Here is a 59,141-nt window from a genome sequence, read left to right as displayed (position 1 = left end):
AAAAGCTTATATGGTGTTTTATTTTGAAGAAGAGGGCTCGGGGTCCTATTTATTAAATAGGTGGCTGTTAAAACACAGTCATTCCAATATTCAATTGGAAGACCAATTAGAAATTTTAAAGCTCGAGCCATATTTAACAATTGTTGATGTTTTTGTTCTACAATCCCATTTTGTTGGGAGGTGGCAACACAACTTTTCTGATGAATGATGCATTTGTTGTTGAAAAAATCAGTCATTTGAAATTCCCCCTCATTGTCACTTCTTAAAATTTTGATTTTAAGATTGAATTGAGTCTTAATGAGATTATAGAAAGATTCAATGCATTTTCTAGTTTCAGATTTACTATGAAGGAAAAGATAGGTGACCTAGGCGACAATGCCAAAGGTCGGTAACACCAACATTGTTCAAAACAGAAGCTGAAATAGTGAAAGGGGGTGTTGAAAACTGTGAAAGTGTTGTGGCGAGACTTGAAGGAGAAATTTCAGTTTGTAGCAAGTGGTAAAGGCCATCCCTCACTTCACCCTTCCCAATCGTTGTCCAAGAGAGAAGGTCCTGAATAAAACATAAATCAGAAAAGAAAATGATGCAGCAAGTGAGTGAAGTAGCAAGTTTCTTAGCTGAAAGGAGATTAAAGGTGAAGGATGGAACACATAGAACATCGATGAGGCAAATGGAAGCTGTGAGCTGCACATTACCGATGTGTGAGACAGGTACTTCAGCCCCATTTGGTAGTTTTACAGTGTGAGAGATAAGTGATGTGGTAGAAGTGAACAAGGAGGGGCAACAAACCATGTGGTCTGTTGCGCCCGTGTCAATAATCCAAGGAAAAGTGTTGGATTGTAATGCATGGTGTGTGTGTGTGGATAATGAAAGTGATATACCAACAAAGTTGGAATGAGGGGAAGGCAACTTGGACTGAATCTGATTAGCAGAGTGCTGACCAGCAATGGAAGCCTCTCTTGGCTGAAACAAAGTCATTAGTTGCTGAAATTGTGCCTTAGTTAAACCCACTTTGTCGTCACTGGTCTCCTCAAGTTGTGATGGATAAGATATGAAGGATTGGGTAGCTAAAACCGTGGGGTTAGAAGCTTTGTTGAAAAATTTGTGACCCGGAGGATAACCGTGCAATTTGTAGCATTTATCTACTGTATGGCCGGATAAATGGCAATGAGTACAGAGAGGGGCCTCGGCATTACCAGCCTTGAAACATGTATCAAGGGTATGGCCAGTGATTTTGCAGTGAGTGCAAAATGGTCTCTCTCTTTTGGTGAGGCCGTATTTGTGATGAAAATTTCTGAGGGGAAAAGGGTTTTTTAATGGCAAGAGCCATTGAGTCAGGGGATGGGGCATGATGGGTAAGTTGATGTTGGCGCTCTTGTTGTTGGATTAATGAAAAAACCTTAGTGACAGGGGGTATGGGATCTAACAACATTATCTGGTCTCGTACGTTAGAGTAAATATCATTCAAACCCATCAAAAACTGAAAAACACAGTCATGTTGATAATGATCCAATAAGGTTTTGAGTTTGCCATAATAAACACTTACAGATTCGTATTCTTGAAGAAGACTGGCAAGGTTGTTCTTGAGTTGAAAGATACAGGGTCCATTCTGGTGTGAGAAACGGTCATGGAGGTCGAGCCATATGTCCCGTGCATCATCGACGAAGACCACGCTGGACTTGATAGAGGAGTTGATGGAGTTTTGAAGCCAAGAAACTACCATATCGTTGCAATGCTCCCAAGGTTCAAGTAAGGGGTCAGCTGGGTTAGATAGGCGTGGGATATCACCGGTAACAAAACCCATTTTGTTTTTGGCACGTAGAACACAGCGCATGGCCCGTGCCCAGGAGGGGTAGTTATTGGCAGTAAGTGGGTCAATGACAAGAAGCACGGTTGGGTTATCTCCATTGTCTAGGCGGAAAGGATTGCTGGGGTCACTTAAATTCAAAAAACGAGTCATATGTCTGGCAGGGAAGGTGTTTGTATTTGGGTTTGTGTGGACTGCGGAAGGGTCAGAGTGGTGAGAGGTAGAATCAGACGAGTCTTCAAGTGGGTCTTCCATGGAATGGTTTTCTCAGGCTACTGATACCATGTAAGTAATAGAGAAAATAGTACTGATAAGCAGAGAGGGAGAATTGCACATGGAAGTTTCTGAAATGGAGAGGAATCGTGCTCTACAATTCATTCCTAGAAGATGTACAATGCTGCTGCTTTATACACGGTTTCCTAACAGAATAAGATTCTTCCTAAAATTATAATACAGCTCATCTAGAAGATATTAACAAGAATAAAAATAATAAGAGCAAAATAAAATAAATACAAATAATTTATCCTTTATCTAAATAGACTAAGGCATTTGGGCGACTTGTAGAAGCTGGAGGAGGAGAGTATGTGGTAGCTTGATCGTGGGCTTTGCTATCTTGAGGCTGGGCTTGTGTAGATGGATTTTGGGCCTCATGTTCATTGTCTAATACACTACAGGGTGTTTCCATGTAGCACAATTCTATTTTTAATTTTAGAAAAGTGGGTTCTACCATGAAAAAAAAAAAAAAAAAGTAGAAAACTCATTTTTTTTAATATGGTCTACTTTTTTATAAAAATATTACCAAGACTTGTGTATTTGAGATTTGTCCATGACATTACTCTAACAAGATAGTAAAGAAGAAGCAGAGAAATTGATTTGCCACTTATAAACAATCGCATAAAGTGCACGTAGCTTTCACACGGATAACACTACTGTTAGGGGATATTTAGGGAATAAAATGAGATGAGATAAAAATTTTGTGAATAATAATATGATGATTTGTTAATAGTAGTAAGATAGTTTGAGTTAAATATTTATTAGATTTTGGAAAATGGAAGAGAAAAAGTTGATTAAAAAATATTATAAAGTTAAAATATTATTATAATATTATTTTTTAATATTATTTTTATTTTAAAATTTAAAAAAGTTAAATTATTTTTGGGGTGGTACTAGGGCCACCAAGAGCTTTACCGAATTTTTGTACCAAGGAGTACAATTTTTTTTTTTTTTGGTTTCTTTGTTTTTTCAAACATTTTTTAAAAAAGAAAAAAATTCACAAACTTATTTAAAAATAATTCCTTAACAATTAAGTAAAAAATTAATTGGCATTTTCCTTATTTTTTATATTTTACTTGAAAATTTGAAAAAATTGTGACAATTAGTTTGGAAAGTTGTAATAATTAGTTTGAAAATATTTATATTTGAGTACTGTTTAGAAAGAAAATGAAATGGAATGAAATAAAAATTATTTCTAAACAACTCTAGTGTTGAGCTTCTGGTTTATCTGCAGATACATTTAAAAAAAAAAAAAAAAGGCGTTCATATTAGTTTCTATCTAATTTACATAATTGAATAACAATGTTAGCATTTTCTCAATAAAAAGGGAAAATTTTTTTTAAAAAAAAAATTAATAATCCCTAACTTTTGGCTTTTATAGCTTTTTCTAAAAAAGAAAATGAATTTTTTTTTATCATATTATGTGTTATTTTTAAGTTATAATTAATTAACAGTTAATGGTTTTGTTATGAATGATATTGACATCCGAATAATGTCGGGCCTGGTATTGGGCTCCTTGCAATCGAGATGGCCTACCTGATACGTTAAGAATTTATTCATGGTCAACTTATGCTTTATGAACTTGGGCTGAGCTTACTTCTTAGTTTACAATTGTCACTTGTCACTCTTTTCCTGCTAAAATTTGAACACCAACATTTTTACAAAATGTAAATTATATGCTGACTTGGCAAAAGAAAACTCAGCTTGGGAGAAAATAGGTTGATATATCATAGCCTAAAATACTTTTGTTTAGCTTATAAAATATATCGTAGCCTAAAATACTTTTGTTTAGCTTGGAATAAGATTTATGGTTTTTTTTTTTTTTGGTTTAAGATTTGGTATTTTACAAATTCTAATCCTAATCAATTTGGATGCTCTTATGTGACGCCTTAATGGAAGGCTCAAATCACATAGCCTATACTCTAAAAAGATTAGTTAATGAAACAATTGAAATCTTATTGAAACATTTTAAAGAGCAAGAACTTCTCTTTACTAAGTAATTTGAGATCACATACACCACCTTCCTTTATACTTATCATATAGGGTATCACATGCTACTCAGCTCCCTTAAGTGTATCCCTCAAGTGTATCATTAGTGCATTTGTTTTTTTTTTTGTTTAATGTAAAAAAAATACACTAATGCATTAGTGGTAACTTTGAACAGTATACTTGAGAGGACTACATAGCATTTTTCCGACAAATTTTAATATTACAGGAGAAATTCAATGATAAAGAGTTTTGCTATATAGCAGTCACGGTAGCAGTGCACACAATTGCACACGCTATGTGGCTACTTTTGTTTTGTATTTTTTTTTAAACCACACATGATAGCATCGGTTCCTCTCCTCAACTTACCCAACCACCCAGCCATTGTCGACCACCCAGTAGCACTACCGACCACCTCACCATCTCCTCCTCACATCGGCGACCCTCCAACCACCTTCGAGACTCCAAGAAAGCCCCCTCTCCGCTCCCAAAATGGGTTTCACACACGGATTTAGTCACCATGCTGCTCTCGTATGCCAGCTCAACCACCACCACCGAGCCCCGTGACCTCCCAGAAATCCTCATCATCGAATCCAATCACAGCAAGCCCCTCTCCCTCTCCATTGTAGCTCACAACCTGAAATGTGTCTCCCCCTCTCTCACTAGCATGCTGCCGCTGTACGCCAGCATAGCAACCACCACCAAGCCCCACGACCTCCCAACAACCCCCACCGTTAAACCTAAGTCACGGCAACCCCCTCCTTCCTCTCCATCACAGCTCATAACATGGTGCAGAGAATAAGAATTTCAATGCCAAAGTCTCCTCGAGAAGGCCTCCATCGTGGTGGGTAAGGATGGATATCGTGGTGGGGAAGGGAGTCGTCCGTGGCTGTGCTTAGCTCTAATGGCTTCAAGGGCTGAGGGGGTTGCTTGGGGCAGAGATGGCTTTGAAGGCTCATTGAACGGGAGAAATATATGAATGAGCAAACCGAAAATGGCAAAATGGACAAACTGATTCAGTGGTTTAGTAAACCGGTGACACCTCACGTGTGCAATGGTTGCAGCCAAATAATAGCTGCTGCCCAGCTTTTTCTATACTAAATATTGCATCTCTTGATAAAGCGTGCCAATACTACTATAAATAGATTGAGAGGTTCCCAACCCACCATATGAACCACAACATCTAAACAGTTTGTGTACTCCATCTATGAGAGCTAATATAGATGGATATGTTAGAATATTCATTTTAGAATCCAGGTGAGTCTCTCCACTCCTGATGATTTATGGTGTATTTGAATATATGTAACTAAGAAAAATGATAAATACACATCACTTTTCACAATACCTTATGTAATAATATTTTAAAATTAGGGATATTTTTGTAAAATACCTTATAAAACTAATATCATTTTACAAAAATATCTTTATTTTATAACATATATTGTGAAATATATTGTACAAATATCATTACTCGCACTATCTTCTTGTAATAGCGCAAAACTACATGATGAAGTTTCAATAAAGACTAATGCTTTGGTTGGGATTCATCTTTCCTCCTGTAACTCAAGAACAGGACATCTCCTGTTCTTAAAATTACAGCCTTCCACGTCATCAACAAAAAATATAAATGGCATGGATCAAGTTTTACCTTTTGTGCATATCCAGCATAAATGTTATTCCGGAATTTGAAAACTAAAAGAGTATAAGATGTTTAATATATACTTTTATGTGTTAAACCCAAAGTTTCAAGTTTCATGTAATTTTATATCTACAGATTGATTTTTTATGATAATAAATGAATTCAAAAAATAAAAGAATTTCAAACTCAAGTTGTCTACGCAATGGAGTCAAGTACATCAAGAAATCAAGCAAGAATAAGAAGAAAACAAATTCACATTAAAACTTATATAGTAATTTTGTACATCTATTGAAAATTTTGAAATTATGATTAAAGTTCAAAATTAATATTTTATCATAAAGCATTAAAATACATTTTCTACATGTGCATGAACATTTTAAAAATTTTGAAAGATAATTGATTGTCATCTTTCACATGTGTATGCTTTATTTGAATATTTTTAAAAGTGATTGATGTTCTTTTTGATTTATACAAAATGTAGATAATTTTGTCTAAAAAATTGTAAAAGTAAATAGTACTCCTTTTGTCATATACGAAAAGTAAAAAGATTAAGTTTGAAAATTTTGAAAAATAAATGATGTTGTCCTTGAAAAATGAAAAAGAATAAACTTTTATTTGAATTTTTTAAAAAAAATAAATAATGTTGTATTTGATAATTGAGAAAAAAAAACTTTTATTTGAATTTTTTGAAAAAGTGAATGATGTTGTTTTTGATATGTGAATCTTTTTAAATTTGAATATGAAGTCTCATATACCTATAAATAGGTCATTTGAGAGTTTCAAATTTACAACACCAAGAGCATACAATATTCATTCAAAACTTTCATTCTCTCTTCTCTAAGTATTGAGCCTTAAATCTTGTTCATTTTGATAGAGATATAGTTTGTGCTGTATTGTTTTTATTTCACTCATTGAGTGTTTTCTGATAACCTACCTACTATTAGCTCTTGTATCAGTAAAATGGTGTGTATAACTCATGTGCGTATAGAAAGTGTTCTACACAGGGAATAGTTGAATCACTACGTGTAAGGTGATTATAAGTGTAAATGGTGTTTTACACAGATCTTTTATAGCAGTATTGTTCAAATGTGTAATAGGTTTCGATATCCATATAAAGGAAGTTGAATAGTGAATTTGAAGATTTTCAAGGCGTAACTTAAAGCGAGGACATAAGTAGTAGGGCAGAACCTCGTCAACATACTGAATTTGCTTCTCTCTTACCCTTACTCTTTATATTTATTGTTGTTTCGTATTTTATTTATATTTTATATTGTGTATTTGATTTATAATTGTTAATTTTTTTAATATAACTCAATTCACTCATCCTCTTATGTTGGTCATCTGGGCAATAATTGGTATCAGAGTAATGACTCTGTTATAAGATTAACTATTTTTTAAGTTAAGTTCTTATAGCTAACATTGTAGTTTCATTTAGTGAAGGTCAATATAGCAGTTTGCCTCTATTCTTTTGTGGAGACAATTACTCATCTGGAAAATTAGAATGAGAATATTCTTTCAAATTTGAGGTCAAGAAATCTAAAAATGCATTATAAATAAACTTTATATTCCAACAAAAGTTGTTTATAGAGTAAAGGTCAAAAATAAAGAAGAAGAGTTTGATCATGAAGACGATAGACTTTATATATTGAATTTAACTACTATAAATTTATTATATAATGTTCTTAATGGAAATGAGTTTTATAAGATAATGAATTCCGCTACTGCAAAGGAAATTTGGGATAACTTGAAAGTTACTTATGAAGAAATTTCACAAGTCAAAGAATCAAAAATTTATATTCTTACTCATGAATATGAAATATTTAAGATGAATAATGATGAATCTATTTCTAGTATGCACACTCGTTTTACTAATATCATAAACAGTTTAACAGCTCTTGGCAAAATTTATTCTAAGGTAGAGATACTAAGAAAAATTATCAACTTTCTAACAAAACGCTAGGAATAAAAAATGATAGCGATTCTTAAAGTTAGAGGCCTCAAGAAGTTCGAAGTGAATGAACTCATCGGATCACTTACCACCCATGAGTACACATTGAAAAGAGGATAAGAAGAAAGAAAGTCAAAAAAGAGTTTGGCATTTAAAGTTGTTTCTCATGAAAGTGAAAGTGATGAAGATGAGGAAAATGACGACAAAGATGAAAAAGTTGCGATGATAATAAGAAGAATTAAGAGGTTTTTAAAGAAAAATAAAGTTCTTTCGAGAAAATCTTTCAAAAAGTTTTTCAAAAAAAATTCAGGTAAAAATGACACTTTAATTTGTTATAAATGCAACAAATTTGAACATATCAAGCCAGATTGTCATCTACTAAAGAAATATCGAAAAAAAGGTAAGAAAGCAATGAAAATTATATGAGATGATAATTCAAGTAACTCAGATAGTAAAGCAAGCAATGAAGAATCAATAAATTTTTATCTTATGGCTAACAATGACTTTTAGGTAACAAATCTTGATAATATTGAAAATCCTTCATATGAAGAATTAAAAAATGTTTTAGAAGAGATATATGAAGAATTTAAAAAATTGGGTATCAAGTATACTACTTTGAAAAAGAAAAATTATTCTTTAACAAACGAAATTGATATTTTAAGAAAAGAAAACATCATTTTGAAAAATGAAAATCTTGAATTAAAAAAGAAAAAAACTAATTTAGAAAATATTATGGAAAACTTTTCGAATGGAAAAAGAAATTTTATAAAATTTTTTGGTAGTCAAATATGTATTTTTGACAAGACAGACTTGGAATATATGCTAAAACAAAAATACAAACCTTATAAAAACTTTTTTGATAATCATTTTACATCAAAGTTCAGTATTCAAAATTTTCTTCATAAAAATAATTTTGTCAAAGAAAGATAATATTATAATCACTTAAGTTTTTCATATATGCCACATGCTATTTGTAATTTTTGTAATAGAAATTGTTATAATTATCAACCTTGTTCTATTAAAAGAAATCATACAATAACTATTAGGGCCATATGGATACCTAAAAATCTTGTTTCTTCTAATACTAATAAATAAAAGACCCAAATAACTTGGGTATTAAGAAAAATCATTTTAATTGATTTTACAGGTATGCATGAAGTCTTCGAACAATGTTTAGATAGTGGATGTTCAAAACAAATGAAGAGAGACAAGATTAAGTTTTTTGATTTTATATCTAAAGAATAAGGACACGTGACATTTGGATACAACTCAAAAAGGAATATCGTAGGAATAGGTAAAATTAGTGATGAATATTCTTTCATAATTGAAGATGTTATATTTCTTGAAGGTCTAAAGTATAATCATTTGAGTATAAGTCAATTCTGTGATAAAGAATTTACAATTACTTTTAAAATGGATAAATACATTATTTTAAATGATCATGATTACAATATTTATTTTATTGCTTTTAGAAGCAACAATATTTATATAATCGATTTTGAAGAAATTGTCTCACAAGATAGTATTTGTTTTTCAGCTCAAAATGAAACTAGTTGGCTATGGCATAGAAAACTAGGTAATGCCAACATGTAACTTATTTCTAAACTTCCAAAAAATGATCTTGTAAAAGGTTTACGATAGGCAAATTTTCTTAAAGACAAAATTTGTGATGCATGCTAATTTGGTAAACAAACAAAAATTTCTTTTAAAACCAATAAACATATTTTCACTATTAGACTATTACAACTAATACACATGGATCTTTTTGGAGCAAATAGAGTTGCAAGTTTAGGAGAAAAATATTATGCATTTGTTATTGTTGATAATTTCTCTAGATATACTTGAATTATCTTTCTTGCTCATAAAGATGAAATACATAATGTTTTTACCAAATTATGCAAGATAATTCAAAATGAAAATGGTTATACTATTTCAAGTATCCGAAGTAATAGGGGAAAAGAGTTTATCAATAAAAATATTGAAACATTTTGTGATGAAAAATGATTTTATGCATAATTTTTCTACTCCTTGAACTTCTCAACAAAATGGGATAGTAGAGAGGAAAAATATATCTCTTTAAGAGATGACAAGAATAATACTTAATGAGAATAACTTGCCTAATTACTTTTGGGCCGAAACGGTAAGTACTGCATGTTATGTTATAAATAGAATTATACTAATATCTAAACTAGATAAAACTCCCTATAAGTTTTAGAATGAGAAAAATCTCAATATTGATTATTTTCATGTATTTGGATGCAAATGTTTTATTTTAAATGACAGTGATAATTTAGCCAAGTTTGATGTAAAATCTGATGAAAGTATATTTCTTAGGTATTCTACTAATAGTAAAGCTTATAGAGTATTCAATAAAAAGACTTTGACTATACAAAAATCTATGCATATAGTATTTGATGAATATAATTCTCTATTTTCTAAGAAATCTATTGATGAAGAAACAGGAGGTATAAATAACACGGAAAGTCTCAATCTCAACAAAGAGAACACAATAGATGAAGTCCAAAATGGAGATATTAGGAAAGATCATCAAAATTTCATACAAGATGCAACCAAACAGTAGAAATTTATGAAAGATCATCTAGTGGAATAAATTCTAGGAGAACCTTCATAAGGTGTATGTACTCGGTCAACTCTTAGAAATATTTGCAATAATACTGCTTTTCTATCTCAGATTGAACCAAAAAATATTGATGAAGCACTTCTTGATTAATCTTGGATTCTAGCTATGCAAGAAGAGCTAAATAAATTTGAAAGAAATGATATTGGACACTTATTCCTAGAGCCAAAAATCATACTATTATTGGAACAAAATGAGTTTTTAGAAATAAGAAAAATGAGTCCGGAATCACTACTAGAAATAATATTCGACTTGTAACCCAATGTTTCAATCGAGAAGAAAGAATTGATTATGATAAGACATATGCACCAGTCGCAAGATTAGAAATTATTCGAATGCTACTTGCATATGTTTGTTATAAAAATTTCAAACTTTTTCAAATAGATGTGAAAAGTGTTTTTTTAAATGGTTTTATAAATGAAAATGTGTATGTTGAGCAACCTCCAAATTTTAAAAATTTATTTCTCCAAATCAGCCTTTTAAACTCACAAAAGTAATATATGGACTCAAACAAACTCCTAAAGCTCAATACAAGAGACTTAGTGGTTTCTTGATTGAAAAATATTTTTTAAGAGGAAAAATTGACATAATTCTTTTCATTAAATACGAAAATGATAATATTCTTTTTATTTGGATTTATGTTAATAATATAATATTCGGTATTACTAATGAAAATATTTACTAAATTTTTACTAAGATTATGCATGAAGAATTTGAAATGAGCATGATGGGAGAACTTACAATCTTTCTTGGATTGCAAATCAAGCAAATAAAAGTGGAACATTCATCAAGTAGTCAAAATATATTAAGGAATTATTTAAGAAATTTGGGATAGAAGGTGTTAAGGAAATTGGAATACCAATAAGCCCATTCACTAAACTTGATAAAAATAAAACCGATAAGCTAGTTGACTCGAAAGTATATCGAGGTATGATTGGTAGCTTATTATATTTGATAGCTAATAGACCAGATATTATGTTCAGTGTGTGCTTATGTGCACGCTTTCAATCATCTCCAAAAGAATCTCATTTGATTGCAGTTAAGAGTATTCTTAGATATCTTAGTGATACAATTGACCTAGATGTATGGTACTCTAAATACACATATTTCGATCTAATTAGCTACACATATGCAGATTATGCTAGTTGCAAAATTGATCAAAAAATTACTAGTGGAGCATGTCATTTCTTAGATCATGCACTAATTTCCTGATTTAGTAAAACGTAAAATTCTGTTGTATTATCTACTGCTGATGTAGAATATGTTGCTGCGGGTAGTTGTTGTGCTCAAGTTCTTTACATAAAACAACAATTTTAAGATTTTAAACTCATATATAATCACATATCAATCAAATGTGATAATACACGTGCTATAAATATTTCAACAAAACCCAATATAACATTCTAGAACTAAGCATATTGAGATATCATTTTTTTTAAGTCATGTGCAGAAATGCAATATAGTACTAGAGTTTATAAACACACACGATCAGTTAGCAGATATTTTTACAAAACCTTTTTGTCAGAAGATAGATTATGTATGATTAGAAGAGAAATATATATGATGCATGCTATGAATATATCTTAAAGTATAGATCAGAGTCAATAAAAATAAATAGAGAATTTTTTATAAATATTTTTACATAAATTTAAGGTTCTTAGCCTCATGTTTGAGACGCTCATTCTCCTCATACAATATCATGCTATCCCTATCCATGGAAACTAGCAAACAGAATGAAAAATCTAATAGAGATTTTAATTGTTTATTCTTCTACAGAAAGATTCCTTACCTTGTGTGAGATTCTTGAACAATTCGTTGAAGTGCAACAATTTGTTCTTTAAGCTTTTCAATCTCATAGTTTCTGACTTGTAGCCGTTGGAAAAATGCAACAATAGAGGATGAGTAGCGAGTCCTAAGACTCACCAAGTCATAGATAGTATTGGAATCTGACTTATTAGCCAAATTATTATTTTCTTACTATAACATGGCACCAATAGTAGTTACAGAAAAAACAGGAGATTGAGGTGAAGAATACCTCATGGATTGATCTAGATGAATGTTAGAAAAATGAGCCATTGAAAAAAGAATTGAAAACTGAAAGTAAGAATATTGAAAGAATGCAGATGAGTTATAGATATGAGAATAAGATTTGATGCAAATTGGATGAACTTTAAGAATGATTTATAGAGATAGCATAAAGAAAAAGATAAGCTATCTTCTCTTCAAATCCTATTTAGTCAAAAAATACAAGATATGCCGGACACATATTGTCAAAAGTTTTCTTGCTAAACTAGCGAGATTAAATAAAAACACAGAGCCTTCAAATTTCTGCTCAATCTCGTTTGTCAATAATATCAGGCGATTGTTTAAATCTCCAACCACACTAAATTCATAAAGTTAGACTTCAAGACTTTGCAGCATTTGTCGGGACACAGACAGCTCCAATTTTTCGACCATTTACAGTTTTTACCAACATACCGTTTTCTTCAATACATTTATTTGCTGTGGATCCTTTTTAATGATATTAAAAGGGAGAGAAGTTTTAAACTAGAACATTAACAATTATTTGAATTGATAAACTTGTTATATATGCTTGGAATTATATTTATATTTTTGTTTGAAAAACTAACGCACATTCTTAGGAGAGCTTAAATATTAATATAGCCTTCAGATTCTACCAAGTATTTGTCATCATCAAAAAGTGAAAAATTGTTGAACCCAATGTTTCAAACTTCATGTAATTATATATCTACATATTGATTTTTGATAATAACAAATGAATTCAAAGAATAAAAGAATCTCAAGTTCAAGTTGTCTACACAATAAAGTCAAGCACATCAAAAAACCAAGTATAAATAAGAAGTGAATAAGTTCACATTAAAAATCATAGAGCAATTTTGTACATCTTTTGAAAAATTTGAAATTATGATTAAAACTCAAAATTAATATTTTATCATAAAATATTAAATACATTTTCCACATGTGCATGAATATTTTAAAAATTAAATTTAAAAATTTTGAAAAATGATTGATTGTCATCTTTCATATGTGCATGGCATGATTAAAGATTTGAATTTTGAAAATATTAAAGATGATTGATTGTCATCTTTCGCATATACATACTTTATTTGAATATTTTCAAAAGTAATTGATACTCTTTTTGACTTATGCAAAAGGTAGATGGTTTTATTTGAAAATTTTGAAAAGTAAATAGTACTCATTTTCTCATATGCGAAAAGTAAAAATATTAAATTTGAAATTTTTAAAAAAATACATTAAAAGTGAATGATACTGTCTTTAATAATTGAAAAAGAAGAAATTTTTATTTGATTTTTTTTAAAAAGTGAATGATGTTGTATTTGACATGTGAATCTTTTTAAATTTGAATATGAAGTCTCATATATCTATGAATAAATTATTTGAGAACTTCAAATTTACAATATCAAAAGCATATAACATTTATTCAAAGTTTTCATTCTCCATTCTCTAAACATTGAGTCTTAAATATTGTTCATTTTGAGAGAGATATAGTTTGCACTGTATTAGTCTGATTTCACAAATTGATAAGTTTTTTCTGATAACGTATCCACTATTAGCTCTTGTATCAGTAAAAGGACGTATATAACCTTTGTGTGTGTAGAAAATGTTCTACACAAGGAATAGTTAAATCACCACATGTAAGGTGATTGTAAGTGTAAATGGTGTTCTGCACGAATCTTTTGTAGCGATGTTGTTTAAAGGTGTAATAGGTTTTTAATTCCACCTGAAAAAGATTGAATAGTGAATTTGCAGATCCTCAATGAGTAGCTTGAGACGAGGACGTAAACGTAGGCAGTGAGGCCAAACCTCGTTAACATACTAAGTTTGTTTCTTTTTTACCCTTACTCTTTATATTTATTGTTATTTCATATTTTGTTTATATTTTATATTTTGTCTTTGATTTATAATTATTAAGTTTTTAAATATAACACAATTCACCTCCCTCTTATATTAGTCATCTGGGCAACATTATGGATAGAATAGATTAAATAAGTTAGACAAAAACATAATTAAACTAAGTTATTTATAAAATTAAACTATGACCTTCGACAACATTATACCAATTAAGTGGGAGTTCCATTTCATCCGTACTTATAATTTTATACATATAACTATACTCACGTGTTGACCATTGAAGTTGTGAAAATTTAAAATTTTAAAATTTGTGATTTCAAATTAAAAAAGAAAGAATTTATTAAATGAGATTTTTAGTCAATAGGTATAATATTGTGCATAAAGTTGGACGTACATGGGATTACTCATGTTTAATATATGCTTCCTTTGGTTTTCAATATTAGTATAATTAAACTAAAGTTTCCTCATACACAAGTTATGCAAATATTGAAAACCGATCTAGCTATTTGAGAAATCGTAAAATTTAAGTATTAATTTGTAATTAAATTTTAAGAGAAATATAAATTTTAAGAAAAATATTTGTGATTAATATATACTTTTTAAATTTTAAGAGAAATATATCTATAAACAGTATATATTAAACAACCTATCCACTTTTAATTTTTAAACTAAGAATAAGATTACTGCTAGATATGCACAAGAGGTTAAGCATGTAGGATCTCATTTCGGCAGGGTGCTCACCGATAAACCATTATTTTGTTAAACTTGATCCCATTCATTTATTTTCTTTATTGATAATGTGGAAGGCTGTAATTCTAATAACAGGAGATGTCTTATTCTTAAGCTATATGAGGGAAGCCGAATCCCTTTGATTGAGCATGTCTTCGCGGGCTTCTAATTCTGATAACTTTGAATCATTAACTCAAAGATTTGAGTCATACATTAATGGTGCCCCCCAATCATGTTCTGATGCTAACGTGCTACAACATTTTGGAATTATGTATCGAGTTTCTTAGGATTAGCCCACCATGCGCTTGACTATTTGTGGTGGGTCCAAATGAACCAATCACGCCTTAGGAGGTGGGCTGTCTTTTTAAGTCAAGTGGCCCCTCATGGTATCATCTACTCGGCCTGTTTGGGCAAACGCTCCATATATTGAAATAATTATTCTTATTTCTTGCAAGAAAACTAGAGTTTTACACGTGGTTTAGATGTTGAATTGAGTTAAATTTTTTATAAATAATAATAAGTTAAAATGATAGAGTAGGTTTTATAGGGTTCACTTAAGATGAGTTTAGATGTATTTAGATATTAAGATATATTTATAAAAAGTTAAAAAAGATTGTGAGTACATGTAAAGAGGTGTTGAGTTGAAAAAAGTTGTGAGTCTCATATATAAATAAATTTTGAGTTAAGATTAATACTTTAAGAGTTTAGTGTTTAAATATTAAACTCGTTTAAAATTATATTGAATTAAGTTGATCTCAATTTAGTCAAAGTTCCAAACTCGGCCATAATAATTAAACTAGATAAATGATAATTGCAATTTTAGGATGTATAAATTCTATGCATTTTAATGATAGATTTTACTTTTTTCATAAAAATTGCGTGTGATTTGTATATTCTAATATTGTGTATATCTAACATTACTAACTAAACTATGACCGAACCTTCAAGTTGTTATACAAAAGTAGGCCATTTTGTATATCCACGTAGAATACAAATATTAAAATTCAAAGATTCCGATTTGCATTTACCAATTAATTAAGAATGCTAGAACAAAAATTAGGCACGTGTTGTTGAAATCCCATATTGAGTTAAAAATAAAAAATAAAGGAATTAAATTATTAGAAAACAAAATAAGAGAACAAATTAAATTGATGTTTGTGCTCTTTTCACGTATTTATTTCTTCGGCCGCCGTTGGAGTGTAGTTACAACTTGTGCTTAATTCTTGTTTTGTTCCCCCCTTTGTCTTTGTTTTTTAAGGACCGACCCAAGAATAAAGAGACCTATATTATGGGGTAAGTCGAGGGGCTGAGGGACCCACTTTTGAAAAACTGCCTTCGCCCCCATTTCAACAAACAATGAATAATGATACGTATAAGTCCGAGGCTTACATATTTAGGGTTTGTCTTTAATATTATCGGTCAATGATAGCCTTTGAAGAGGTTGGTTTGGTACGAAAGTTTAAAATATTATATTTTAGTATTATTATTATTTTAAAATTTAAAAAAATTAAATTGATGTTTAAAAAAGTTGAATTATTTATTATATTTTATGTGAAAATTTAGAAAAATTATAATAATGATATGAGAATTTTAAATTTTAGATAAAAATTCTCATTTACCAAACCTGCCCTAAGGTCATGTTTAGAAAATAAGATGATTTCAAAATTTCTCATGAGTTTTTTTTCAAATATTATTTATATACAAAACATTTTTTAATTTTAAATTTGTAAGTTTTCCATCTAGTAAGTACTTAATTACTACAATCTCTTCAAATTTTTAAATAAAATATAAAAAATAATACAATTTTTTTAAATTTTAAAACTAAAATTATATTTAAACAATTTTTTAACTTTATAATATTTTTATTTAATTTTTTCTCTCTTATTTTTCAAAACTCAATAAAATATCTTTATTTAAATTATTTCACTACTATTCACAAAAATCTGGCTAAACATACCGTAACACTTCCATGTAATAACTCTACCAAAGACAATATAACCAATTATAGGAATGGCTTTTAGTCCCACTAGTTGCAATTTTTATTTTCCAATATCAATTTGATCCCAAGGATAACCAGTCACGCAAAAAGATGTGATTTATAATACAAAATAAAATAGAAATTTAAAGAGAAAAGAGAGAAGAAGAGAATGAGCGATTGAGGAGAACTTCGACGTTACATCTTTTTTATTGTGAGTAATATTAGGGACAATAATAATTTATACAAACGTTGCACACACATTTTCAAATAGTTAGAATGGAGTTTATTATTGAATATTTTAAAATTTTCATATGGGTTTCATATTTACTCATATTTTTTTAAAAAAAAATTGTATTATACTTGTACACTCTATAACAACAAATATCATTTCTCTTTAGTTATTAATTAGTTGTTTCTAAATAAAAAAAATTAGTTGTGATTAAATACTAAATATAGATTCATATTTATTAGGAATAGATGTGGCACTATGTGATACAGCATGTGAATCCAACACTATATAAAATTAACAGGTTTGAGTTTGATGTTAATAGATTTACTTGTTAAGACACGATTTATAAACAGGTCAACTAACTTAACCCAAAATAACTCGTTTTGACCAGTTTAGATTTTATTTCAAAATCACAATTTTTAATTGTTGATTTGTAAGATTGGTATTTCCTAAAATGATTATGTTTTTATTATTGAGATTATACATTTGGACCTATGCTTATATTTGTTATTGAATGGTTTGTAATATTAGTTTTATTATATGTTAAAATTTAAAAAATATTGATATTTTTTATTAGTAGGTAGTCTTATTTTTCTTTTAATATTGTGGCTACTAATAAATGTAGACTTTAACTTTTATGTGAAATTATGTTAATCGAGTTAATGGATTATGCATGTTAGTTTAATCTATTTACATGAAACAGATTTAAATGAGTTGTGTTGTGTTGATATATTTCTAATAAATTATTATACAAGTCAGAACATGTGACACAGCATTACCTGGTATTAAATGAGTCGGGTTAGGGTTTGAAAGTTTAACACGTTTAGCGTAACGGATTAGATTCGGGTTGACCTTTATAATCAAATGTTCATAACTTAACATGAGACGAACACGACTCAAATTACACCAATTACCACCCTAATTAAGAAATTACATAGAGATAATAAAAGATAAATATTTTGAGCTCTTAATTTAATAATTATAAAAATCAAAGCAAATTCTGAATTTGGTACCATCTCTAACAATTTATACGCTACAGCCAAAACATACATGTAAAGGTCAAATGAATTCACGAGGTTTTTCAAAGTTACCGATTAGACGAAATATTTGAATTCACCATACTTGTTGAACTAAAATTAGTAGTAGAAAGTGCTTGGGATAAAACAATCCAAAGAAACCATCATCCATTTATCAATTTGCGCACGGAAACAAAATAAAAAGGAGTTTGCACGATATATATATAAATTAATCAATTTGACTCTTAATTATTAATTTGCTCTTCCTTTTTGGAAGGAATATTTGATACCTGTTTGCACAAACTCGTACCTTAGTTAGCATAAACCCTCATGGTAAAGTCTCTGAGGTTGCCACCGGTCACAAAGCTAGCAAGATAGAAGGGAACGTGAGATAGTTAATTTCTAAAGTGTTGACACGAAGAAAATAAGCGGGATAATCGGAAAATATATTTGGTACCTACGTACTTATAATGGGCCCAGTGTAGTGAAAGCCCAATGGTCAAGTGTAAGTTAAAGAACGTGTCTTATTGATATGAAAAAATCTTCACAACCTTTTAATATTTTATATTCTATTTTTTTTTTAATTTTTATTATTTATATTTTATCAAATATTTAATATATAAATAATGAATAAAAGAATTAAATTAATTTAAAAAGAATAAATTAAAAAAAATATTAAAAAATTAAAAAAAAGTGGAGTGTGGAGTGTTGGGAGGTTGTGTAGAATTCTTCTATTGATATACATTATGAACAATAAATAACGCATCCGACTGACCAAGAAGGTGATCACTCCAATTAATATAGAGCATCTTCAAAATATATTTTAAAAATTGGTTATCATCGATTACCATGTCACGTCTCTATAAATAACCTAAAAATAATACATTTATATTCATTCATACATTTATATTGAGATCATTTCTTTAACATAAGTATTGAAATTTCACTCGGCACGTACACCATTCCGCTTTCTCATTTCATTATAAGTATCCATGTAATTGATAGTATAAAACACATCCTCAACACTTTTTAATTTGGAGCTCCCACTCAGGTCGAGTTGCAAACGTGAAACTCATTCTCTCTCATGAATGGGACAGTACGTAATATTCACAGCATGGTGCACCGACCTGACGTTAGAGTTTAGACATGATTAATTAACAATTTGTTGCATGTGTGTGTGGTTTCATGGCTAGGATTCTGGGCAAGAAATTTAAAGGCGTCGTTACATGTACTATATTCAACCAATTAAATTTATTTTTTCATCAATTTTAAGCTGATCATATAGATCAGATATCTAATGAAGTGTTTAATGATATAATTTGATTTTTTTAAATTAAAATTAAAATCTTATATATTAAAATTTATCATTTAAATAATATAAATGTTATAGACTGGTATACTCTACACTAGCGCATGCGAGAGTACTGTAGTTGGTGAATTATTAAATAATAATTGGGACGGATTCCTTACTGCGCTAGTTGTAACTGGTGGGTTACAGTGGAAGCCAGATCATTCGGCAGAAGACATCTCAGAAATTCCGTTACTTTGTTTACGACTACTGTTCTGTTTGTGACAGGCCGTAGGTTAAGGTGTTCAAAAATGAGCATTTTGATCAGTTCGTTGACTACTGCATTGTTCGTTGTCGGTAGGTGAAGTTAAGGCCTTCAAACGTGGAAAATTCAAGCGTTGAAAAATCCCACTGCTCCTACTTGCTCCAGCTTGTATTATCTCCCTCTATCTATCTGTCCCGCATCTTCCGTACTAACCAATTCAACTATTTTTAATCTAAGTGGTAGATCTATTAGTAAAATAGAGAGAGTAGTTATCTTCTAAGTTTAAGCGGACAAGAAGACATAAATTTCATGATTTAGTTTATATCTTAATATTTGTTAAGATTTTAAATCAAGACTTATGTATGATATCGTTTTAAATCATTCTGTCTAAAAATGTTGTAAAAAACACATTGATGGCAAACATGTGAAAGTAAGTACAAATAAATCAATCACACAATACAAAATTAATTTGGATCCGTAATGTGCCTATGTTTATATAACTGCAGATCATTTTATTATGCTGAAAAATCACAAAATATATTTTAGAGCGAAATCTCACTATTCAAAACATTTAGGATGTACTAAACTGTTCAGTAAATATATATTTATAGTCATAAGATAGAAATCCTAATTTTCACTTTCTACGTTATTCGATCAATCGAAATGTCGAGTGCGCCTCAAGTGAGATATCTGTCTGATGCTTGCTCAAGCTGCTAGTCAAATGAGAGTCGAACAAACTTTATGCAAGCCACTTATTGCGCAAACGTCGAGTATACTTTCTTCCTGATCTTTTTCTAGCCGCAAGTAGTGCCAAAACTATCAACTCAAGCCTAATTGAAAATCTGCCAAAAAATCATAACACATCCTTATTAGGTCGGGTTATCAAATTAGGTTGATACACCAACATGACCAGACTCAACAAATCCAACATAAAATATTTCAATTAATGAAAAGAAGTAAATTTGATGGTAATATGTATGGAGAAATAATTTAGTCATAAATGGATTTTACTAAAAAATAAACTCACAAATTGATAAAGTTTAATGTAGTATATAAAATCACATCAGTTTATAAATTTATTTTTATAAAATCTCTTAATATCTATAACGCTTCAAGGAGAGAGCAAATTGAAGAAGTGTTGGAATGGATAGTTATCAAAGTTGCCCTGTACCAGTCTATGCATTGAGATGAAAATTATACAAGCACTATAGAAAATTAAAAAAGCAATTATTGCAGAGAGAAAAACAAAACTATTGTCAATCGTTGTGTACGTCTTTTTCGTGTCCTTTTGTATTTTCATTCCAATTTTAACCGGTAAATTAAAATAATTAAAGGCAGAGAAAACTCTGCCATTACAGTGTAATTAGGCAGCTTTCGCACACTGTGGATGATGATATCGTGCACTGATTCAACTGTTAATTAATAAATCTATGATCTGCTCTAGATATTTTTGAAAAATTCAAACTTTTTTCCTGTTTCTTTCACGCGTTTTCGTTTAACGTTTACTAAAAACCATGAACGTTAAATACAACGAAGGTCGACTTGGATGTCTTCTGGCTTCTGTAGTCCACATGATCATTAATTGATTTACGTAAATTATTCTTCAATTTTTATTATTTTTTAAGAACAAGCTGGTCCTAGCTTCTGCCTATAAAGAGCAAGTAGTCCTTCTGCAGAAATTCAGGCACTGAAACTCAAGGTTTCTTGCATTGGCATTTGTCTTTAAATTTTTAAACACATTTATATAGATATCAATATGGCTTCCTTTTCCTCCTCCTTAACTCTCTACTTATCTATTTTCTTGCTTCTGTTGGGCATAGCTTCTGCTCAGCTATCAACCAACTTCTATTCGAGTTCATGTCCTTCGGCTCTCTCTATAATTGAAGGGGCAATAAGCAGTGCAATATCTTCAGAGCGTCGTATGGGAGCCTCGTTGCTTCGCCTCCATTTCCATGATTGTTTTGTTAATGCAAGTCATCTGCACTTCCTTATCTCTTTAGCTTTCTTTGTTTTTCAATCAACCGGGGCACAACTATTTCCAAAAATATACCATCTTCTAATTAACTTGTTGCTTATTGACACTGAGTTTTAATTAAACTATTTTGTGTGTCGGCGGGCAATCATTCTCGCACATGCTTGCCGTGAGATTATACAAAGAGAAATGTCACTCTTCATTGAGATTTTACAATCTCATTCATAGTTATTGATTTAGAGTTTGGTTACGGATAATCTTATAAGAGTGTAAGTTATGTGCAGTCTTTTTTAAAAATTGGGTCCACCATGAAAAAATTAATGGAGTCCAGGTGTGTTCCTTCTTCTAAAACGCTGTGCGAGGGCTTGCATACCCTCAAACTATACAAATTATTTTCATTGGCGCACGTTTTAATTAGTTTCATAATTTATAACCATTCTAATGTCAAGTCACTCAAAATAAGATAAGTCGGATTAAGAATGATAAAACTTAAAATGAAGATCATGTGAAATAATTTTATTTTTTTTATGAATAAATTCATATTAGACTCACATTAAGATCATTAGATATTAATCATATCAGGAATCACAAATAATTAGTTATATTTTCATGCTTTTTCAGGGTTGTGATGCATCAGTATTGTTGGATGATACCAGCAATTTCAAAGGAGAGAAGACGGCAGGTCCTAATGATGGTTCATTGAGAGGATATGAGGTGATTGATAGCATTAAAACCCAACTTGAAAAGCAATGCCCTGGAGTTGTATCATGTGCAGATATCTTAGCTGTTGCAGCTCGGGATTCTGTTGTCGCTGTAAGCCGTCGAAACTTCTTTAATTTACTCCTACAATATATAATGAATACACATTTTTAAAAATGGGAAAAGTCTATCGTAGTACGTACAACGTTGTCATTTAATTAAGGTACAAAAATATTAAGATGTCGGTGATAAACACGTGAACCTCAGACACCATCAACATGGTCTGTTTTGCTCTCCATTTTTCCCCATTTTCCCATCGCCCTCTCATTCTAATCTTTCAGTTTAACATTCATGATTTTTTCAGTTGGGTGGCACTAGATGGAATGTGCCATTAGGCAGAAGAGATGCAACCACAGCAAGTTTCGATGCTGCCGAAAGTAATCTCCCTTCCCCATTCTTAGATCTTGGAGATCTTATATCAGCATTCTCAAACAAGGGTTTTACAGCTCAAGAATTGGTGGTTCTCTCCGGTACGTACCTAAGAACGACATAATATACCTTCTGCCCAACACCTCTATATATGTTTTCGGTCTAGCTCCAACGTTGTAATCATGTCTAATTTTATTTTCTTTGTAGGTGGTCACACCATAGGTCAAGCAAGGTGCCTTACATTTCGGACTCGTCTCTATGACAACACTGAAAATATAGATTCTGCGTTTGCCTCATCGTTGAAGAAAAACTGTCCAAGCTCAGGTGGAGATGATAACTTATCTCCTCTTGATGAAAGTGCTGGCTCTTTTGACAACACATATTTCAAGAATTTAGTTGACAAAAAGGGTATCTTCCACTCGGACCAGCAGCTCTTTGGTAATAATGGCTCTACAGATTCTATAGTCAACAGCTACAGCCTTGATTCGGGGAAATTCTTCACTGATTTTGCGAAAGCCATGACAAAAATGGGAAACCTCAGCCCACTTACGGGATCGAATGGAGAGATTAGAACCAATTGCAGGAAGATTAATGGATCTTAGGCAACCTATTTGTGCACATCTTTTAAATTATATAAAAAAAAAAAAAAAAGGAAAAATGCCCCTTGTACTTCCGATCTAAGAGAAAATTGGAAGGAAGGGTGTTGAAACTTCAAATCACTGCATTTAAATGGATTCTTACCATAAAATGCATGGATTTTAGTTAATAAAATCTTGGTTAGTACCCTTTATCCTATACCCTGATTGAGATTCTATCTTTTTTGTTGTTTTTAAAAATTAATTCTACTACGACAAATTTTGAATCAATCTACACCGTTAGATACTTCTTCTAGTCAAATTCACGGAATATTTGTTTTTTCCAGATGAAACGATATCCTAATTTTATTTATTAACCCTCTCGCTTTTTACCTTTACAAGTATAGAGTTTGAGGGTTTTAAAAGAACCAAAACTAAACTCATGTGGTAATAATAAACTTTAAAATACTATAAGAATTACAGTGTTAAAGTTTTTGGAAGTTGATGAGTAGCTGGATAAGAAGCCTGATCACTTACTGTTTTTCCATAGTTTGTTAGCCCATCAGCAGTCAATCTATTTTTACGACTAAATCAACAATGTGCAAATGCCGATAACTCAGGAAAAAGTAAAAACATTGGTTTGACCCAAAAATGGAATACTCTACCACGTGGAAGATACTCTTTTTTATATTTAAATTAAACTTAGATTATTATAATTAACTTATTTAAAAAAAAAAAAAAACTGAACGATTGGTTGTCATTGAAATTTCATCAACTATCTCTTATGAACAAGCTAAAAGCACAAAAATATTGTAAATATTATAATTGTGAAAGAATTACACAAAAATAAATTTATAAATTAATATAATTTAATGTGATATATAGATAAAATTAATTTTATTATAAATTAAATTTAATAAATTTTATTAAGTCACGTTAATTTATAATTTTATTTTTATATAATTTTATTTTGTATATCTAGAAGCCTCCAAATATAAATATTGCTTGGGTGGTCGTGTTGTACGTGCCAATGATCCATCCTTGGGAATCTGTCCAACATTTTCTATATTGCCGCCGAATCCAACCTGGAAAGCCATCCCAATTGACTCGAAACAGCAAATGCAACTCCACTATTGTCACTTCCGAACGGTCGATGAAAAAGGCCAAAAGCCAATCCCAAATTCCTTTCCAAACAATTAATTAAGCTCCCTGACTCAGTCGCCCATTACTCCACCGTGGAAAGGATATTCGACCTCAGCCATTACCATTTCCACAAAAGCTCATACTCACCGCCCCATCAAATATATATAATGTTTCCCATGTCAGCCTTCCAATAGTACTCACGAGTCATATATGTCACCCCTCGATCTCTAACTTCTTTTGCTAACAAAAGCCAACTAATAAACTTTATAAATTAAAATAAGATCATCTTCATTTCACTTAATATATATATATATAACATTCACAATTAGTGTAAAATATAAGGGTTTTTTTTTTAAGACTTGCTCTAGTGCCAACATGTAATTTTTTATAAGAGAATTTTGAAGTTTAATAAGAGATTTAGATATCTATTCTATTATAATAAGTGATTATCTAATTATGAATAGTAATTTTTGTTATTTTTACATTAACTTTTATTAGTTTTCTGTTAAGTCTTATTTTACCAAAAGGCCGTTAAAACCCTTAACCATTTGATGTGTAACTCCCTTGTAGAATTTAATGAATGATTATGTTTTATCAAAAGGCCCTTAATAACCTTGCGGTGTACATGAATTGACGTCTGTTTTTTATGTTCTTATTGTTCTAACAATATACACATTTTCCTTTCTTTTTGTTTCAATTTTTTAAAATAAAAAAATTAAAATGACTTTATTCTTTAGAACAGAAACACTTTAGAGCATTCTCGTTGTAAAAATCAACTTTAAGTAAATTTAACTAATAAAATAATTAAAACACTCAATATTAATATTAATTATTAATTTAATTAGAATATAATTATTATTAATATTTTAATTAGTAGAACTTTAAAATGTGATAAAAAAATAAAAAATTTATTAAATTAATAATATTTTATTATTATATAGAAAGTAAATAGATAATCCAATATGGATGCAGACCAATGCTCATACTTTGTTAAAGTTTTGATTTTTTTATCTTGATTTTTTGCCTTTCTTTAACTTTGTATTTTCTTTTTCCAGAAAAATAAGTTACTAAATTTTTTATTTTTTTTATTTAAATCATTATGTCAGATTCACCTCAGAGCTAAAGTACTAGGAGTTGTTTCCTAGTATATATATATATATTGACGTGAGTAGACATGACACATTTCTATAAAGAGTAATGCTAGTGTGCCGCCTAGCTTTGACCGCTGGGTATGTGGCCCACTCGCACAAAGTTACTTTTTTATTTTTATCTTATTTTCTTTTTTACATTTTTTTCACATATTTAAATATTTTTAAAAAATAAAAAATATATATAAATACACTAAAAATCACTCCTTAATCATTAAGTGAAAAAAATTAAAAAATAATTTAAATACATGAGCGATCAAATGAGGAAACAAACTCAAACGACATACTAGCATTTTCCTTCTACAAAATCTAAAATTGTGAAATGGGGTTTGTGCTTGCTAATGTCTTGAGTGCGTATTATTCTCTCGTCTTAAACAGTTTGGCTAATTATCATATCACAATCATGTCGAATTTTAACATGGTGTCCGATAAGTAATTATTTTGTGCAAGTGGAGTCGCAGATAAATATGATGCAAAATGCAACAGAAAATTGGGCCAATTACTCAGATCATTCCAACTTCCTCTACTGTGCTGGGTTCGGCTCTAATTGGGCTAAACTTCAGCTATACACTAAAGGTCGTCCTGTGCTAGCTAGCTTCAGTTTTCCTTGATGCAGATCAGTTGAGGTGTAACCAGGGAACGCTTGCACGTTAAATTGCGTTCATTTTCTTGCAGATCATTTTTTTTGTGTGTGTGGGCCAGGGAAGATGGCCACGGAGATTCTTCAAGACAAATAATCCATCTTACTCTTGAAAGCCATCCCTCTATCTTCCACAACAAACGCAAATTCTTCAAAGACTTCCAAACATTTTTTTATGCTAGTTAATGTACCAGGTTTCCGCATATATCAGTGCTCCAACTGTTAAAATTATCAAACAAATAATTAAAACTACATCTTTTATAAGTTTAACTTTTGAAACAACTGCTAGTTTGACAAGTTATCAGAGAGAGGTTCTGAATCCGAAAACCATCTTTGAAAAAAAGTTGTCTTAGAAAGTAAACTAAAACAATACTAGTGTTGGCTGTCCCAAACCTTATAAACAGAGGAGGAGATTCCTCCTTACATCTCTTTATAACATGCTCATTAAAAAATCTCTCACACCCACCATTAAGGGTGCTGGACGGGTGCCCACATCCAGTCAACCTGGGCCCACATCAAACGGTCTGGAGGTTCTTTGAGGGAAAAAATATATAGGCGCCCAGGATACCCTATTTCAGCTTCACCCCCAAATCAAACTAGTCTTTAAGTAAGAAACCCTAATCTAAAGTTTATTTTGATGTTGTGTATGGGTTTCAATCTGAATTCAAATATAAATTGGGATTTCTTATATTTATTAGGTTTTCAAATTGAAACCCTAATTTACTTTAGGGCTTCAAATTGAGAACCCTACACTTGACTTGGGTTTTATTTTGAAACCCTAAACTAAATTAGGGTCTCAATCCGAGTCTCTAAACTAGTTAAGGAAACCAACCCTATACTGGATTAGGGTTTCAAATTGATAGCTTGATAGACTAATAGTTTGTTAATTCACTATTTGTAGTTTATACTTATGCTATTCTTTTTTCCTAATTGAAGTTCTCTTCTTGAGACATCATATTCTCATTTTCATCCTTGTGTTTTTTTTTAACCTTTTTCTTTCAGGTTTTATTGGACACTTGGAGTTTATGGGACTAAGATGTTGGAACTTGGGTTTGTTTCTTTATTTCCTATTTGTTTTTTGTGATGTAGATTTGTTATTCTTAAGTTATTCAAACTTATTGTAATATTTTTAGATTAATTTGTATATAATAGTTTTAGAGTAATTTTTAGTATTTTAGAATTATAAGTTAGCAACTTTATTAAGTTCATTTTGGAATTGAAACTAATTTTAGAATAATTTATAAATTGAGAGAAACTTTATATTTTTATATATTTTAGGTTTCCAAGATTTTATTTATTTTGCTTAGACTAAAAATCAAGTTATGGGCCCACAAATAGTCAAAAAGGCTTTTAAATCAGATTTTAGGTTAAAAAAATAGCCGAAAAAGACTCTAAAATAGGATTTGGGCTCAATGGGCAGGTGGACAAACGGCTCATAAACCAATCCACCCGCCCGGCAGCCAACGGGATCACCCATATGTGCAGGACGGGGTCAGGTGCCAGGATTCACACGCAACCCCCCACCCAGGTGGGTGCAAAAGGAATGATGGCCGACTGCTCTCCCTCTAGGGCAGGTAGCTAGGTGGAGATGCTCCACCTTCTTTGTTTCGAACTTTTTTCCAAATTTCTTGTCAAACAAACTACTTTTTACTGTGCTACAGTAATACACTAAAACACAAACTGTAGTACTTTTCAAAAACAGCTCTCATAAGACAAAGAAAAGGGCTTGTGAACGTGTCTTTTTTATGTACACCAAAACTTAAGGTCGACGTGTACGTACGGTTCTATGATTATGTGGTCATAAATACCAAATTACGTCTCAGCTCACTAGTATTATGGGCGTCTCTAGAGGTTGTAGCTATGGAAGGAAACAGTCAGGTTCGTGGAGGGTACTGAGGTGGGGACTAGAGGTCTCTCTGTGTCTGTCTTTCCCTCTCCTTTTATCTGAATGCTTGCCTTTAGTCCCACACAAATAGTAAGAAGATATCCTAGACGATATGGGTGGGGGTAATCAAGCGACGTACGTTGCTTTTGGAAAAAAAGTCGGTGCATAACTAATTGTCTATCTGATTCCTATCAAAGAAGATTAGGTTACTCTTGACTAGACCTGTGCTGTCCCACTTTTTAACTTATTTTATTCCTCCAAATCACGTATTATTAGAGTTTTAATACTAACAAATCGGTATATAAACACGCTACTTAATTACTAAGAGACCTATTATAATTAATTATAAAATAATGTGTCAAATTACAAATATCTTTTGTTCAGTTAATAAGATAAGTTTCTTGTAACTTATGTTTTAGGTTGAAGTTATAATGTCCGTTATTAATTAATATAGTATGTTTTATAATATATATATATATATATATATATATATATATATGACAAGCTTCCATATCCGTAGTATATATGTTTAAGGTATCAATGACAAGGCTTAGAAAAATACTTTTTCAGGTTATTATTCGCTGGGAAACATTACTCTACATATCATGTATCATGTGTCAGGAAAATTAACTGAAGAAATCTATTTACAAAAGCTCGTTTATTGATCGATCAGGCCTGGTTTGGATATTAGTCAAAGTGTTTCATTTCATTTCATCATATTTCATCATTATAATTTTTTTAAATTCTCATATAAAATATAATAAATAATTCAATTTTTTCAAATTTCAAAATAATAATAATATTGAAAAATAATATTCTAACAATATTGTATTTAACTTTTATCTTAACTCATCTTATCTCTAACTCACTTTTCAAACAGTACCTAAATATACTAAGAACACAGAAGCTTTACACATCAGAAAGCATAAATAAATAGTAATATTTTGACTTTTTTATAACTATATTATAAATAAATCTCATAGTTAATAAACTTATATATATATATACACATATCTTATTTCAAGTTAACAAGAACTAGAAGTCTAGAACAAACACAAACCAATCCTGGTGTGAAGCCTGTCAATTAAGTAGTTCGATCTATTGATTTAATTTTTAAAAATGGACCAAGTTCATAACCTAGAGATCAGTGTTGTGGCGTACGTAATCTGTTTCTGCATGCGCGCATACAGTCCATTTCTTTTTGCTTCTCTTAATTAACAAACCTGCAACACTAAATTAATTAAGTCATGCGTGCGTCATGGGCCAATCATACTCTCTCTCTTTCTCTCTCTCTCAACAAGATGCTATCATGCTGATAAATATTAATAATATTGCAGAAACTCATGTAACGTAGGTTACAACCCAAAGCCTAATTAAATGTGTACGCACGCAGCAGAGAAAGATTAGCAGATCACAAAGGTGGGGACTCGGGAGATATGGGCGGTTTGGAATGTGAGAAAAAGGGGAGATGGAAAAGCCAAACAAAGAGCATAATCCCAAACTCCCACTGGTCGGCTGGCTCTATAGCCCCGAACACATCTGAAACCTTATCTCCAACACCACCACCATTACCATTACCCCTTCTCCATTATTGCCAAATTCTACACTCTATATATATATATATAATGATCATGATTCATTGGCCATCATCATCATCCTTTAGACTTGAATGTCCCATCATGCCAAATCATTTGTGGGTCCAAAACCCTATCCCTTGCCGCCAGCTCCATGCTTCATGTCACATGTCTATATATACGATTGTTTGATTATAGATATATATATTATATGTATATATGGGGCCGGCGGTGAGAGAATCATCATTAGTGGGATTGGGCATAGTTTGATTTTAAAGCTTCCTTCTTTTTTCTTTTTTTTTCCTTATTTTATTATTTTAATAAAATTAAAAAAATAAATTTATAAATTAACATATTTCTATATAATAAAATGAAGTTGATATATATCATATATCTCTTTATATATCTATCATATTTATTTATTTTTAAAAAAATTAGTGTATTCTAAATCTAATTTTTCTTAATAATCCATTTAGACTAAATCATATAAAGAAAATAATAGTATCAAATACGCTCACTCATATAGTTTTATTTTTTTAATGATTAAAGAAATGACTATTAATATATTTTTATTTTTTTAATTTTTTTTAATGATTAGAAATGTTTAAAAAGTGATTAAAATTTTTAAAAATAATTAAAAAAAAAAAGCTTATTTATACTAGCTAGTGGACACATTTGGTAGTCACCCAACTAGCATTGTCCGTCGTGTAATTATATCACTTTGTAGGGGCTGGAGACTTGTCAATAAAGGCTGGTATGATCCTTCTGGCCTCTAGAACCGCTTAATTATTAAGATAACTACTTTTTCATCACCTAACAATTTACCTTTGAATACTTGGATCCTTTGCTTTATGGTCGTATTATTGAAACTATTTTCTAGAGACAAATCACTGTTGAACGAATGAAATAAAGGTAAAGAGTCCATTTATGGACAGTTAGATGTCTAATTGATTGAAACTTGTTCATTATGATTCACATGCAACTTACATATACAGATTCGCCGGTGGATCAACCGTTTCGTATCACAATCATTTCCCACCACTAAATTTCAAAAAGGAAAAGGATGCTTTATCTTATGACTTTTTTTAAAGGTTTTGTACGTGGCTTATAAATAACACTACGTACACACCATTTTTTAAGATATATACGTCAAAATATTATATATTCTATATATATATATACATGTGTATGTGTATATATGGAGAAAAAATCTTATTATAAGCTATTCTGTACATCAATACGTGTACACATCTAATATATTTGGTCAAAAAATCAGACTTTAATAAAAATAGTATCAATATAAATTTTGAATATAAAAGCAGCAATATTGATATGTAAATCGGTACGCGAATTCACTTGTACATAGCAAAACCTATATATAGATATGTAATAAAAATAATAGCATGGGCAATATTATAAATCTTCATTTTTTATTTTTTTTGTTTTAATTTAATCATATGGCAAATATGTCTGCACATTTTATATATATGATGTTATAAGTCAACTACTCAAATGGAAAATTACTCAAACGTACGTCACTACAAGAAAATTGCTCAATTATGACTAATTATTTTTTATAAAAATGACTATTTTCTGTTAGAATGAGCCTGTTTTAGTTGCAAATAGTCATTTTCGTTGTATATAATCAATCACAAATGATTATTTTTTTGTAATGATATAAGTACATATCAACGCTGATTGTGACTACTTAAAAAGGATAAAATTTAGAATAAAAAATATCATATATAATTTAGCTAATAATAATACATATCTAGATGGTTTAGGTTATAAATAGATATTAAATTTTCTATAGAAGTAGTTTAACTGTCGAGGGTGGACACGATGATCTACTTGGGAGTCATAGTCTATGTTTAATAATTGCAAAACTATAATTGAGTGTAGTAAGTTATAAGAATTCAAACTTCAAAATCAACTTTCTTTAGGTACACAGAGACCAAGGAACCAATTAAATTCGAATGGTATTTCTTTCTTCCGCCCATAATAATAATTATGTGGAAGTTGGCCTGATCGTTATATTATTATTGATTCAAGCACTACGTACGTACACATCTCCTTAATTGTATTCTCCAAATTCACCAAATAAATTAAAATAGTAGTTATACTTTAGCTAGCCGCATGCTCGATCAAGTCACCAGTTACATGTCATGTCACGTTAGATCATCACTTAGTTTAAAAATTTAAGTTAATAAAAGAGATAATTTTAATTATTTAAATTATATAATAATAAGTACTTCGCTTACTGCCATTAGAAATGATCAAGTTAATTTTAAAAGCTAATTAACAGCATGATCGATCATGTTATAGAACCATGCATGGAAGCTTAATTACCAGATCAACCTATATATAATATTCTATGCATAAAGTAATTAATTAATTAAGTCATGGAGTGCGGAACAATATTTGATGGTCTGCAACTAGGTGAACATTGAGGAACACATCTGACGTGTTAGCATCTGATCCTTATGAGTGTTGTCTCCATTAATTGGATTCATGTATGTTAATTGAGTACTAAACTCACAGTGATCATGTTTTAATACTAATTATATATTCACTGTTTACAATGCCTTAAATCTCTCTCTCTCTCTCTCTCTCTCTCTCTCTCTCTCTCTCTCTCTCTCTCTCTCTCTCTCTCTCTCTCTCTCTCTCTCTCTCTCTCTCTCTCTCTCGCGACGTGATTTGGGAAATTTCACTTGTTTATCATGTTTTTAACAAAATATTGTGTGCTTATTTTGAATAAATTAATTTCAGAAGACATAATGAAAAGGAAAAGGAAAAGTATACGAATAATAAGATGTTGTTCATTAATTTACTTGGAATGAGTTAAATTAATAATTGAATGTAAAATATAGAAAAAAATGAAATAATTAAAATATTTCAAAAATACTTTTTAAAGGGCCCAAATTTATTGTCTTTTTCATGCGTTCTTGTACGTACATCCATCAACTTTCCATGTGGTTCCACGCATGCCTGATTGTATACATTGAATATGTTGTCTACTTGAAGACATAAAGAGAGATTTCTTTGTCATGGTCAACCTAGGGAGAGAGAGAGAGAGAGAGATAGAGAGAGAGAATTTCATGGTCCACAAACCAGATTAATTCGCTTCTCAACTTGGATCATTTCCTTCCATCGATCAATGCTCAGTCCCCACACTCCTCCCACAAGAGGACCTTTTCACACGTTCCTCCATTTTTGGGATCAAGCAGATCTTGCCCTCCATATATAGTTTCTCTATATTAATTACGTGCTCGCTCCACTCGAACAAGAATATTAGGCTTTGTACGAGATGGGTCTCGATGATGGCGCTTGTGATGCAGGCCTTGTTCTTGCACTCGGCTCTCAAGACAAGCCAGAAAATCACTTGCATCCTGATCAAGAAAAGAAGATCAAGATCAGGAAGGAGACGTTTTCCTTAAAGTATGATCACTTGTTCCCTTCTCTTACGTTAGGCCCATCAGATCATGAAACTTCCACATACAAATTGTCATCAAAGATGCCGGATGCAGAAAAAGTATGCGGTGTCGGTGAACCTGTAGATTTGCAAAAGCAGGCTGCATCTTCTGTTAGCCCAGTATCATCATTTTCAAACTCCTCTAGCATCAAGAGGGAGAGAGAATCCGGGGGTGAAGAAGAGATTGAGGTAGAGAAAGTGATGATCTCTTCAAGGGTAAGCGATGAGGACGAAGATCAGGCTAGTCCAAGGAAGAAACTTAGACTTACCAAAGAACAATCAACTATTTTAGAAGACAGCTTTAAAGAACACGCCACTCTCAATCCAGTATGCCCATTATCTTTCTTTAAATCGATAATCCCTCTATATTTGGTAGCACATATGCATCCTTTCTTTTGTACTCATGAACTTTTTGTTAAATATAATTTTCTAAATAATTATGAAATATATTCATTTCTCTCCTTTTTCGTCTTTTGCTTTTTGATTGAAATTATCAGAAGCAAAAGCAAGATTTGGCAAAACAGCTGAATCTACGGCAACGACAAGTAGAAGTTTGGTTCCAGAACAGGAGAGCCAGGTTCTGATCTTGATCATCACTAACATAAATCTTAATCTTGGCCATGAAAGATTAGTTTTATGTTTGCAAGAACGATCTAATATTATTCCTTCCTTCTCCTCGATCCCCTCTATTTACACAGGACTAAGCTGAAACAAACTGAAGTAGATTGTGAACTACTGAAGAAATGCTGCGAGACACTAACAGAAGAGAACAAGAGGCTAGAGAAAGAGCTCCAAGAGCTGAAATCATTGAAACTAGCAGCTGCACCTTTTTATATGCAGCTTCCGGCAGCCACCCTTACTCTCTGCCCCTCTTGTGAGAAGGGTTCTAATCCTGGGGACGTCTCTTCCACGAGCCCTTTCTCAATTGCAAAGCCAAAGCCTCAGTTCCATAATCCCTACAACCATCCATCGGCAGCTAGCTAATTATATCATTATTGCTCAGGCAATTACCTAAATTAAAGACCAGAAAGCCAACGTTTTTTGTTCAGGATTCTGTGTCATATATATATAGGAAGACATTAATTTAGCTTAATTAATTTGTACAGATCACTGGCTAGTGGCTATGATCTATCTGTGGTATAAGAATTATTGGCTAGGTTAATTCATTTCTATATATTGTCAGTACTCTCTCTGGAAATATGCCTTCGTAATTATTTAAGAAGTATGAAGCTAGGGATATATTCTTCTTTGTTGGTTGTTTTCAGTCATTAGTGATGATCGTTGGGATTCATCCAGATCTGCTTATTAATTTGTTATCGGAATCTAGAAATTGTGGACAGCCTAGCTAGGACGACAGATTTCTGTTCAACGTACGCCATGCATATGATGCCATGATTTGATGAGGCGTGCAATTGAACATCGATCGATCCCACCAACATGCAGTAATTGCAAGCCTTCATGCAATGTTGTCTCAAGGCGGCCATGATAATAATGTGTTATCTCATGTTGCTGTCTTTCGTGCAATATTATTGGTGTGGAAATAATATCGGATCAATGAATACTTATAACAAGCTGTGTACGCATGGTGACACCGGTGAGAATACTCAATTAATACCAGTATCAAACCACAGTCCGATGCGAAACGTGTTAGATTAAACTTGGAATATTAGTTTTATGGCTGCATGTCTCTATCTTTTTTATACAGTGAAATGCTTGGCCAACAAAAGATCTAATAAAAGCAAACTTACAATCTGACATGCATATATGCCTTGATACACAGGTGCGTCAGATTAAATAGATTTAACAATCATATCAAACCTCTTTGTTGAATAAGTTTACTTTTATAAAATCTTTATGCAAATTTAGAACTTTTGTTATATATCCATTTCACAATGCGCGCATGTGTTTCTTCGATTTGAAAAGCACCAAGTCTGTGAATTGCAACGGATAATAATCATGTAAGTAAAGATTCAAATTCGTGTCGTGGAGAATTCTTATGTAAATCAGTATATGTATCAAGTAAAGCTAGGGTTCAAATTCGTGTCGTGGAGAATTCTTATGTAAATCAGTATATGTATCAAGTAAAGCTAGGGTTCGTTACCCAACATAGATTCTTAGTGATTGCTCCTCACCCTTGTAAGTTATAATTAGCTGGATGCGATCAGTTTTGACATTTGAGTCTATACGTTTTCCAATCTTTTGTTAGGGAAAAAGAGGGGTGAACGAGTGTCGATCCCTCCCATCTCCCTAAATATATATATATTTTTCTTATCATGAGGATGGGCAAACTTTTTGTAGTGGAGTTCTTATAGAAGTCTAATTTGGTGACTTGATCCGATAATGATTCGTTATGATTTTTTTGTTGTAGCAAATAGAACCCTATTAGCTCAAATGTCATTGAAAATCTACAAAAAAAACTGCAACGAATTCTTGTTATATCGAAACATCAAACCAAACTACCACAAAATAGAACTTATAAGCCTTACACAAAAAGCTCAGTAAATCGATCGTGCCTAAACTTTGAACAAACGAAAAAAGAGAGTAGGGTAATTTTTATGCCTAAACTTTGACAAACCAGCTAGATTCACTTTGCATATATTCTGATCTCCAAGCTGCCTTTGGCAAAACAGGAGTCAGAAAATATGTATTTTCTCGACCAAATTCCATCAACTCCGAATTTAGCCAAACAATGATTAGCAACAGATGATCATGAATTACCTCTCTAGCTATATAATTAAGATGGTGCCTACATACATCTTTAAGGTAATCACGAGAGGTTTCTTTTTTCAAACAAAAAAAAAAAAAAATCACGAGAGGTTTTCATGTCATTATTAACTTAATATAGATGATGTTAGTTCTCCAACAATAGCCACAAATTAGTCACAGACGCTGGCAGCTGAGCTTTTGGACAACGCATTAAATATTTGAGTGACACACACACACACATGACACGTCTTCTTCAACTTTTAGCACTGTTGGACATAGAGACGTACTATTAATTTTTCCAACACATTAAAAAGAAATTAAATAATTTCCTCTGACTTTGACTCTTTTTCATTGAAAAAGATTAATTAAAAAAATTAAGATAGAATTTAATATTGGAAGTATTTTATCTGATTTTATTATTATAATTTTTTTAAAATTTTACATAAAATATAATAAATAATTTAATTTTTTCAAATCATAAAATAATAATAATATTATAATAATATTTTATTCAATTTTTAACTTACATCTCAATTCATCTCATCTCAAATACTCACTTATATTCCAAATGGCGCACACCTAAAGTTATAAGGAGATTTTTAATATTGAAACGCATTGGAAATAAGGTTTTCGGTTCTCTCATGATACTATTTTTTATAAAATTGTTTGGACGATATTAAATAAATGATAAATATTATATAATTTAATCCATATATTATTTATTTAATTCGAAACTCTAAAATTGAAATAAGAACTAAACAAAACAAGAAGGATAACATACATCTGAAACCATAAAAAATGAAATACGTACTCGGCAAATTATTGAAGCGACATTTTACATTCGTATGTCATTGATGGGTACTAGTACTGATCTTGGCTTGCGTTAAGAAGAGAGAAGAAGACTCCTCGCTTTGATGTCATTATGTTTAGTAAGTGAGGTTTGGGAAGTGATATCATGGAAGATGAGAATTTTATAAATAGTAATAAGATTATTTGTAAATAGTAATAAATAAGATAGTTTAAATTGAATATAATTTTTTAAGTTTTGAGAAAAGATAGAGAAAAAGTTAAATAAAAAATTTTATAAAATTAAAATATTGTAAGAATATAGTTTTATAATATTATTTACATTTGAGAATTTGAAAAAATTGGAATAGTTTTTATTTTTATTTGAATATTTGAAAAAGCTATAATGATTAATTTGAAATTTTTGTATATTGAATTATATTTGGGAATAAGATGAGATCAAATGAAAATTGTGTCTCATCTGAGGTCCCAAACCTGCTCCAACTGTTTTTTGATTATTTCATTATTATTATAAACACTTTATTACTATTCATAAATATTCATTATTATTTTACTATTTCTTAGAAACTATTTCACTATTATTTACAAATAATCTGAGATACTCTTAACATCCAAACGAAGCCTTAATCTATCCCCATTTTGTTATGTAAATAGGTTTTGATTTTAAAATCGAAATCCCATAAAACTAACTTCTTTTTTTCAAAGATTTTTGCTAGCTACACATAAATTGGCTGTATGTTAGCACAGTAGCTACTTATAATGTGAATCATTATAACTTACAAAAAACACATAAAAACAAAAAAAAAAAAACAAAAACAAAACGTACCCAGTCACTTTTTAGCATAGTTGATCATGTAGAAAGCTTCTATATGAGCAGTGTGCTGGATGTTAAAAAAAGTAAGGCTTCTAAATAGATTGTCTCTTTTTCTAATCCCCACATGACATAAAAGATTAACCACTAGTCGTGAATTTAATCATATAAACATGGTAGATTTCTAGTCGACAATTTTAATTCAGAACATGATAATAACATTTTCGGTATTAATTAGCTATATTTTTTTAAACCTAAACATGGCTTTTAACCACTGTTGGAAATGAACAAATCATCTAATTAAAGCATGAGTCCAAATAAAAAATAAAGAAAGAAAACAGAGTCTTTGGCTAGGGTAGAAATGGCGACATGAAGAGAAAAGAAGAAATGAGGTCCACACCTCTATTAGATCTATACCCAAACGACCATTGAAGGTGGAGCAAAAAAATCCTTTTGCATAAGTAGTTGAACCAATGAGATCATTTAATAGCACTAAAGCGAAACAAGAAAATCAAACACTTTCTACTACTCAAAAGGGAGAAGCTTCAAATCGAACGTGGTGTGATTTTACATTTTACACTCTCAAATAGAAAATGGACATGTAAGAGATTTACGTGTTTTACATTGGGCGCAAGTTGAGGGTAGGATGTTTCCCTTTTGTCTTCCTCTCAAATTCTCTGAACTCTCCCCTCTCCTTTCCCTTCTCCCTTTGTCTCTTCTCTCTCCTCCCCCCAATCGATCTATCTCTTACATCTCTATCACCATCCATTTTGTCGTGAAACTCTCTCACAATAGATCCCATTGTCATGAAACTATCTCTCATTTCCTCTCCCTTCTTCTTATCCTCGCAAAGCTCTCTCTCAGCAGATCCTCTATCTCTATCTCTCTCTCATTTCATCAATTCTTTTGTATGAAAAATTTTCATTCAAACATCAAACAAACATTTCAGTAACAATTTAGTTAGAATATTGAAACTCTTGCCGCTTCGTATCTTTTCTCAATTGCCTGATAATGTTGTTAGATTTTGTAGAAATTCCCATAATGAAAGACAGTGATGTGAATCCGTGGAATTAAAATTCTTTGAACCCACAATCAAATCAAAAACTTACCGAAGAAAGTCAAGAATCAAGTCAATAGGATCTAGACCCATTGAAATATTGTTTCATGAACCTAGATTTGGTGAGAAAAAGATCTAGACCCATTGAAATCTTGTTTCAAGAACATAGATTTGATGAGAACACCACAAAAGTTTTTACCTTTGATAATTCGTAATTCAATCAAGAACAAGTAGAGAAAACTGAAAAGTTCTTTGAAATTTCATTCAATGTTAAAACTTGTCTTAGAGTCAACGGTACAAGAGTAATGGTTTTATTGTCTTTTACAAAAAAAGAAAACCTATTCTAGAACCCATCATGAGTGACCTTATTGTCAAATTGCCACGGCGCGCCCAATAATATGTGATCCGTATGCATTGGAACAACATCAGAAAGTACTTCATTCTTATACTTCCCAATTGAAAGGAAAAAAAAAAACTGGCACTTGCTTATTTACCTTAACCTCCCCACAATCATTCAACCACTGTAACTTATTTGGTCTATGGTGTTTTAAGTTAGATAAATTGAATTTTTCAACTAAAATAGTGCTAGCCATATTATTACAACTTCCACCATCAATGATCATACTACATACCTTGTTATTACTGTGGTATCTAGTATGAAAAATATTCTCCCTTTGTTGTTCCATGTCATCCTCTTTGACTTGGGCACTTAAAGCACGCCTAGCCACAAGTGACTCACGCCCTTCTTGTCTTCTAGCATTCGGGATTCTATGGAGGCTCAAAATGTTGTTGCATAAGCTGCAACACGAAAAACGACTCCTCCCTTCCTTATTTGTTTCATGTGTCGACCTTGGAATACATATTTTTTAAACTATAAAAAAAATGTTAGAAGTAAATTCTCACAACACTCATTCACGTGTTTACGCTCAAATATTGTCACTCTACTCGTGTTTTACTTTTTTGAATTTTTCTAATACTATTCTCACCCACTCTTGCATTTTACCCCAATTGTTTTCCCTTCAAGTTCTTTAGGAACTAGTGGAACTAAATCAAGACGCAATTTTGTATTGTTCCAACCAACAATAGATTCAAGAAACAAGAAATAAATAAAATGACACGGATCTGAATGAACTTGTACAATTTTCAAATTGCAAAGTATATCAAATAGCCATTTTCAAAATTTCTTTATTTTTTTCTCTTTTTCTTTTATTTTTTTTATAACTATGCAGCAACATTTGAATATGCTGCCCCTCTTTTTTGTTTCTTTTTTCTTACCATGCAGCAACCTAAATTGCAATTTTTGAAAAAAAAAAAAAAAGATTGATCTGATTTCAACAATAAGAAACAGAAATAAAAGGAATCAAAGCAAAGATTATAGATCTGAAAATTAAAAATATGGAAATAGACAATGGATAATCAATTAAAGAATTCACATATCTGAATTCTTCACTCAAGTACACGAGTAATCAATTGTGAAAATCATAAATCTGAATCCAAACACATGAAATTAACAATAATGAAGAAGAAATCGCAGATCATAAAAGAAAACCCTAGAACATGCCTAAGAAAAACAAAAATGTAAGAATTAAAAAGGATAAATTGGACTTAATTTAGAATCACACTCTAAATACCAAATGATGTGAACCCGTGCGATTAAAATCTCTTAAACCCACAATCAAATTGAAATCACACCCGAGAAAGTCAAAAATAAAGTCCAAAAGATCTAAATCCGTTGAAATCTTGTTTAAAGAACTAAATTTTGTTAGAACGCTACAAAGATTGTCTTTGATAAGTTTTTAATTAATTCAAGAACAAGTGGAGAAAATTAAAATTCTCTCTGAATAATCCTTATTCACGTTGGTTCCCACAATGGGCGGCTACAATTCTTTTAAATCCATTCCCCCAAAAACCCTTCATCAAAATAAGAGATATGGACTGAACACCTTCAAGTCCAAACAACCTAAACTACAGGTTTTAATGAATTAAACAGGTCTAATACCTTCAACCACATAAACATAATAATAGGCCCAAATGCCTATATTTATTGAAATAAAAATCTACACTAAATAACTAGATCATGTCGCCCCATTCCGTAGCTTGTATCACATGGATTAAAACTAATTCTCCTTCTTCCAAACTCATCTTGAATGTCGAGGTCTTGTTAGATGAATTTGAAAACTCAATCCAAAATGAATTGCACCAAACCTTATATTACTTCCTTAATTTTCTTAGTTCTTGATATTGTGATTGGCCTATCTGGAATTTGTAAGTGATCTTTAAGTCTCGATCCACCATGGTGCCCATTAAAGAGTGAAATTTATTGCCTGTTTGGGCTTGGGTTTCTTTGATGCCAGAGGTGAATAAGATTGTTCACTCCAATGCTAAGCGAACAAGATTTTTAGTTCGCTATTACTTCACTTTTGAACACCTTCCAAGGCTTTGCTTGCATCCCCCTCCCCTAGTTTTCTCAAAAAGAAAAAGGAAAAAAAATGAAAAAAAGAATGAATGTTTAGAGCTACAATGGAAAAAAAAAAAAAAACTCCATTTGATGTCATTCGACGTTGTTTTAATCCTTTGGCAAGATTTTTCATCAAGGGGAGCCACTTTCGCAAACAATTTTTCAATTTCGTGTGTTAGTTTCAAGGGAAAAACTCCAAACACCACGCGCCGGGGGCGGGGGGAGAGAGAGAAGCTCGGGGGAGAGGACGTCTACGGGTGAATTACCTACTTGCAGTTCTATTCATCATTTGGCTAAAATCCGTATGTGTCGTGCGTTTATTAGTGGGTGTAAGTCAAGTCTTCTCACACGTCTGGTTTCCATCATTTCCCTATTTAAAAAGAGATTAACTTCGTAACATTCAAGAGATAAACATTGTATAAATACAAGCTCATAAATTAATTACGTAATTTAATGTATTATGTCAGATTTACTAAGTCACATGAAATTACATTAGTCTACTAGTACTACTCAATCTTCAATGCTATCCATAAATTGTGTGCAGAACCCGACAAATGCGAAGATAAACAAGTATTACATCTATGAGATCTTCCATCCAACTGCCTACACCACACGTCATTATTGTTTTATTTTTTATTTTTTTTATTAAATTAATTGAACTATTTTACTTATCATTCATATATTATATACATCTTAAGATAAAAATAGAAAAGTAAAAAATAAATTATATAATATAATATAAAAATAATGAATAGAATTATTCTATATTTATATATATTCTTCTAAAATGTAAAGTTATGCATAAGAAAAGAAATTATGGAAAATATCCGGGTGTGTCGCCTCCAAATTTTGACAAAAGAAATTAGGAGAGAGAAAATAAGAATGAAAAAAAAGTGAAAGCGATCAAGCGTGCAGAATATAGATCATGTTTTTAATTTTTATTATTATTAATTATTAAATAATATTACGTACAATCGTAAAATAGATAAATATTATATAATCGTTTTAAAAAAAATAAGATTTATAATTAAAATATTAATTTTTTTTACATAAATCTTATATTAATTTATTTTTTTAAAAAAACTGAGGATATTTACATAATCATAATTATAAATATTATTTTTCTTAATTATTTATTTATGATTGCCGTTTGAGGAAAACTGTAGAACTTCTCAATTTGATCATAGCAGTCGTCATTGTACACGTCATCAGTAGTTTGTAGTCGTCGGCGGCCGACACGACAGATTACGAAACAAGGTCGTCGGCGGCCGACACGAAAGATTTTAATTGTTGTCCACGTCTCGGTCTCGTCTCGTTGTGTGCAAACAAGGTCAAATGATTAATTAGAGGCGTGCGTGGTTGATGACAACACGGAGTAGATAACTTCCCATTTTACCATGCAAATAATTTTATTTTTTAAGTCTAAATAACGAATGAAAAGCAAATTAAGTCATCGTTTGGATATAGAGATCACATGAAATCATCTATAAATAATAATAGTAAAATTATTTAAATTAATATATTTTATAAAATTTTAAAAATTAGAAAAAAAATAGATAAAATTTTATAAAATTAAAATTTTAATTTTATTTTAGAACTCAAAAAATTAAATTATTTTTTATATTTTGTTTGAAAGTTTAGAAAATTAGTTGTAATAATTAAATAAAAAAATTAAAAATTTGAAATTAAAAAATATACTTGTTTGTAATACTGTTTAGATATTGATATGAGATAAAATGAGTTAAGAGATATATACTATCCAAACCATACCTATTATTTATAAGAGTAAGAAAATTTTAATAAAAGAGGAATACCATAAATAAGTCTCAAATATACAAATTTTGCGGAACCCTTTTATAAATACTGTGGATTATAAGTACTCCGTGAATATTGATGAATATTAGATGCTTACAATGTCATTTTGCCACGACCTGAAAATAAAAGGAAACCAATCAAAGAAGTACCATTTACCTTCTTAGCCATTTGTAATTTAACTAGTAGTATTTTCTTAATTTCTTCCTCTCAAAACTAGGGAATAGGCGTGAGTTCTATTGTGTGTGAAGATTTTTTCCTTTTAAAAAAGAATAAGATTTATTATTAAAAAATTAATTTTTTTCATGTAAGTTATGTATTTATTTTTATTTTTAAAGAATTACGTAACATTTATATAAATTACGTAGAATTTACACATTTCATGACTGTAAATATTATTTTTCTTAAAAAAATAGAAAAAAGAGACTAAACAGAGATAAGTTTGCAGATTTGAATAACTTTGCAGCATGCTCAAAATTAAAATCTTGTCAATCCCCTGCATGCAAAAAACTTGAGCAAATCCTACCAAACCTAGACTGAAACCCTCCTAGATCCAGACTTTTCAATTCCCTCTCTATTGTTGACCACCGACCCACTGCCACTTACCCAAGTCATTCCACGTCCAGTGTTTACTTTTCAGTTTTCTGTCTTTTACTCCAAAACTTGAAAATGGCTTTTTTCTGATGTCCAAATCTTTACACGCATTGCCCCATTGCACTCAGAGTTCTTCATCAACCAACTTAAAACAACGAGATACAGTGCATCCCAATCGCTGCGGCTCCATGCCAAGACAACACAGTCCACAAGTTGAATTGCACAAAAACCGCAATTGGCGGCTCCCGGGGTGGGCAGGGATCATTTGACCGATCTCATAACCATTTTTTAAGTTAATATTCTTCTTTCTATTGGTGCTGTATTGACTGTGATGGGCTGTATATCAGGATCTTCCACTCCTTGCTTATCTTCTGACCTATGTTTAATACATATAAAATGTGCCTTGGGTGGGGTAAAAAACCCTTGCGTACAAGAAGCACAAAGCAAAGTATCACACGAGCTACGGGTCTACTTGAAGATCCTATTTGCAAGCCAAAAAAACATAAAGGACTGGAAAAAACGGATAAATAATATTACACCCCCATTAACATCATATTGATCAGTTTCGTCTTACTATATATACATTTACCAGCAATTAAGTAGTTGCCGTTACAGATTTGAACAAGTTTGAAGTACAGATCTTCCATGCTAAAAGTAAAGACTAAATAAAATGTTTCTCCCAGCAATTACCATCTCCCCTTAACTAGAAGCACACGTACAGTAAATTAAAATACAAGAGAGAGCTCCGGTTCCTCCATGATCGGACACAGAAAACAATTCAAAACGTCCCAGATTGATGTAAATTGGCGCAATGACATGACATCTCTGCAGCCCAACTTGAATGTCGTCATCACCGCATAAGGACTATAGCTTTCACTAAATTGCAGTGCAGTGATGGAATTCCTCCTAAAAAATATCAGAACATTGCTCAATTCTGGTACCGACTAGCTTTAGCTAATTATACTGATGTCTTAATTCAGACTCTGCATTATTACAAGACAGTTCTCAACAACTTCGACAATCACTATATATGCGAGTGATTTTAGGACTCAATGTCCTAAACGGTAATGGCCATCACCCATGTAGTGACTATCCATGTAGAGAGCGGCATTTTGTGGATGTAGCCCATCCATTACCATAAACTGCATATCTTCAGAAGGTTTCCAGTGCCGTTTTCTCTGGTTTATGAACCAATTATTTATTTGCTTCTGGTCCAAACCAGTTGACTCAGCCAATGCTACCTTCTCTGTCTCCTGCGCGTTTAATAATAGAGAAAAAAAACCATACTGTCATGCAATTTTTATAGTTGCTTGAGATCCAAATTACTGCAAAAATAATGATACCGTTCGTTCTCAATCACAATGACAGCTACTTAAAATGTTCCACATCAGCATATGTGATTGAAGATGACAAGATCTAGAATGAAGAACGAAATTTCTTGCACGGGGTGTTGAAAAACTATGAGAATAGTTCTAATTCATTTTTAAGGCCAGGATTATGCATACCGAAGGGTAAGGCCATTTGTAGTGCAACTCCCACCAACTAAGCAGCTTTTGTCTGGCTTCTTTGGGTAGTTTTCCTTTCTTCTTTTTCTTGGAAAGCTCTTGCTTGAGGCTGCTTAAGTAACCACTATACTTCCTCAATAGGTGATTCTTAAGTTCACGGTCTTCAGCACGTGGATCAATCTCAGGAACTTCTGCTTCTCCTGCGCTATTATCTTGATCATCTTCGGATGAGCCCATACCTTCACACTTCTCATGATCTATCACATGGAAATGTAAAAATTGGAAAGTTATATTTCATGCAATGATAATCCACCATATTTTTTTCATAATTGGTCCTAGAGGATTGCCATGTATCCCATCTTCATAATATTTTCTGAAGTTGATGAATACAAAAAATACATGCACATGATAAATAAATAAAAGAAAGAACGATGGGAGGAACCATTCTCCCGAGTAATTTTCTCCCTTTAAAAATGAAAAAGAAAATAAAGAAAGAGATAAATTGTTTGCCACTCTAATTTGAATACTCAAATTAGACTGGATGTGACATATTTATAACCATTAGATGATGCTTTATTTGATATTTTTTATCATCTAATGATGATAAATATTTCACATCTTACATAATAAGATGAAAATAGGAATTGAAATATGGAGTAATAGCGTTACTCTTTTAAAAACATCAATTTGCAAATAGTTACATTAATGGGATTGTGCAGATAACCAATTCCTTACAGCTCGCAAGGCAGGTAATGTTTCTTTGCTCCAAGTAATCTAACATAATTACAGCAAGAAATACTTCATTAAAGAAAGAAGATCACACAATTATGAATCTCCATTTGGAAGAAATTCTATATGCGTATTAGTTTTACACGATTTTTCAAGATCTAACAAATTACATCAAACATTCCGTAATATATGTTCAAAAGCTGAAGTGCTGTGTCATTCTTTTAACCATTATCCTTGCATTATCCTTTAATCTGAAATCAAATTATTGGAAAGCTAGATACTTAATACCACATAAGAGCATGAAAAAAATGATAATGATTAAGAAAATAATAAAGATGAAAATATCAATATGAGATATTGGACACGGAAACCATCCATAACAATATCCGAGCAGTTAGCAGTTAGCAGTGGAAGTGCCACTTGGGCTACATCCCATTTGCAAACTCTTTAACTCTCAGTGTATGCCAACATGTCCTTTTGGTGCCACTACACGAATTAAAATAGATGATTTTGAGAATCTCAAACGATCCAATGAAAAAGGAAAAAACCTACAAATGTTCGGTTTGATAGATATGCCTATTTAGAAGAATTCGGCATTAATCGTTAATCCCATTACTAGAACGCTACTTTTGAAGGGCAACTTATTTCCATTTCTTCCCCTCACAATGCATAACATCCATTATTGAACAACACTGAGACATTAACACTGAAATAATGTCTCGTGTGTCCATCACACAAACTATATATGACTTAGGACGGCCAGCCATTTAGGTTCGGTTTGGCAACACAAAATTTTCATCTTAAACTCAAAATTCTATCTCATCATTACAACTTTCCCAAATCCTCATATAAAATATAATAAATAATTTAACTTTTTCTTAACTTTTTCAAATCCCAAAATAATAATAATATTAAAATATAATATTATATTTTCATATTTTATCTTAAAATTCAAAATTTTCAACTCACTTACCAAACCAAACCTAGTCTTTTAAAATTGTATCCAACCTGTTATTCACTAACAATTACCATATGAACTTGAAAACTAAATTAATGATTAGGGGTGGGTGGCAGGCCCCCTAAACCAGCCCGGCCACCCATCCAATCCGCACATCTTGTTAGGGGACAGCCCGCAATACAGGTGTGAATGGGTTTCTAACTAAATCATACATATGCAGACAAGGCTGAGGCCGGGTGGGTTCTCGGAATTTCAACCACCCGCATGATATATATAAACTTACAATCTGATTTTGATTTGATGTGATATGTTAGATCTACTTTATAATAAAAATAGTTTTATTATCTAGTGTACCATATCAAGCCACGTCAATTTGTGAATTTATTTTTGTGTGATCTCTTTGTGGCTAAAACATTTCTCTATATATATACTTATTTTTCTCTCCCACATCATTTTCTCCTCCACCTGCCTTCCTCTCCTCTCCCGTCTCTTCTCTTCTCTTCTTCCCCTTCCACTCACGCCAACACCTCTCACGGTTAACCTATTATACTTCCTCCTCTTTCTTTTTTCTTCTTCTTTCACCTCATTTTCTCTTCTTCTTTTTCTCCCTATCAACCCGCTTCTTTTTCTCCACCCACAGCCAAGCACAACCTAAGACTCTAATCATTGTCGTAGATCTGTAAGTTAAAGACCGTGGTTCTACGAGCTTTAAGACCAACAACCTACAACCTTAGATCTACAAGTTTTATGACCCATGGTCGTGACCGTGGGTCTGTGGGATTTATGAGCCACAATCATGACCGTAGGCCATTGTGGGTCATTATCATGAGTGTGGATCTGTGTTTCTATGCACAAATTTGAAGATCTATGCACAGATATGAAGTTTCTTGTTAGTTTTATGTTATTGCAATCTTGTGCGACTTTTCTAATGTATTTACGATTTTTATGAAGAATTGGTTGTTGGACGGGGTGGTAAAAGGCGGTGTCCTCAATCCACTGGCCCAGCAAGCGAATATTATGGTTAGAACTATGGGTAGGGACATAGTGCTAGGGTCAAATTTAGCCACCCTAGGTGGAAATAAGGTGTGGGAGGGGTGGCTAACAGCCTGTATAGGGCTGATAGCACCCATATTAATGATGCTTTGAAACGAACCACATTCCCCTAGAAGACATGGCATTCTCGACCTCAATACGACCAAAAAAACTTGAAATCACAACCTCGAAACTTGAGCTTTTCTGCCCAATAAAACTGAGGAATTACAGATCGAAGCTACAAGATCCAAAGTGGGCAATGGAGTACAAATAAAAGCAATAACAAACATTTATAAGTCGAGTACTTTAATTTATCAAAGGAGTGGTGCTACATATATGTACAATATTATACGTATTGGGTATCCTCCCCATTTTATCAGTTTTTGGTTATTTTAATTCGAATTTTAAATGTAAAATTCAAAATCTTCACCTTAACTGACAAGTCAGTACATATAGTCATGCGCGTAAAATTATAAGTATAAATAACATTTTCCAAACCAAAGACCAAGGCATCGGCAAGAACAGAAAAAGAGAAGCTTAAAATAATAAGGGCACAAAAATTAATTGAGTAAAATGTTAAAACTGATATACATGATGCTTTGGCAACAACCAGAAATAGAGATAAAAACGCCAAAATATGGAACTTAGCCTTTGGAATTATTATTATCAATATAGAAAAGTAGCACTAATGTTTATTTTATAGACTAATTAGTGGCACTTTCTTTGGACATGAGTGACCACTTGTAAGTCAGGAAAGTTCTACCACTTGCTAAAAACAAATACTGATTGAGCTAGTTTCTTGACCTTCAAATTAGCATGAACTTAGGAGGAATATACTATGCATGCATTTGCCTAACACGTTACCAAGTTTGTGAAAATATTAGCATCGTGATCAATTTCAACAATCTTTTACAGGTCCTTAAGAAGTAATAATTAGTATGATTCAGGAAGCCATTGATCATCCTCTCAGTAGATATATACATTTATACTTCCAAAATATGTGAGCTAGCTGAAACTGTGATCGATCATGCCCACCAACATAGAACCTCAAAATTCACATTTATAGTTATTGTACCCACATCCACAACTTACAATAGCCGCCGTTAGGATGATCCATGTACCAAAACCATTCGGATTTAAGCAATCAAGGGTCTTTAGAATAGATTAGGACTAGCATGGAAACATCCATATATGAGCTAGGGACCAAAAACATCTTTTCCTTGGGGTGATCAATCCATCACAGAAAACATATTTTCTTAAATCAAATGGAACTAAATTCGAAAAAGCAAATAGGAACGAACAAAACAAATCAACCAATCAAGATGAAACCCATGTTCGTGGTGGCATGCTTTCACGGAATGCATGAAACATTCAGTCAGAGGAAGGACAAGGGCAAAAAAAAGCAGCCATAGATTTCTGATTAGAAGAGATCGAGGAGGAATGTGTATGTCCTCCCAAGTATAGTTAATACCGGCCGGGTTCATTCCTCAGAAGCTACGCCCGACAAAAACACAACACCATGCACAGGCCACAGTCCAACAATAATGAAAAGCAAAAACAACATTAAAATACTAACAATAATGGTGGGAGTAATCATTTATCCCCCTTAGTTTATATGATTAATCTGGGCAAAGAAAGAAAAACAAATCCTGGATTTGTGAATGGGCGAAAAAGAAATAAATATAAATATATAATACATCGACATCAGTAAAAAAAATTATATTTTCTGACAAGACGTACAAGCCACACAAGGGTAGCAATGAATTGAACAGAATCCTATGTTATTTTCCTTTTGGGCTTAGTATAAATGAAAAAATAAAATACAGAATCATGGAAATGACAACAAGAACGATCTCGAGATGTTCGTTTATCACGTAGACCTACAGAATACGGGTCAGATTTACAAAGCAGATGAAGATAAGAGCTAGCCTAGATTTCGGCAAGAAACTCTAAAAAGAATAATTTGTCGCGATACACACTGTGTAAAGCTAACTCGTTTCAGATCGATGCATATGTTCGTGGTTCATCATTCTTTAAACTACCATACGATTGCGCTTTGTCTTTCCTCGTTTTATGTGGATTTTTCTACTTCTTTTTTTTTAGATTGACTTTATGTGGGTTTTTCCTAGGTGCATAAAATGCCCAAAACAGATCCCTCTCATGATTAGGGTTTTTCTAAGCAACTCGATCGCAACAAGGTAATTGTCTATGTCCTTCTCTTTCGTGGGTCTTGATCCCCTTCAGTACTATTGGAACGTGTAATCTGGTCAAAGTTCCGTATGGTCGACAAGAAGTGACCCCTACTGAGTCATTTCTCTCTGAGAAGACGATTCTGCAGTAAATAGAAAAGCTAGCTACCTGTATGCACAAAATACGTAGATATATCTAATTTGCTGGGATAAAATATATTATATTGTATATATGTATGTATGGAAGAATACCAGAGGGGAAGATCCGCAAGGCGCCATTGCAAAGCATGTTAAGCTGAGTTTCAATCCTACGCATGAAATCCATTGCTTCTTGAATAGGTCTGCTTAGTTCATCCCGATATTTCACCAGCATGTCATAATAGGCTTCCTGATTACCCATCCCAAATGTTGTCAGATATTATTGGGGGAGTGACCACAAGAGAGACAGAAAATTGTTTATCCAAACTAATGAACAAAGAGAAATGATAGAGCCAATTAATTAATGAAGTGTAAAGGAATCACCATGAACTGATCGAGTTCTGGGTCCTTTCCAGCCTCTCTGGAAGACACTGAAGATCGTTGCCGCGACTCAAACTCCTCGCGAGCAGCTGAGAGCCGAGCCACCATTTCGGGCGGAGCGCCGACCTATTTATAAAGCACCAAGAGATCAGAGAAAGACGGTCAATCTTCTACGTATTTTCCTCCAAAAAGTTCATCTTCTACTAAATATGTGGAGGATAAACACCTTTTGGCAATCCATATAAGCTTCCAAGAGATTAGAGTACTGAGGGTGGGCGAAGATTTTGGCTTTAATAGCCTCAACATCAGTACTGGAGTTCTCATTCCGGCCTTCTTCTTGTTGCTGAACTCCAGCTTGGTGCCCCCTCATCAGATGGTAATGGAATGTCTGTAAATGATGGGCACCGCTGTTTTCGGTCTTCACAATTGGGTGTACTTCTGATTGATAACACTCTCCGCCGGATTGAAGAGGAAAGGTGTTGATATGCATCTGGGTCTGCTGATCACTGCTCACGTTTGATCCACCGCTTGTTCTCCCATAACCAGAAGAACTCGCTGCAAGAACCGGTGAAGCGTACAAGAAATTACCCCTTTGAGCTGAATTCTCATTAAGATGATTGTTATATTCCTCCATTCCTCAGCCAACCCAGATGAAAAAAACCAGTAAAAATATTGTGGGAAGCAAAGAAAATGGTCGTAAAACCCTAAAAAGGAAACCCTAGATGATTAGGATAGCAAGCAGTGGATATCCAAAGCAAGCAACCATGATTTGGGTTCCCTGTAGTCTGTCACTTACACAAAGGACATAAAGTCATGGCCGTGAAAAACAAATTAGGAATGAAAGTTAGCAGCAAGTGTTAGTTCAGAGAAGCCTTGAATTGATGTTGCACCAGGATTTGGGCATACTAAAGAAGCAGAGGGAACAAGTCGGAAGACATGATGCGGGAAAGAAGAACGGCGGGTTGCATAGCCGGAGTGCCGGCGACCGCTCCGTTTCTCGGATGGTGCGTGGGAACTGGACACTTGACAAGACTTTCTCAAAGAAAACAATATATTTGAAAATTACAAAAAGCAAAAGAAGCTAGAGAATGAGGCAAATATATATATATATATATATAGATTATAGATATTTCTCTTCGTCCTTTCTTTCTCGTTTCATTATCTCTTGTTATTGAACGAGTATAAGTTGGATTTGAAATAAAATGGGACGAAAGATAAGTAAAATATTATTTTTATTTTAAGATTTAAAAAATTCAACTATTTATTAGACTTTATTTAAAATTTTAAAAAATTATAATAATTAAATCATAAGATAATATCACTAAATCAGTCCAAATCTCACCACGCACTTTTATGTAATATAATTTTATAAATCAAATTTTATGATTTAAGTAAAGTGAATGATATTAAACTTGAAAATATAAAAGCTTATAAGAGCAGTGGTACAGCAGCCTGAGAAGCATTAAAAAAATTATTTTTTGTATTTTTTTTTTTTATATTCTTAAATATTCCTCTAAAAAATATTAACAACATTATTGAAAAATATTTTTTTAATCATTAAATAAAAAAAATTATCAGGACACTTTATCAAGACATAAAGCATTTCTCAACTTATAAACCACTAGTATTACCTTTTTTTTCACTGCACATTTAAATTTTTTAATTTTTTTTATATAGTTTTAACTAATAATAGCAAAAAATAGTTTTTAATTAACGCGTCTTAGTGCTTTTTTTTTTTCTTTTTTCCTTTATTTTATTTTATTTTATTTACTCCTTTTAGGTAGAGGGCACAAAGCTGTCTGATGTTCTTGGTCGTGGAAATCCACAAATTTCAACCGAAGGACATGCAAGTTTCCTAGCTGTCTTACGGATACTGTAGAACGGCCGAATTTATGGTTATTCATTTAATGAATACCAAAATTCAGTTTTGTCTTTTTTTTTTTCTCTCTTAAGGTTACGACAGGGATCGACCCTCAAAATTTGCAACGAGATTAATAATTTGGAAATGGGATTAAAAATTAATAATTAGTAATAAAAATAATAATAAATAATTTATAAATAATAATCAATGATAATAGTAATAAGATAGTTTCAACTGATATTACATCACCTCACTAATCAAGCATAGTCTACTTTTCTTAGATTAAACTTTTCAATGTGAACGCTAGTTTACGTGATAATTGATAGGAATCAATTCTAGAAAATTATCAAGCCGTAGAAAATTTTTGGGTTATCAGTACCAGCAAGGCAACCTTAATAATTAGTTTCCTTTAGTAGCTTTATTTCAATGTTTGATTGTTTGACAGCAACCTTAATTGATTTGCTGTCCTGTTTTGGCCGATTTACCCTCTATTTGATTAGCTTTTCTTTCTAGGTCAAAAAATCCCCTCTTAAAAAATGTCCGCATCTAAAATAGGAGTTGTTTCTTTTTTCTTTTTTATTTTAAACATCTTATTGGAAAATTTTTTAATAAAAGTTGTTGATTCACATTAAGCAAGAAAGACACCGTTCTTCTTTGCAAACCTTACTCTTCCATTTGGCATCAAAGGAAGGTTGCGCTAGCTCGACGGCAAGGGAGGAAAGTAGCCACCCCCATGGTGAAAAGCGTGGACTGCAAGCCCTTTGGGCAGTTGTCCAGTCACAAAACCAACAAAACTAACAACAATTTGAAGGGATTGAAAGAATATCACAGGAGATTCAGAGGGTCATCACTAATGTTCATGTTGATCATGACAAAAATCAAGAGAATAAAAGGGGTCAGGATCACCTTGGTGTAGGCCGTGGTTTCATACCCAGAACCAAGTACCTGATGACTCATCTAGTGATCAAGAGTTTGAAGGCTTCGGTGGAGAGAGACAAGGTAATCGAAGGGCTCCAAACCAAAATAATAGTTTCCAGATTACAATTGATTTTCCATGTTTTAAATGGCCACCTTCATGTTGAAAATTTTCTCAATTGGTTGCTAGAAGTAGAAAACTTCTTTGATTATATGCAGTTCCCTAAGACACGTCAAGTGAAGTCCATGACTAGCTACAGGAGGGTGCATCAGCCTGGTCGAAACAAATGCAAAATAACAAGAGGAGTCAAGGCAAGCAACCAGTACGTGCATGGCCAAAGATGAAACGATTGATAAGGGCTAGATTCCTCCCTCCAGATTATGAGTAGATCCTATACTAACAATATTATAACTGTAGGCAAGGGACGAGGGCTATCAACGACTACACAAAGGACTTCTACGGTTCTACCAATTGAACTCTCGAAACAATCTCTCAGAAACTAAAGGGTAGCAGATTGCAAGGTACATTGGGGCTTTACACTTAGCCATCCAAGATAAAGTCTCGTTGCACAACGTTTGGACCTTATTTGAAGCTGTCAATTTAACTATAATAATTGAGATGTCATTGTCTCGACCACTACCAAGAACATCAACATTCACCCAGCAAACCAGGAGTGTTGACCAACACTCTCGACCAAATAATTCACAGTCACCCTCGTCTAGTCAGCCTTATAAAGGGAGCAACAACAACCAAATCTTGAAGACACCAACCACCTCAATGACGCAAAGAGGTAGTACTAACAATGATCGTTACACCACGCCTATAATGGGAAAGTGTTTTTGATGCAATCAACTTGGACACTGTTCCAATGAGTGCCCTACACGACATCCAGTACATGTCATCGAATAAGAGGAAGGGGATCTAGAAGAGAAAGAAGGCATTGGGGATGAAGAAGCAAAGGAGTTCGTAGTAAGTGATGAAGAAGAACCAGTAAATTGTGTCATCCAGAGAGTGATGTTGGCCCCAAAACTCGAGGAGGAAAACCAAGGCATTCTATCCTCAAGACTCATTGCACTGTAAAAAAAAAAAAGTGTAATGTGATCATAGACAGCAGTAGCTGCAAGACTATCATGTCAAAGGCCCTTGTGAATGCACTAGAATTGAAGACTGAGAAACATCCACTAGCCTATAAGATTAGCTGGACCCGAAAAGGAGCTGAAACACAGATAAATAACCTATGTCGTATCCCTTTCTCTATAGGGAAATTCTATAAAGATGAGGCAATATGTGATGACGTAGAGATGGATGTTTGTCATATACTGCTCGGTCGACCATGCCAATTTGATGTGGATTCCACTTATAAGGGACATGATAATGTTTATTCATTTTGGTAGTGTGGGCCAAAAATAGTGTTGGTACCTGTAGGAGAAAAGGGTAATGATTCAATAGATGCACTAAAAAAAACAAAGGTACATTTCTAACTGTAACTAAAGCTCAATTCATGGAGCATGTCAAGGAAGTAAGGCAAGCATGAACCCTAGTAGTGAAAGGGAGGAGTATGGTTGAGTCAATTGACATACCCCCACAAGTGAAATGCCTTATGGCCAAATTTGAGGACATCATTCCACAAGAATTGCTAGATGGGCTCCCACCCATGAGAGACATTCAGCATCACATAGACTTGGTTCTAAGAGAAGGTCTACCAAACCTTCCACACTATAGCATGAGTCCAAATGAGCATCAGATACTACAAAACCAAGTTAAGGAGCTCATCCGAAAGGGCATGATCAGAGAAAGCATGAGTCTGTGCACTATAATTGCTCACCCCAAAGAAAGATAGGAGCTAGAGGATGTGCGTGGACAGTCACGCCATCAACACAATCACAATAAAATACCGTTTTCTCATTCCTTGATTGATTGATATGTTGGATATGCTTGCAAGGTCCAACATTTTCTTAAAAATTGATTTGCAAATTGGATATCACCAAATTAGAATCTAGCCTGACGACAAGTGGAAAACGACATTCAAAACTAAGGAAGGCTTGTACGAATGGCTAGTAATGTCGTTTGGCCTCTCAAATGCACCAAGCACTTTCATGTGTGCCATGTACCAGGTTCTTAAGACCTTCATTGGAAGGTTTTTCGTAGTCTATTTCGACGATATTCTTCTTTACAGCCGAAATGTGGATGAACACTTGGATCACCTAAAGGAGGTTCTGTTAGTCTTGCTAGCTAACAAGTTGTATGTTAATCTAAAGAAGTGCACTTTCATAAGCAACAAATTATTATTGCTTGGATTTGTAGTTAGTGTTGAAGGCATACATTGGATGAGGAAATGGTTCAAGCCATCCGAGAGTGGCCGAGGCCCACGATTGTTAGTCAAATCCGTAGTTTCCATGGGTTGGCCACTTTCTACAGTAGGTTCATTAGGAACATCAGCTCCATTTCCATGCCCATCACAGAGTGCATGAAGAAGGGGCAATTTTAGTTGGGAGGAAGAACAGGAGATCAGTTTTGCTGTAATTAAGAAGCGGCTATCCATGGCACCAATACTTGCTCTACCTAGCTTATAGAAACTCTTTGAAATTGAATGTAATGCCTCTATAGTTGGCATCAGTCATCCGGTCTTTTAAGCATTGGGAACACGACTTGATCTAGCGTAAGTTTATCCTATACAGCAATCACCATGCTCTAAAATTCATAAACACTCAAAGCAGTTTGAATAGGATGCATGCAACATGGATTGGTTTCATGCAACAATTCATTATGATACTCAAGCATAAATCGAGGCAACAAAACAAGGCGAACGACACCCTCGGTCAACGTGCAACATTGTCGGTGACTTTCAAAGCAGAAATCGTTGCGTTTGAATAACTTAAATTCTTATATGTCGTCAACTTGGATTTCGCCAAAACTTGGAGCAACTGCTCAAAGGGGCAACCATTCTCTAATTCCTGCATTCAAGATAGGTATCTCTTCCGTGGGAACCAACTTTGTATTCCCAGGATCTCTTTACAAGAGTACATCATATGTGAACTACATGAAGAGAGGTTAGGAGGTCATGTGGGACAGGACAAAACTATATCATTGGTTGTTGAACATTATTTTTGGCCTCACTTAAGAAGAGATGTAGGCAAGTTTGTACAAAGATGTCCTTTGTGCCAAGTAGGGAAGGGTCAATTGCAAAATACTGGGCTATATACACTATTACTAGTGCCAGAAAATATTTGGGAGGATTTGGGCATAGATTTTATGCTTGGTCTACCCCGAACTCAATGGGGTATAGATTCTGACTTTGTGGTTGTCGATTGATTCTAAAAAATAGCGCATTTCATTCATTGTCGGAAAAATTTAGATGCTTCGAATATGGCTCACCTTTCCTTTAATGAGGTTGTCTATCTACATGGTGTCCCTAGGTCCATCACTTCTAACTGTGACACTAAATTTCTCAACCACTTTTGTGTGACCCTATGGAAGAAATTTGGAATTTCTTTCAAGTATAGTAGCACTTGCCACCCTTAAACTTATGGCCAAACCAAGGTGACCAACTGGACATTAGACAACATACTTCGGTGCATTTTAGGTGACAAGCCAAGGGAGTGACATGTAAGCCTCTCACAATTAGAGTTTGCTTTCAACAGTATGTCCAACCGTTCAACAAGAAAGACACCCTTTGAAATTGTATACACCTCCTAAACATGCCCATGATTTGGTTCCCTTTCCAAGGCTCACTGGTTTAATTGTAGCAGTTGAGAACATGGTCGTAAAGGTCAAACGAGTATAGTCCAAAGTTCATAGCAACCTAGAGCAGGCCAATGATAGGTACAAGGTCGCATTTGATAAACGCAAGCGAGTCAAAACATTTGAACAGGGTGACTTAGTGATGATTTACCTGCATAATGGTCATTTCCCATTTGGTGCATACAACAAGGTGCAGAATAAGAAATATGGCCCATTTCGAGTCCTCAAGAAGATTAACGACAATGCCTATGTAGTTGAACTCCTAAAAGACATGTCTATCTCCTCCACTTTTATTGTTGCAGATTTGTTTGAATACCACCCACCAAATGAGCCACTTTACATTAACATTGACTTGAGGACGAGTCTTCTTCAAAGTGGGGAAGAGCTGATGCAGGACACTAGTTTGCGTGATAATTGATAGAAATCAATTCTAGAAGATTATCAACCGATGAAAAATTTTTGGGTTATCACCAGCAAGGCAACCTTAATAATTACTTTCCTTTAATAGCTTTATTTGAATGTTTGATTGTTTGACAACAACCTTAATTGATTTGCTCTTTTATTTTTGCCGATTTACTTTCCATTTGGTTACCTTTCCATTCTAGGTCAATAAATCTCTTCTAACAAATTGTTCGCCTCTATAATAGGAGTTAGTTTTTGAAAAACTTTTAATAAAATTTGTTGATTCACGTTGAGCAAGAAAGACACCGTTCTTCTTTGCAAACCTTACTCTTCCACTACGCCAATTACCATATCCGTTATATGTTGGGTGAGGACTTGTGCAAGGCCAATGAAAGATTGAAGCTGAAGCCCATTATACTAGGATGGAAGGTTGGAAGTAATAATTTGAGAAAGACAATGAGTTGATTGAACATAAAGTAAAGAGTATACATAAATTTAGATCGTAGAGAACATAAAACTAAAGGTCATGACACATAGAGTAATGCCAGTAGAGGCTAAAAGGGAAGGGATCGACTACATTGCATCGAAGATGAGAGGGAATGGAAGAATCAGAGAGCTTTAAACTATTTTTTCCTACATAGAAATCCAAATGAGCAATTGTAGAACATTTAGTGAGTATTGAGGGCTTATATCAAATTAAACTTATAGTGGATTTTTGACCGGTGCAAAACTGCAAGTGCACAGTATCGTAGTTTTATAGTAAAGTAATAAGTAGAGTATCGTCCTCAGGGATTGGTACCTTACTCTTGCCAAATACCAAAATTTTACTAATCTCAATTTTATCTAGAGGAATCGCTAAGGTTTTTGTAGTTGCAAATAAACTTAGATCAACTCAAAGAGAAATAAGCAAAGAAAATAAAACTGACTTTCAAAGATCAAATTCAATGGGGAAGAAACCTTCTAGGAAATCGATTTCACCATAATTCTTCACTATGCTTTTCTCATCCAGCTAATTTAACTTAAACCTCTTTTGTCTATTAGCAAAACTCTAATTCATCCAAAAGCCTCTTTCGATAGTCAATTGGAAGTGATTCTAGTTTATCAATTCACACAAGAGTATGCAAATTAAATAATCAAGAACGCAATAAGACCAATGATTTAATTACTACACAGGTTCATACAAGTCTTTCGATCTCTATACTTACCTATGCTGAAATATCCAAGATCTACCCTATGATTCCCTCTTTCGATAGCAAATCACAAGATTAATAATCATCTAATCAATGGCCAGTTAATTAGAAGCATTAAACTCAGAATAAATCAGATAAACAAATAGAGAATTGCATTAAATTAGCATGGACAAACAAGCATAGTTCGGAATTAGGTTACATCGTTTTCCTAGAAAGAAGAAAATTTAGCTCATGCTAGAATTGGAATTCAACATAAACGAATTCACCATAATTGTTCTGAGAAGATGGGAAGAAGAAAATAAACACTGAAAAATCCTCCTTGCAGCCTCAACTGGTCGTCAAAAGCTCAAGGGAACGATTCAACGCCTTTCTCCCGTCCGTGCTCGTGTATGAATCCAACGTACGTGCAATAAATTGGAATTCCGTCTCCAAAACAAATGATTTGAATCCCTCTAGCTATGTTTTTCTCTCCCAAAGAGTGTTCTCCAGTCAAAAACCGCGGCTCTAGAGTGAAGAATGGCCTTTTATATGGTCCCACGGCGGAAAACCTAAAATCTGTCAAAATACGATGTTCGCTCGAGCGGGGTATCGAGCGCACATCGAGCGTTCGACTCTGCCTGATTTCGC

The 59,141-nt window shown here is 32.5% G+C and overlaps 3 protein-coding genes across 3 annotated transcripts; 2 read left to right on the top strand and 1 right to left on the bottom strand.

Annotated features, from left to right (window-relative positions):
- Positions 1-21,378: 21,378 nt before the first annotated feature.
- On the top strand, positions 21,379-23,585 carry LOC122299536 (cationic peroxidase 1-like). Its single transcript, XM_043109895.1, has 4 exons — positions 21,379-21,659; positions 22,284-22,475; positions 22,726-22,891; positions 22,998-23,585. Exons 1-4 carry the CDS (start codon positions 21,447-21,449, stop codon positions 23,390-23,392), a joined length of 966 nt encoding a protein of 321 aa, XP_042965829.1. The 5' UTR covers positions 21,379-21,446; the 3' UTR covers positions 23,393-23,585.
- Positions 23,586-32,808: 9,223 nt separating this feature from the next.
- On the top strand, positions 32,809-34,476 carry LOC122298592 (homeobox-leucine zipper protein HAT22-like). Its single transcript, XM_043108413.1, has 3 exons — positions 32,809-33,554; positions 33,725-33,804; positions 33,926-34,476. The coding sequence occupies exons 1-3, from the start codon at positions 33,063-33,065 to the stop codon at positions 34,209-34,211; spliced, it is 858 nt and encodes a 285-aa protein (XP_042964347.1). The 5' UTR covers positions 32,809-33,062; the 3' UTR covers positions 34,212-34,476.
- A 9,507-nt stretch (positions 34,477-43,983) lies between these two features.
- Positions 43,984-51,506, bottom strand: LOC122298410 (homeobox protein knotted-1-like 2). The gene is made up of 5 exons (XM_043108140.1): positions 50,631-51,506; positions 50,408-50,530; positions 50,138-50,273; positions 44,978-45,234; positions 43,984-44,725 (listed from the first exon to the last, which is right to left on the bottom strand). Exons 1-5 carry the CDS (start codon positions 51,036-51,038, stop codon positions 44,522-44,524), a joined length of 1,128 nt encoding a protein of 375 aa, XP_042964074.1. The 5' UTR covers positions 51,039-51,506; the 3' UTR covers positions 43,984-44,521.
- Between the last annotated feature and the right edge of the window lie 7,635 nt (positions 51,507-59,141).

Source organism: Carya illinoinensis, chromosome 16 (genome assembly GCF_018687715.1).
Source record: "Carya illinoinensis cultivar Pawnee chromosome 16, C.illinoinensisPawnee_v1, whole genome shotgun sequence".
Taxonomy (NCBI): Eukaryota; Viridiplantae; Streptophyta; class Magnoliopsida; order Fagales; family Juglandaceae; genus Carya; species Carya illinoinensis.
The sequence above is the reverse complement of the archived record's forward strand: the minus strand, read 5'-3'. Positions and strand labels throughout refer to the sequence as shown.

Bases quoted from the DNA above. Each gene is read 5' to 3' on its own strand.
- LOC122299536 (XM_043109895.1), top strand. From the start codon at position 21,447: ATGGCTTCCTTTTCCTCCTCCTTAACTCTCTACTTATCTATTTTCTTG. The intron at 22,476-22,725 runs GTAAGCCGTCGA...TGATTTTTTCAG, and splicing joins CTCGGGATTCTGTTGTCGCT to TTGGGTGGCACTAGATGGAA. The intron at 22,892-22,997 runs GTACGTACCTAA...TTTTCTTTGTAG, and splicing joins AGAATTGGTGGTTCTCTCCG to GTGGTCACACCATAGGTCAA.
- LOC122298592 (XM_043108413.1), top strand. From the start codon at position 33,063: ATGGGTCTCGATGATGGCGCTTGTGATGCAGGCCTTGTTCTTGCACTC. The intron at 33,555-33,724 runs GTATGCCCATTA...TGAAATTATCAG, and splicing joins AACACGCCACTCTCAATCCA to AAGCAAAAGCAAGATTTGGC. The intron at 33,805-33,925 runs GTTCTGATCTTG...CTATTTACACAG, and splicing joins TTCCAGAACAGGAGAGCCAG to GACTAAGCTGAAACAAACTG.
- LOC122298410 (XM_043108140.1), bottom strand. From the start codon at position 51,038: ATGGAGGAATATAACAATCATCTTAATGAGAATTCAGCTCAAAGGGGT. The intron at 50,531-50,630 runs GTGTTTATCCTC...CTTTATAAATAG, and splicing joins CTTATATGGATTGCCAAAAG to GTCGGCGCTCCGCCCGAAAT. The intron at 50,274-50,407 runs GTGATTCCTTTA...ATGGGTAATCAG, and splicing joins CAGAACTCGATCAGTTCATG to GAAGCCTATTATGACATGCT.